The sequence below is a fragment of the Cnephaeus nilssonii genome, assembly GCF_951640355.1.
Source record: "Cnephaeus nilssonii genome assembly, chromosome: 15".
In the NCBI taxonomy this organism is placed as follows: domain Eukaryota; kingdom Metazoa; phylum Chordata; class Mammalia; order Chiroptera; family Vespertilionidae; genus Cnephaeus; species Cnephaeus nilssonii.
Genome location: NC_137086.1, coordinates 5,810,733 through 5,882,821, shown reverse-complemented (window position 1 = coordinate 5,882,821; position 72,089 = coordinate 5,810,733). Strand labels below are relative to the sequence as shown.

Genomic DNA, 72,089 nt, shown 5'->3' with positions numbered 1-72,089 from the left:
GGCATCGATCAGGCTGACAGGGGAGTGGTTAGGGGATGATCAGGCTGGCAGGCAGAAGCAGTTAGGGGCAATGAGGCAGGCAGGCAGGCGAGCAGTTGGGAGCCAGCAGTCCTGGATTGGAGAGGGTGCAGGCTGGGTGGAGGGACACATACACCCCCCCTCCCCCCCACCCCCGCCATGCACGAATTTCGTGCACAGGGCCTCTAGTATTTAAAGCAAAAACAGATCTGGGTGTCAGAAAAGGCCCATGTAGCCAGAATTCACAGGGCAGACCTCCAAAGAGTTCTTACAATGATGAAGTCAATGCCATTTTGGGCTGAAAGGACAGACAAATTGATCATTAGGACAGAACAGAGTCCAAAAATTAACCCACACATATATAGACAATTGATTTTGACAAAGTCAACTGTGTGCAAAAAGTGCAACTTTTATACAAATGATGCAGGAAACACTGGTTTTGCATATAAAGAGAAAGTTTCTTTGGATCTAGATCTCGTACCATATACAACAATTAATTCAAACATGAAATGTAGAACAAAATCAATAGTGCCATGCCGCTGAGATTTCTAGTTCATTCATTAAATAAATTTTTACTGAGTGTTTAAGATGCCTTTTATATGAGACAAAATATAAGAAGAAAGAGAAGAAGTAGGAGGAAATAAGGGAGAAGGATCAGGAAGAAGAAGAAGAGAAGTAAATTAGGCACCTGTTACCAGGCCCCATATTAGATTTGTGTCCATTTATAATCCCCACAACAACCGCCCATGGTAAATATTACTATCCCCATCTTACAGAAGAGGAACCTGCAGTTCAGAGAGCTTAGACAATTTGAGGCAGCACAAGTAGTAACATGGAGAGGTGGGATTCAAATCCAGGTCTAATTTGCCTCCTAAGTTCCTGCTTGCTCCACTACACTACACTGATTCCCAGGACAGTCTAGCAAGGGGTAACAAGAAAATGCCGTGCAATGTGACGAGTGCTATGACAGAGATCAATATTTGGAATTAAACTCTTCCTAGTGGAATTCTGAAAGTCTCTGGGAAGGGATGTCCTTTGAATTGGGTATTATTATTGATTACAGGCATGCTTGGAAGCCTGTGAAATGGACTTGAGGAGTGTATAGAGAATAACAAAGAGTTAGATTGTTTTGGAATGCAAATGTTTTTAGGATTTTTAAATTGCCAGAGAATAAGGGTAGATAGGTCATTTGGGGACTAAAATGAGAAATTCTGTGAATGTTAAACTAAGATGTTTATGGCTAATTTGGTAGGCTGTGGAGAGTCATTGAAATGCTTGAATGAAGACACTGTAAGATTATTTTGACAATGTATGGAGCCTAGAGCAAAGTAGTGGGGATGTAAGTGGGAAGACCTGTTAGAGATCTATTGCAATCACCCACTGGAGAGCTAGAGAGATCCAGAAATGGGACAGTATTAGCAGAAATAGAACAATACAATAGAGTGAATAAAATTTAGGACATGAACTTGACAAAACTTGATAAAAACTCAGATAAATATACTGCTCCCAGTATCAGGCTCAGGTGACTGCGCAATGAGAGAGAATAGAGGAAAAGGGAAAGGAAGGACATTAAGAAAGTTGGACTTCCACTTCTGTTTACTCACACGCTCGCCCCTTATCCAGTGTTCCAATTTCAGTCTGTGGCACCTAACATTTGTTTAAAAAACTTAAAAATCAATTCTGAGTTACAATAAGGTTTCCACCTCCCTGCAGCCCTCCAGGCATAAAATCTTACTTTCTGGTGACTCACCCGTGATATATACCAGCCAGCAGAGAATCACATTGGATTGTCTACCCACCTTTCACCTGTGTTTGTTTCCCCTGCTTGCAGGTAAATACAAGCATGGCAAAGTCAGGCAAGGTATTCATAAAATTCCTTCCTCCGTGCTCATAGCTAGACCACACTTTGTGACACCCACCTTTGATGTTAGGTGTGATCATATGACCAGGCCTGGCCAATGAAAAGTGAGAAGAGGTGAGGTTCCCATGGCCAGGCCTGAGCCAGAAAACTGCACAACAGCTCCTCTCATTTTCCTCATCTGACAAGTGCATGTCAGAGTCCAAGGTGACCTTGAAAGCCACATGTTGCAGATGCTAACACCTCCATAAATCTGCATGACCACTGCAGCGGATCCTTCTCTCCCCCGCCCCACCTCCCTGCTACTGTTAGACTTTACATCAGCTAGAAATAAACTTCTATTCCGTTGAACTATTGAGAGTTTACATCTTATCTATTTAGCCGCTGGCAGTTCAGGGTTTATCTGTTAACAAAAACACCAATGTTGCAACTCAGGGGATAATGGACTCAGTCTCACTTGTGATACAGTCCAGGTTTCTGGCCAACAACAGCTTTGAAAATTCCATTTACCTAGAAACTGGAAAGTTGATTCACAGACACAGACACAGAAAACACTCGTCAGTCTGTTGGATGGGAAACCTGGGTCTACAAGCTACTCAGGCAACAGAGCTTCTACCTGCAAACTCTTCTTGGGCTGAGATCTAGACTGAGGCCAGTGCCCTTGGGAATTGCTTTGCAGGATGAGAAGAAGCAACTGTGGAGGCCAGAATACCCGACAGAATGTTTAGAAACATCACTTCGATTAGACCTTGCACAGAATCTGCATCTTATTGTATGTCTTCTCATTCTATTTGGGTTGTTTCTTCTACTTGTGGCCAACAAGGAAAAAATAAGTCACAAAGTCCCAAAATATAGAAATGACATAAATCATACCTGAGGCCTGAACTGTCAGCTGAAAAGAGGCTCAGATCGGTGGCCCTTGTTCTTTTATTCTTCCATTTATTATAAATTTTATTGAAGTATAATATATATTGAAAAAGTGCACAAGAGGAACTGTTGGCTCTTAAGTGTACAGCTCAAGGAATTTTCACAAACTGGACCCCATGGAAATCAGAATCTAGATCAAGGAGAACATTCCCAAAGACCATGAAGCCCCTCATGCTCCCTTCCCATCTCATTCCCCAGGGATATTCACTCTCCTGACTTCTCACAGCATAAATTCATTTTGTCCGCTTCTGAGCTTTACATAAATGGAAGCATTCAGGGTGTATTCTTCTGTCTCTGGCTTCTTCTGTTCAACATTATGATGGTCTGATTCATCAGTAGCTTGTGCATTCCACAACCTGTTTGTTGTTCTTGCTGCATAGTATTTCATCACAAAAACAAGCCATATTTACACATCCATTCTACAACCATTGAGTCACCTAAGTAGTTTTTAGTTTGGGATATTGCAAATAGAGCCACTGTAAACATTCTTGTACATATCTTTTGGTGAGTATATGTAAGCATTTTTCTGTTAGCAGTCTACCTAGGGGTGAAATTTTGTGTCCACATGCTATGCATTTGTTCAGTTTTCGTGGATATGATTAAACAATTTTCCATAATGGTTATACCAATTCTGTGGTATTGTAATCAATGACCTGCAAATGGCTAGAGGACCAGGAAAATGATGAATTAATTGAGGGGCATATTGAATCTGAGACCCTGTGGAACAGCCAAGGAGGGTTAAGAGAACCTGTGGCTCCAGAGAAACATGTAGTCTGGATGCTGGTGAGAGAAGAAGTCACAGGGTCACATGGAATCCCCCAAGGAGAGTGTGAGTCATAGGAAACCCACCCAACAAGTCAGGAATGGGACCTGGTGCTAAAGAGAACGATACAGGAAGAGGGGCTGGAGCAGGGCCTCCCTCCCTCGCATCCAGCAGAGTCATGTGGGAGGACTAGGTTCACTCTGGGCACTTGGGAAACTGACAGGGTATTTTAGGGAGATGGATTATTCTACATTCCCTGAATTTTACTTTGAACAAAACTTTCTCCAGCCTGTGCACTTACTCTGGCTTCATTATTAATTCCCCTGCTTCTTTCCTGAGCATTCGGCATAGGAAAGGGTGATCCAGAGGGAAAAAAATAATCACTTCTGGCACTTTCCCTTTTAAACATAATTCAAGAACCTCATTTGATAGGAGTTGATTCCAGTGTTCCCCATGACAGCTTGACTTATTACAAAGGGTTTAACACCTTTATGATGCAGGTAGCTCTAAAGCCTGCAGGCCAACATTTTAGGCTTGTTGCCTTCTCACCTTGGTGAATTTCTCTGTAACATTGCCGATGAAATCCATTAGTTCAGACAACTTAAATGGTGCGAATCCATCAACCTCAGAAAGGGGGTGGCTGCCACCCGTGAGATTGCTGTCTCCCTGGGGGATTGATAGCAGGGAAAGGAGAAGAAGGGTGTGTCATTACTGGGATGCCTCCCAGGCACCACGATGATATTTAAGTCTTTTGAGAATTTAAATTTGAATGAAATATGGTCCCTCCCCTCAAGGGACTGACACTTGAATGAAAGAGAGGGCAAATACACAATTAGTTCTAGTTCAGTGTAGCATATAAAAAATACTAAAATGGAATACACGCAGCCTGTTGTAGGCATACACAGGAGAGACAAGCTTCCTTAGAAAGTAAAAATTAGCTTGAACACGAGTGAAACTCTACCAATAGCAGGAGCCTGATGAAAAAGCATGAGAAAATGCCAAGATGTAAAAGTACAAACCAGATATATCTCAAGAGAACCAGCACTTTGTGTGGTTAGAACAATGGCTCTTAATGTGTGGTCCCCAGCCAAGCCCGTATCAGCCTCGCCTGGGAACTTGTTAGAAATGCAGAATCTCAAAGAACCATCTCAGACTCACTGAATCAAAAACGCTGGGCTGGATCCTCAGAAACGTATTTTAACAAGTCTTCTGGGTGAGTCTGGGAACCCCGGGCATAGCGGGGAATATACATGGAGTTGACATGCTGTGAGATGAGGCTGGAAAGGTGTGCTGGGTCCAGGTCACGTTAAGCTCAGAATGCGAGCTCGGGGGGTTGGGCTGTTGTTTCTCTGTAAGCAATGGAGAGCCCTTGTCGAATTTTGAGCAGGGGAATGATATGATCAGAATTGTGCTGTAGAAAGAAAACCCTGACAGCAGCTGGATGCGGCGCTGACAAAAGCAGTGCTGGGTGTAGGGAGAAAACACTTACAGGCTATAATTGGAAATCCCGCTGAAAGAGAACACATACTTCAGTCCAAGAAGATGAGCATAAAAGTCAACGTTATCTCTGTGAGAGAAAACCGAAGGGAATATGTGTTCACAGTTTGGCCCTGCAATAGAAGGTCCCAGGTCACGGTGCTTTTCCACTAGCAAGGAAAGAAACTGACCTTCTAGAACAAACTCAGTATCAAGCTTTACTTCAAGTGTTTTGTATGTTTTATCTCACAAATCTATGCACCAACCTCTATCTGAAATTGTTAGAAATTGCCCAACACCACACAGATAGGAAATGACAGAGAGCTAAGAACTGAGTGAGACATAAAACAACAAGCAGAACTACCACAAGCTTTTCCTTTTCGGCAGCCAACATTGAGCCTGGCTTCAGTCTTTGATCATTTTGACTGCAGCCCATCCCAATGGTAGTGCAGAGACAGAGAGAAACAGACCCGGTCCTTACCTGTAATTTTCTTAGAGCCCCGTTTTCCACACCCCCTTTCAAGAGGAAGAATGATCACTCTCTATCCATTATTCTGGCCACGGAAGCAGTTTCCTCAGCCTATTGCCATATCGAACTCTAACAAATGGAAGTCCTCTCACGTTGAAATCACCTATGCAGACTTCCATTTTTCACTTGCCTGATGGTACCTTGATGACAGATGAATGGGACCCTGGAGATCGTGTGGTCCAGTCTCAACCCCCACATTTAATGCACATAGAAACTAGAGCCTAGAGAAGGCAAGAAATTCCCCGAGGCACTCACAGAACTAAACTAGATTGCCTTGTCCAAAGTTCTCTATTTTACCAGCATCTGTTTTGTGAAATCTTTTTTCATCATCATTCAGATTCTAAAACAGTGACTGGCACACAGTAGGTATTTAGTAAGTATTTTCTGATTGAATGAAGTGCTCATCAATTAAGTCTACTCAGAACTCTCCAGCCAACTACATCATAACCATCCTCAACCCTTCCTCTTTCCCTAGCCTTTAGAGCTTAACTGGTCCCTCCTCCCTGCAGCTCACAGAGCAACTCATATTACAGGGTTCCCCCACTATCTGAAAGTAGAACATTACTATGAAATCTTTCATAAGCCAAAATGGGGTAACATTTTTTCCATTAATTTCTATAGGAAAAAAATTTAGCTTTTCCGGACCCAAAAAATAGCCTACCAAATATTACCAAATACACTTAGTCATGTCCAGTTTTACACTAAGTGTAACAACCTATGAGCTTTCTTAGCTGTTTCTGGTACTTAAGGACACATATTGCTAACAGATGCACAAAATAAATGGCAATAAAGCACGGATGCTCACAGGCAGCTCCGAAGGTGTGGTGGCTTGCAGCTGAGATGCTGAGTGTGTTCCAGGAAGGAGCTCGGCGGGGCCCCATCACTTCTCGGGGTGAGCCCTGCCTCTGTAGGGGCTCCCTGCAAAACAAACACTGAACACTATTTTTGCTTTTTTGCCTTTTTTTGGTGTAAATTAAAATCCTGCTTGGATTTCTTTTAGTTAGCAAAAAACAGGTAGAGTGCATCCCCACTGAACTCCATCACTAGGTTCTGTGACTTTAGGTGTATGATAAAACCAATGTTACCATGGGATAATTGATATAAACAAGAGTTAAGTTCCTATAGCATCTCATCAGTATGATAAGGAAATGACATGCTTCAAGACCTTCCCATACTAATGTAGGTCTTTTTAAAGAGGTGGCCTAGCATTGACTTTCAAAAAGCAGGGATACCTGTACCTGCTCTTTAAATGATGCTACACTGAAGAATTTCATTCATCAAATTAAAAACAAAACAAAAACCTCATGAACTTATTTCTATATGGGAAAAAAAAAACTATCTCTTCTTTGAATAACCATGGGAAACATGCAAACATTTCTATAATTTTTTAAAGAAAAGCAATTTATTAATTACAAGTTCCTATAGCAAAATCAGACACCCTATGATAAATTCATGCCCTGAGGGTGGGATTGTACATTGAGAAATACGTGCTACATTTATAAACTTGATTACTTGTAAATGGATGTTTCTAAAGAACCTGAAATCTAAGCTCCCCTCAAGGAGACTGAGCATCTTTGTTGGCAGCTGTTTAAACACTTGTTTACACAACTACATTATTTGACCTACCAACACTCAACACATTAACCCGTTCACTGGAATGTTCAGAAAAATTATTCTCATTTCTCCTAAAATATTCTCATTTCTCCTAAAAATATTCTCATTTCTGGGGAAACTATAAAGTGAATCCTTCTCGAATTAGAAGTCTCTTCTACTTAAAAAGCCTGGATGTGGATTGGGAGGTTGCAGAGTGATTAGAATCTGATAAGCATTTAGTTAAGTGACACTTTCTTGGATTCATGACTTGTGGGGACTCTGCGTCCTCATTCTGAATACTCTTTGGCTTTTTCCCTCTTTGTTCCTTTATCTCAGTCACTCAAACACTATTTCTGAGCCGTGACTATTTGCCAGGCCCTGGCTAGACACTCATTTGCAGAAACAGCCTGGGCTTCCTTCACCCCCGCAACCCACACAGGCATTGCTTAGGTTCCCGATGGTGGGACTGTCAATAAAAAACGCACAGGAAGTCACTACCCTGACCTCAGTCGAAACCAAGCATGTCAAACTCGTGGCCCGCGACTTGCAGGTGGCCCAAAACGAATATTTTTGTGGCCCAGCCAATATAATGGTATATAAGAAACATTTTAATAAAAATGTCATAACTTAATTTTTCAATATCCTGTTATACATAATTATTAATAACGAACTACAATGTTCACTAATGACTCATTACTATAATCGTGTTGCATTCATTTCCCTTACGCACTTATGTGAGGAAGCACCATTTCTCTCCACTAATACTAGCAGTGAATACTTCAGCAGCCATTTGCCATGTCATTAGTCTTATACTGACTTGTTTGGTGTGTTCTCACTTTCGGAGAACAAGAAAAATAGGTTTATTTGAATTACACTTATTAATTTGTGCTGTTATTCAGTGTCTGGTAAGTTAATGTTCAAGAAAAAATATTAATTTTTATTAAAATGTTCTATTATTTTATGTTAATGATTACTCATTTATTTCAGCCCTTTGTATTCAGCATGTCTCTATCAAAATAAACCTACTATTTCTATGAAAATTGAAGCTTTTGTTTTTTTGCGGCCCACATGCACTTAAACCTTATTTATTTGGCCCGTGTCAGCCTTTGAGTTTGACATGCTTGGTCTAAACTGAAGCCAAAAGGAAATCAAAAGGGTGAGATGTCCACTATTTGAAGAGTGTTCAGTTTAGATCAGATCAGCACATATTTCCTGAGGGCCCAATATGGGCCAGACCCTGGGCTAAACCCCGAAGATAAAGAAGACTTAAACTTGTCCTCAAGGGGTTTACTGGGGAATGCAGATAAGTAAGTACTAGTAGATGATTAACCCCAAGATTAATATGGGGAGAGGCTATGTGGCCACTAAGGAGAGGTGCCTAATCTAGACTGGAGAAGTGTGAAGGCTGCTGGTGTAAGAGAAGTCTTCCCAGCTGAAGTGGCAGGGAGAAGTCAGCTAGGTGAGAGAGGGGAGGGAGGCACTTAGACAAAACAACCTGTAGGAACAAAGACCTGAACTCTATGCAGGTAATTCTGCGTGGCCTTGAAAAGTGATGTTAAAGACAGCAGCTGCAGTCAGGTAGCCTTCTCAGGTATTCCCAACAAGGACTACCTCCCTGCCATCCTGGGCTTGTTCTGAGAGAGCAGGTGGGTGGGAGAGCACCCTCTCCAACAGTGCCAACAGTACTCAGACTATTTTTTGCTTCTTGGAAAGCATACAGCTGCTACACAGCAGGGGTTCGTTTTTCATTTTACGGATGTTTTTTAATACAGATTTTCTCACAGTGTAGTCTGAAGGCCACATTCATCATCATCACATGGGCTACCTTTTTAAAAATTTGGTTTCTACTGACCATCGTGTATCCTTGCTGACTCAAAATCTCTAGGGGTGTGTGTAAGAATATGCACCTTCAAAAGCATCCAGATAGGCATTTGCACACAAGTTTAGGAATCATTTTCAATAAGGTAAGAGCAGAAATTTTCAATCTTGGGTGAACTCACCTTGGGAAGCTATGAAAACAAAGCAATGCCCAGGTCCTACTCCCATATTTTCTGACTCACGTGGCTTTGGGTGGGGTAAACATTGGCATTTTTCAAAACTCCGCAGGTGATTCTAATGTTTGCCTAGAGGCTCTCAGATGAATAGTTTGAGAGTAAAAATAGAGACACAACATAACATTGTGGGATGCACTAAAAGCAGTGCTTTGAGTGAAATTTATGGCAGAAAAGGGGTCTCAGATCAGTAATCTAAACTTTTACCTGAAGAAACTAGAAAAGAAAGCAAAACAAATACAAAACAAGCAGAAGAAAGGAAATAAAAGTAGAACTTAGTGCCATTAAGAACAGATAAGTAGACAAAAACAATGAAACCAATAGCTTGTGGTTTGACAAACCAGGAAAATTGATAACCTTTAGCCAGACTGACCAAGAAAAAAAGAGAGAAGACAAAAATTACAAATTCTAGCCTTAGCCAGTTTGGCTCAGTGGATAGAGCGTCAGCCTGTGGACTGAAGGGTCCCGGGTTCGATTCCGGTCAGGGGCACATGCCTGGGTTTTGGGCTCAATCCCCAGTAGGGAGCATGCAGGAGGCAGCTGGTCAATGATGGTCTCTCATCATTGATGTTTCTATCTCTCTCACCCTTTTCCTTCCTCTTTGAAATCAATAATTTTTTTCTTAATTTACAAATTCTAAGAATAAAAGAGGGAGCATTATTACAGACTGTACAAACATTAGCAATCCTATATAATAAAAGCCTAATATGCTAAGTGTCTAATGGTTCGACCATTGGACCAGTCGCTATGATGTGCACAGACTACCAGAGGATAGACGCTCTGACTGGTAGATTAGCTTGCTGCTGGAGTCAGGCAGATGGGGACTGGGCAAATTGGACCAGACATGCCCTGGATCCCTCCTGTGGTCCCTCCCCAGCCCCAATGGTGCACTGGTGGGGTCCCTTGGCCTGGCCTGTGCCCTCTCACAATCTGGGACCCCTCAGGGGATGTCGGAGAGCCAGTTTTGGCCTGATCCCCACAGGCCAGGTCAAGGGACCCCAGTGGTGCACGAATCCATAATATCAAAAATTTTGATGATGTAGACAAATTCCTTGAAAGATTTGCCAAAGCTCACTCAAAGAAAAAGAGAGAGAGCAGGAGAAGCTAATTAGTATTATACTTCTTTAAAAAATTAAATTTATTTTTTGAAGGAAAGAAAAACTATCTCCTGGCTCAGATGGCTTCATTGTGAATTATACTAAATATTTGAGGAAAAAATAATACCAATATCTTTATTAGCATCTTGCATTAGTAAATTTTTATAGTTAATGAATCAATACTGATATAGTATTATCAATTAAAGTCCATAATTTATTCAGATTTCTTCAATTTTCTCCTAATGTCTTTTTCATTCCAGATCCCACTAAGGACACTCATTACCTATGATCATCATACCTCCTAATGCTCCTCTTGAATATAACAGTTTCTCAGACTTGCCTTGTTTTTATGACCTTGACAGTTTTGAATGCAGGTCAAGTATTTTGTATGATGCCTCTCCATTGGAATTTGTCTGGTATTCTCATAGGATTATGTGTTTGGGGGAGGGAGGGACAATCATTGACATAAAGTGTCATTTTCTTCACATTACATTGAGAGTATATACAATCCGCATGATTTCTGACTACTGATGTTGACCTTGATTACCTGGTTGAGATAGTATTTGTCAGGTTTCTCAACATAGAAGTTGCTCTTTTTGCCATCCCTTCCCCTTCCAAACTGTACACATTGGAACACATCACGAAGTGCAGCCCAAACCTAAGGAGTGGGAGTTACCCTTCTCTTTCAGGGGGGAGTATCCACATAGTTTATTTGAAATCCTTCTGCATGGGAGAGTTGTCTCTTCTCCCCCAGGTATTCATGTGTGCAATCATTTGTTCATGTAAGAATGGATATTTCTTTTATGCTCTGGGTTATAATTCAATACTACTTCATTCACTTTCTTGCTCCAAATGTTCCAGCGTTAGCCACTGAGAGGTCTTCCATTGGTTCCTAATCACCTTGGAAACACTCCCACCAATGTGGCATTTGTTTTGTTTTTGTTTGTTCGGGGTACTACAAGGTGGTCCCAGCTCATGTATATTTCCTGTTTCCATCCTAGAATCAGCCATTTCTCCAAAGAGCCCTGCTTCCTTTTATTGGAGAATGGTATTAGAACTCAATATCTGGGTGGTGGGTGGGTAGGGTTTTTTATAGAGCTAAATATTCATTTCCCATAGAATACAGCAATCCAACCTGAGGTACTTACTCAAATGAGATGAAAACCTATGTTCATACAAAAACCTGCATGTGTATGCTTATAGTGGCTTTTTTTGTAATCACCAAAATCTGATTGGGTTTGTACAAAACCCAAATATACCTCAACTAGGGAAATGATCTATCCTACTACAAGATTCTCTTCATATAAAATTCTTGCAAAGCCAAAATTTTAGGAACAGACAACAGATCCGTGATTGCCAGGATCTGGGGGTTGGACTGATTGATGACAAAGGGACACAGGAAAAGTTGGGGGGATGATGGAACTGTTCTATACCTTACTGCGGTTACATGATTCCATACATTCATCAAACTCACAAGAGCAAGGAACTAAAAGAAGTGAATATTACTGTATGTAAATTATACTTTAATATTTTTAATTGTAATGAAAGTAAAGTGACTATTAATGTGGGGAAATGCTTGTGTTTCAAAGGAGATGACAGGACGATATATGAAATGTTCTCAAGTACTGAAAAGTATTCAGGCATAGATGAAGGGATGAAAATTTTAGTACACTCTTAACAATTACCTGTATGCAGAAATATTACAATATGTAAAATATTTTATTTTATTAGCATTTTATTCTGTGAACTTATAATGATAGAACCAAGTTAACATAAAGGAAAACTGTAAAGTCATACGTAAATGTGAGGGAGCTCTTTAAATGGTGTCCGTGTTCCCTTCTGTCTCATTCACTGGTGTGCCCCATGGTGTCTGTGTGGCATACAACATAAAGCAGGTGTGGATAAAAGCAGTAGGAGCCCTCTGAATGCAGCTAGTCTCGCTCACAAATCCCTGTCAATTGAAAATTTCTTTAATGGGCTGACAGCGATGCTGTTCCCTTTTATTTGTTCCTGACCTTCAGCCATCTTCCCTCTGCTGACTGGGCACAGGCTAGTCTTCATTTTAACTGCTGATGAAGTCCAGCTGTCTCCTGGTTGTGCCCATGAGCTCGGGGCAGCAGATGGAAGAGTGTGGTGTTCTCATTCACAGCTCATTAAATCATGGAAACCTGGCTCAAGCTTAATATTTCGCCGGCAGGCGTTAGTTGAGCCTGAATTTGCATTTCTTCCTCTGGGATCAGTATTTAATAGTAGATTTTAATATGTAACCTGAAAGTGACCCACATATATCTGTTAAGTGGAGCTGAAAGAATACTTAATCTTCTCACCCCCAGCCAGGGCCAGGCTGTAAGCTTTTGGATAGGAGGTCTGGGTCTTTCCCTGAAGCAACGCCCACCTGAAGCCTCCTCCACTCGGCTCTGCTTCTGCATTATTCACTGCCAGCAAATACTAATTGGGCATCTACTAAGGGAAGGAGTGGGGCTTGGTCCTAAAGAAGCTATAGAATGAAGAAAAGAGGTGCATGCCTTAGGGAGCTCACAGTCTAGTAAAGATATAGACAGAGTCAGACACATACACACACCCCACCAAAATAGGACATACAGATGAGAACCAATGGATAAGTACTAGAGAAGGCCTGCAGGATCAACTCCCGAGTTGGGCACTCAGCATAAGGAACCCAGTAAGTATAGCTCAGGACATGGGAAAGTGGATTTTGAAGTGTCCCGGTGCCAAGCTAAAAGTTCTGTCTTATCTTTTGGCTTTCGAAAGGCTTTTCAGCAGACTCATGAGCAAAGCTGTACTTCAGGAATGTTATTCCAGCAGCCCAGGCTGGACGGAGTGGGTGGGCAGTAGAAATAAAAATTTCAATAAAACAATTGGAAGATGAAGACAAGACCAGTTAGGATACTACTGAAACATTCTGGATGGGACACAGTGGAGCCTTAGCCGTAGGCACAGGCAATCAGATATTGAGTATAACACGGTGGCGAGATATTCAGAAGGCGTAATCATGATGATGTGATAACTGGTTAGATGTAGAGTTGAGATGTATTGGAGAGAAAGGGAATAATTTGCAGCTGGTCTTATTCCCTCTGTTTACTATCAAGTGTAACTCAAGGTCTATGACATTATTTAAAAGTGAAAAACAAAGCCCACTTACAACAGACAATCCTATACAAGAGCAGAAACTGGTAGAAAACATGAAGGCAGGTCATGATGCCCAACAAATCCCACCACAATGCCCAAATTATGTCCAACTGGTTCTTGTTTTTCCTGGGGACTATAAGAATCTTTGTATTCTCCCCCACCAAATGCCTAGCAGAGCACTTAACCATTGAAGACATAGAAAATGTGATTCTAGAATGGTGCTTTAGCCACAAAGAGTGGTTAACATGAAAGCACTCTTGTCCAATAAAAGGAGACATCACTATACCCCAATCCAAGCTTTCCATTTTTCCTTTCCTGGTAAAGCTGTGGGCCCCTTGCTGGTCTGCAAATGATTAATCTGCTTCAAATCCTGCCAAACTGTGGCCCAGCTCTATCCAGACATTAGACTATAAATGGCTGAAGAAATAACAAGAAAGGAGCAGAGTTGAAAGGCCACTGGGCGACTGTTTTTCTTTAGCTATGTCTGAACTGAATAATCAGCCAACTGGGTTCGGCCCAGCCACGTCCACCCCACCTTTTATTACTCAGTGAGACAGCTCATGTGACCTCATCTCAGAGCAGTCACCGGGTCTGGCAAAGTTCTCAAGAGTCTAAAGCACCTCCGTATATATTTCCTAGACGGATACTGCTGTTTATGTCTTGCTAAGCCACAAAGAAGAACATTCCACTCTGCAAAGTCAACTTATTATGTTTGGGCTTTTTTTGTGGGAAAGGGGGAAAAAAAAATATAAAAACCTCAGTGATGTCTCATTTACCTGATCCCATTGTGATGGAGATCTTTATTGCTTACCAAAAGCTATGCACTCTCCTAAATTTCCAATGCCTTTACAGATAGAGAAGGCCACATTACTGGTTCTGGCCAACAGACATTGAGCAGAAGCAAAGTGTGTCTTTTACAAGCTTTGCATTTAAGAGACAGTGCACAGCCCTCCAGCTCCGTCTTCCTCTGCCAGCTCACCTGGAAGCCACATTTTCCACATGGTGTAGCTACAAGATGCAAGAAACTGAGATCTTTAAGTCACTGCTTGAAAGGGAACTGTCCCAGAGAGCTACCAAACTCATGAGTGAGAAATGAACCTTTATGTGTTAAGCCACAGAGGTATGGGGGGTTGTTTGTTACTGCTCTAAAGCTGGACTGTCAGAAATAATAAGCAAAAAAACACAACAGGGACTTAGGCCTGGGGTTGTCACAAAATTGTTTCAATCGCTGATTCAAGGTAGAGAAAGAAACCAGCAAGAATCCAAGCCAGGTCAGAGCAGGACTCAATTACTCACGTGATTACAGAGCTCCTGGGCTCCCCACCTTACTGCCACTTTGGGGCTGGGCTACTCCCATATCCTCGGATAGCTGTGAGCCAGGGATGGGACTGAGCGGCCTAAAGGACAGGTAGCCTGGTGGAATTAGAACAGATGGGGTCACTGGCATCACACCAAATTTCATACTAAGCTTTTCCATGTTGCTAAGCTTCCTAAAACATAATAGCTTTATCTACAACTGATGTTGCACAGCCAACATGCTCTGCATGCCAGGCACTGCGCTGGGACCTAGGGGATTATAACTGTATCAGTGGCAAAGATAGAGCCCCATTTTCACTAAGCTTACATTCCAGACCCAGTTCACTGCAAACCTGAGCTATAGTCTAGCTTTACCTTAAATGTAACCTTGGCCAAGAACCCTCCTCTATCTGTATTTTATTTATTTGATTATAAGATGGAATATTTGGACTTAATAATATCTAAAACACTCCACAACTTAGGCTACCTCTGAAAGAATTATTTGGAGGTCAAAAAAAAAATTGCAAGACTACTAGACGAGGGTGTCTACTCCAGAAAAGTACATAGAAAAGTCTGAATACCTAGAGCGGAGAGCTTCTGAACACCTTGGCTGTACCTATTTACCAGGTTCTGCAAAGCCTAATAACACCATTGATTCTTTAAAGATGTTATATTTTTAAAATATTTTCTTCTTTTTTTCTCTGGGTAGATGTAGAACATTCCCCTGATAAACTGGCTAACTTTGAAAATAATCATTCCTAAAACATACTCAAAGGAAGACACCTTGAGAAAGCATGAGCCCTTATTAGAGGCCTGGTGCACAAAATTTGTGCATGGCGGGGGGAGGTGTCCTCAGCCCGGCCTGCACCTTCTCCAACCCGGGACCCCTCGGGGGATGTCCGACTGCCGGTTTAGGCCCAACCCCATATTGGGCCTAAACCGGCTGTCAGACATCCCTCTCGCAATCCAGGACCACTGGCTTCTAACCATTCGCTTACCTGCCTGCCTAATGCCCCCGACTGCCTTCCCCTGCCGGCCTGGTCATCCCCAATGGCCCTCCCCTGCAGGCCTGGTAACCCCCAACTGCCCTCCCCTGCAGGCCAGTTCTCCTCCAACTGCCCTCCCCTGCCAGCCTGATCTCACCCCTAACTGCTCTCCCCTACCAGCCTGATCACCCCTAACTGCTTCTGCCTCAGCCCCCACCACCATGGCTTTTTCCGGAAGGAAATCGGACATCCAGAAGATGGCCAGTTGGCCTGGTCTACTTAGCATATTACCCTTTTATTAGTATAGATAACTAGCTTCAGATAACTGCTTATCTGCACTGAAGGAGAATTATGTCCTCACGAGTCTCTATAACTCTCAACTACTAGGCTCGTCTTCAGAGTTTTTAACTAAAATATGCATTGTCTCTGTAAATTGTTATGCTAGTATAGATTTTTTTTCTGTCTATATAAAAGTTCCCAATTTCCATGGCACTTGCTGATCAGCCTGGTCTTCTTTATATACCTATTATCAGATTAATTCAAAGCTCATGTTGAATTTTGTTTATGTTCCTCAAAAGGAACATTCTGCCTTTTATTAAAGTAAATACCTGTGAAACATAACAAGGGTGGCTCTTATAGATGATCTACCATCCAAATTCAATTTACATTCTGCCTGGTGCCTGATCTCCCCTAAAATCATTTTATAGCACAGGATAGGGAAAAGGACATGGGTTTGTTGTCAGACAAATGGAGTTTTCAATTATCAGTCCAGAAAGTCATTGACTATATGACCCTCGGCATGACACTTATGCTCTCTCAGCCTCAAGAAAAGTGGCATGCCAATATATTGCACACATTTTACAAAAATTATGTGTCTACCACACATGTGTTCAAAATCATATCTATTATTATAGAAGGTTAGAGCCAAAAGCATCTTAAAAGTCATCTAGCCTGACATCCATCTTTCAGAGGTGGAAACAGGACCAGAGAGGAAAAGGGACTTGCCTGGATCTCTTGATGGTTTGAGAATCCCTTCAAAATCTGCTACAGGGTTGCATCTGCCCCACCACTTCCCTGCCCAAGACTCCACCAAAGACGTCCTGATTGACAGTTCCAGTGCAGACACTGTCATTGACATTTTACTGGCCCTCCCTGAAGCTTTTGTTGCCTCAGCACTTCTAAAACCTCTCTGCTCTCTCACTCCCCTGTAGCATCAGGTCCGTCTCATGAGATCTTCTTTGTCTCCCAGGGTTCATGCTGGGCCACTGTTTTTCTCATTCCGTAGAATTGCATTCCCATTTTCTATACCATCTATGATAATGACTCTCAAATTTGAACTTCCATCCCAGAGCTCTTCCCCCAAGATCTAGGCAATTAGCTTCCACTGGCTGCTCCTGCTTGGGTGTCTCGTGACCACTTCACATTCAACAGCACTGAAAGTTGATCCTTTAAACTCCCCCCTAAGTTCATGTACGGACTCTTCTTCAGTTGATGGCACCACCATCTACCCAGACACTTGATCTAGATGCTTAGGACTCTTCAAAAAAAAAATCTTTCTCTTTCTCACTGTCTACACCACACCCTGTTCCTATATACTGAATATTTCTGAAATCTATTCTGTCTTGTACATCAGTGCCACCACTGTTCTTGTTTAGGCCTTCATCATCTTCCTCTGGAATTATTTCCCCATTTCCCCACCCGGGTCTCCCTGTCCTGAATATACACCACTCAAACCCATGGTCCACAGCAAGCAGAATAATTTGTCTAAAGCAGAACCACTTAAAGTGTGGATTTCAGATGAGTGATCAGGTTTCTGGAGACATGATAAAATAAGAAACTCATGCCAGAATGTGAATCAACTACATCATTCGCTTGCTATTTAGTTCAGCTGACATTTTTTAATAGCAAGACATTCTCCATGAAAGAAGCAGTATGATTTATATTCTGTCACAAGCTTCTTACATCATCACAGAACTTTGAATAGTACTGCTCTCAATAAGTCCAGGTCCCCAGTGTGGCATGTAAGGCCATTCACCCAACCTGATTCACACACTAGAAAAACATCCACTGAGGACCACCCACATGACATCAGCAACAGCAGAGGGCTTTCAGTGGATACTCTTTCCTTAAAGGGAAGAGGACACCTGGCCAGGAAACTGGGCTTAGGCCATTTCTCCTCTGTGATTCTCTCAAGAATCCTTTTGTCCTCTGTCTCAATGGCACCGAGGACCTTTGCGAACATACTAGTAAGTTTTCCTAGCAAGAAAAGGAAGAGGAGACTTTGCAGCCCTGCTCAGTCTTTACAAGAGAGAATTCTCAGGAGAAACAGAAGAGTGAGCAATGCCCCTACTGGATACTCCTCAGGGGATTTACAGATAAATAACCCTAGTGGCTCCAATGGCCAGATGCAGCCCAGACCTACTACTGTGTCCTTTTACTCAACACTTAGAAGAGCTGGGGTCGTTTTAATAGGGAACAAACCATACTACATTCAAAAACTCACTTCGGGGCGTGTCAAATAGAGACCAAGCTGCTTTAAATATTTATTTTTAATAAATTTTTATTGATTTCAGAGAGGAAGGGCAAGGGAGATGGAGAGAGAAACATCAATGAAGAGAGAGAATCACTGATTGGCTGCCTCCTGCACCCACCCACCCCACCCCCCACTCCCCCCCCCACACACACACACACACACACACTGGGTATGGAGCTAGCAACCCAGGCATGTGCCCTGACTGGGAATTGAACCATAACCTCCTGTTCATAGGTCAACACTCAACCACTGAGCCACACCAGCCGGGCTGCTTTAAATATTTAGAGCTGAGCTGGGACCCAGTATTCATAAGACAGTTGTCAAATGCATCGTCATTCGCCTGTGATGAGCAGCAGCCAACTGAGAACAGGAAGTAATTTTCAATTAACTGATCACACAACATGCCTGCGCCTTTTTAGCAATAATCACTCAAACATAAATACTCTTTTCCTTAATGAGCCAGATGTCTTTGGAGCCTATTTGGAACTAAAGTTAGTGTATATTCATGCAATTACATCCCCATTGGGGAAAGTGTCCTTGCTGCCAACGGCCTTGGGCACCTGGACACTCAGCTGCTGATATCTGGGACCTATGACATCCTGGCTTGGAAGAGCAAGTTCTTGGGTAGCTCACTCGCAGAAAGAGATGCTGGGGTAGAGAAAAGACAACATAAGGGGAAGGGGAGTTGGGGAAAGAGGGTACATACTTTGATTTTTAGGAAGCCTCATTCCCCAAGCATCAGTCAGCAATGGATTAACAGAGGCTAAGGAGTGACAACAAGTTAGAAAGTCAGAGCCATACCTAGAGCACATACCTGGGTTGCAGGTCGATTCCCCAGAGGCAACAAATCAATTTTCTCTCTCACATTGATGTTTCTCTCTCTCTCTCTCTCTCTCTCTCTCTCTCTCTCTCTCTCTCTCTCTCTCTCTCTCTCTGTCTCTCTCTCTCTCTCTCTCTCAAAAATCAATTGTTAAAAAAAAGAAGAAAGTCAGCCACAAGTATAGCCAATTGTCAACACTGTGCTCCCTCTGAGCTCCTCCTCTGTCTCAATTCCACGAGCAAAATAAAATCTTCCAAACCATTGTCCACCGTTATCACTGTTTCATAAAGTATATCAAACCAGGATCATCTTTTAAAAGAAATATACATAGGTATACTAGAGGCCCAGTGCACATATTCATGCACAGGTGTGGTCCCTTGGCCTGGCCAGCAATCGGAGCCAATCAGGGCCCACTGGCTGGGGGCAGGGGCCGATCAGGGCTGGCCAGCCAGGGGGAGGGACAGCGGGAGGTTAGCCAGCCACGGGAAGTTGGCTGTGGGAGCGCACTGACCACCAGGGGGCAGCTCCTGCATTGAGCATCTTCCCCCTGGTGTTCAGTACGCATCATAGCTACCAGCCAGTCGTCCGGTCGTCTGGTCACAACAGTCACTTAGGCTTTTATATATATAGATGCAAACTCCTTGTAGGGTGGTCATGCCAAATAAACAACTCCACCATGGGTATAGCCCATCACACCACTGCCAGTTTCCCATGATGTGTCATGTTGAACCAAACATTGGTTTATGGACAGAACTAATCTGTGATTACTTTCATCTTCTTCGTTTCAAATCTCGTTTCTGATTTCTCCCTCCAGAATTAGGCCTGGCACTTGAAAATAACTGATACTATTGGAGCCTACCTACTAAGACTTTGTGAATTCAAATCCAGGCTCTGTCATTTACCAGCCACCATCTCTCTGATCCTCAATTTCCTCATCTATAAAATGGGATAATAATCTTGGCCATATCTATTCTTGAGGATTTTTTAGAGAATTATAGGAGCTGACAAATATATAAAATGCTTTGCAAGTTGTAAAGTGCTCCACACATTTGCATGTAGTTGTAACAAAAGGCAGAGGTAGGGATAGGGCAGGGCACTCAGTTCAGCCCCCCTTGACCCTGACATGCTCCATCCCACCCTCCCCAGTACCACTGGTGGTCGATCGGGGCGGGGCTGGTGTTGCCCACTCCAGGATCTAGCTCAGCTGCAGGTCTCAGTGGGCTGGGATAACTCTGGGAGCAGCTGAAGCATTTTCAAATGCACATCCAGCTCCAGATCCAATCTGAACTGGCCACCTAATTCTTGTTATCTTCCATTTGGAGCATGCTAGGAATGGCAATTACGAAATTTTAAAAGATTCACTGGCACCATTAGAATGAAATTCATCTTCAGAACAAAGAAGACTTGCTTGCTTTTGCATACAAATAAAACCCACACAAAAGCCTGGGATCCCTTCCATTTCCTCCTTGGCCCATTTTCTGTCCTCTAGAAATACAAGTAATTCTGAGAGGCAGCCTGCTTTGCAACTTCATTCTTCTTTGTTGATAATAGCCTGAGCACTGTGAAGGGAATTAATGAGGGAAATGCTATACTGAGAATTAGTAGGGCTTGTCAAAATAATAACATTTATTCAATGCCTGCTACGTACAAGCGCTTTTTCTGTTATGTCATTAAATGTGGACAATAATTCTGTAGAAAGTAATGGCATCCCCACTTCACAGAAAAGAAGACTGAGGTATGGAGAGGTGAGTTCATTTACGCAGGGAAACACAGTGCTGGGACAGAATTGACATGCTGTGTGACTGAGCCTGTGCTCTTTTCAAAACACAAATGGAACTTTCCCTCAGAAAAAAAAAGGGGGGGGGGGGAGGAAGTCCTCCACATTTCACACCAGGTGTGTCAGGGGCATGAGTCCTAAAGGTCAGAGGGGGTGAGGGCAGGCTTGTCCTGAGACCTCCTGCCTAGACCAATCGTGGCAGAACCAGGGCTCTTTCCACATGACCTCTGTGCACAGGAAAACATTATGGAGCTTGAGTGAGAACACCAGAGAGACACTGAATTTTAGAACAGAGATGAAGGGCCCACACTGACACAAAGGCACCCCATTATTTTTACGCATATGCTTGGACACAGCCAGGCCTCGGCTCGGTGGCAGAGTTGGCCAACTTTTTCCCCTCAGCTGGATAGTGCGTTGAGTGAAAAAAGCTCTAGACTTGGGGTCAGACAGACTGAAACCCCAGCTCCACTATTTACTAGTGTTGTGACCTTCAGGAAAGTACTTAACCTCTCTGAGCCTTGGCAGGGTTACTGGGGTGAGTAAATGACATTTTAGCTTCCACAGGGTATCAGGCACATACAGGTGCTCAAGGCAGGAAGCCCTGCGGAGGTGCACCCGGCACAGAAAGGAGGGACGCCCTGATGGGCTGGGCTGGGTCCTCCCTGCCTCTGGCAGCATCCTGAACACAAATTAGGCAACATTCCCCAGACACTCGTCAATTCACTCCATCTCCGCAGAAGAAAGACTTTAATATTTTGATGAGGTATCACTGAAGCCCTAAGCCAAGCTCTGGCAAAATAATTCAAAGCAGCAAATAAAAAGCAGCTAGTCTCTATTTCACTATAAAGCATAAATTAGAAACGATTAAAAGAAGATTAGGAGACAGACACCCAAGTCATCTTAGGGATGCTGATTCATTTGTCACCTTTCCAATCTTTTAAAAGTAAAAGCGCTGCGATTTTAAGTCCTTCAGGAGAGAGAACTGAGTGCCCATCTTAAGCATTTCATAGCTTTTTTATTTGTAGGGCTGAAAATGCCTCATAGGGAGAAGATTGCATCTGGTCTTAATAGTTCCAGGTATTTGAATATACAATACAAATAACCAGATCCTGGGAAAGGACCGTAAATCTCTCGCGCATATGAGAGGAGGCTTTGAAACAACGGAACTGTTTCCAAGAACATGCTCCACTCACTTAATTTGAATAGTAGACAGCAGCAGTCTGGGCAGGGGTGCTGTCCTCAGTTTTCCTTCCTCGGGACTGTAATTCTCCTCACAGTCAGCAAGGATGTGGCTGATGACAGTCTGCATCCCTCCACTCTCTTTTCTCATGCATGTGACCCCTGACCATCCACCTGTAAGGTCAGCTCCAGCCCCTTTTCCAGGACCTGCGCAGGGGGCACGTGGACAGCTCCAGCCCCTCACTGCTGGTCCAGCCCCAACCTCATGCCCCACAGAAGGTGCTGAGAAATCTGTTTCCTTGTTGTTGTTTTAACTTTTTATTTTGGTGCAATTTTAGACTTCACCCAGCTTGCCATGATGTTCACCTCTTATATAACTAGAGTAAAACTATAAAATGATCAACCCAGGAAATTAATATTGGTGCAATACTATTAACTAAACCACAGGCCTCTATTTTGCTATTGCAAACAATGCTGCTGTGCATGGAATGGTGCATGTGTGTTTGTGTTTTCATATGGCTGAGATATGCCTTCAGGGTAGATTTCTGGAAGAGATTGCTGGATCAAAACATACATGCACATATGGTTCCATCAAGTGTTACCAGATTCCTCTCCAGGTGGGTGGTACCTATTTACAGTCCCACCAGCAATGATAATAGTACCTCTTTCCCCACAGATTTGTCAACACGACGTGTTAAACTTTTTCATCTTTGCAAATCTGATGGAGAGATGGGGTACCTTGTGATGTTTTAATTTTGATCTCTCTCATTATGAGTAAGTTTGAGTGTCATGCATGTCTGAATCTGCTTTGCTTCCATTACTATACCCCCCCCCCAAAAAAAAAAAAAGCATGGAAGACACACATGGTCAAAATATCCACCCACCCCAGCCAGGTGAGGGCAGAGAGTAGAGGTCTCAGATTCTCTGGTCCAAAGACTGTGAACATTGGCAGTCACTGTCCCTCTGCTGGCTCTTTGTCTCAGTACCCTGGGAATGTCCTGCTCAGCTAACAGATACCAGGAGCTGTCCTCTCTCCAAGAAACTGAACCTATGGGAAGAGCCTGGCTTGGGGTCAGTTGAATCTGGTACTACTTCCAAGCTATATGTTTTGGGAAAATTATTTCATCTGTCTGAGTCTCAGTTTTCTCATTTTTAATATGGAAATAGATGAAATCTATCTATTTCACATGGATGTTGCAAATATTAAATGAGTCAAAGAATTCAAGGCTTGTCCCCAATGGTCAACAAGTGAGGAACCTTTGGTAAATGCTAGTTGTCCTAAGTTCCCTTCCCATCCCACACAGGCCATAGGATTGCCCTTTATCAGTGGTACTGCCCGCTTGCCTTCCAACACCTGAGAGAGATGAGTGCCCACTGAAGAGGTTTAAAGCCAGACATCGCTTCTTTGGCCGTGGAGAAGGAAAGCAAGATAGCTCTTAGATACTACAATCCAGGCATTGTATCATTAAATCTGAAAGATGATTGAGATGGGTAGGCAATAGGGTTGCCAGATTCAGCAAATAACAATACAGGATGCCCAGTTAAAGTTAAAGTTCACATCCTAGGTTTTTGGTATAAACTATGACCCACATATTGCATGGAACCTATTTATACTAAACATTACTTCATTTTGGTCTGAAATTCAAATATTGCATGGGGCATACATATACCTAAAATTTATTAGTTATCTAAAATTTAAGTATAACTGGGCATCCTGTGTTTTATCTGGCAACTCTAGCAGGAGATCTACTCACCACTCTGAAAATCACCTGCCTGCTATCCTACATAAAAGAAGGATGTCCCTCCATTGTCCACTCTGCCAGAGAAGTAAATGAAGTAGATGACGGAACCAAATAGAGAGAAGTTTCTCTGGATGAAATGCCTGGCAGTTGAAATGCCTTTCAGTTGCAAATGACAGAAACTCAACTCAAGCATGCGCAAAAGACAGACTGTTCTTTCCCGTGTAGCTGAAAATGTAAGGGACACAGCTCACTTAGGTGTGTCAAGAGGAATGGTACTGATGATGTTCAGAACATCTCTTTTTCTCCATCTCTCAGCTCTGCTTCTCTCTGTTTTGGCTTCATTCTCAGGCAAGTTGGCCCCTCGTGGTGGCAATGATGGCAACCAGCAGTTTCCACATCAAAGGAAATAGGGATTGTTATTCTCAATGCCTGGCACAATGTCTGGTACCAGTGGGTGATCAATAAATAGTGAATGACTGAGTGAATGAATGAATGAATGAATGGTGAACAAATTAAAAAAAAATGGACGGAGGTGGAAAAGCTGGCTTTGAGAAAACTGGGAAGAAGGTGAAACAGGTGCAGATATGAATAAATTGCTATGAATTATGACTAGTATTGCAGCAAAAGCTTTCATTTTGAATGAGCACTTACCTCAGTATCTATCTGGAGGTAGAGTGTTGAGAAGTTGAAGCATCTGCCACAGAGACCCCCAAAATGAGAGCACCCAATTTTTCCAAGCAGCTGTCCTTCGGCTGCCATGGAAGCTGCTGAGTGAACCAGAAGATACAATGGTGTGGGGTTGGGAAGACAGTTTTGAATACTGTTTAAAACTGAATACTTATTTGGAGAAAATTCCTCTAATCTCCCTGTACCTGAGTTTGTTCTCTCTAGAGATAAAAATTACCATTAACTAAAGGGATTCTGTGAGATTTCGTATAACATGTCTAGCACAATGCCTGGCACAGAAGTGTTCAAAAATTGAACATGATATTATTGTTATTGTTGCTTGTGCTATTGATGTCACTGTTGTTTTGCAGCCAAGAAGCACGGCCTCTTGTGTCTAAATATTTTATTTAGCAGAAATCTGAGAATGCTTTCCCTGGGTATGTTTGCACAGCATCCTATTAGCAAATTGACAAGTCAGCCAGTGACTTATGAAAACCACCAACTGTGCTTAAAGAAATCCAAGGCCTGAAACACAGTCAGGAGAAGCAGAAGGCCCCAAGGTCAGGCTCCACCCCGAAGGCAGCCAAGTGGGTAAAACAGACACTTAAGCAAATGAAACAACCAGACAAGGTAGTCAATCAATGTGGATGGGGGCCCCACAGCACCTGTTCGTATGGGGATTTGGATTCCCACAAACCCAAGATGGGGCAGCCAGGAACAAAGTACTCAAGGGGTCCTGAGCCAATGTCCTATGAGATGCTTTGCTAAGTTCAAGCTGGAAGGACAGGGTTTGGTGCGTATGCCTAGGGCAGCAGCAGAGCTGCAAAGAGAAATCACTGTGCAGAGTCGGGGCAGATGCAGAAGAGGAGTTGAGAAGAAGCAAAGCAGGGGAAGACAGAAGATTCCCGAAAGCCATGCTCAAGGTCTCAAGTTTGCTCTTGTTGGCATTCATGCATGTGAGATAGAGTCCTGACAAATTCCAGGGCTACTCACTGGGCACAGAACCACACACTTTGCATCTCAACTCTATTCAAATTCCCTTCTGCTAACTCATTTTTTGTTCTTTATTATTATTATTAACTTTATGGCATTTGTTTGTTTTAACTTTATCAGTTAAAGTCCTTTGGGGATGCAGTTAGAGCATGAATACATATATTGCCATTAATTTTTTCATGTTGGGTAGATTTATCTTTGTAAACTACTTTATAACACTGCTCCAAGCGATACTAAAAATACATATTTTTAAATGTATAGTTATGCATATTTTCCAATTTATTTTACATTTGCCACCATTTTCCTCATCTAATTATTCTTATCTTCCTGTTTCTCTTATCTCTCGTTCACAGAGTCCTGATCAAAGTTGTTAGCTTGGCTTGGAACATGTTGGTGAAATAATCCCTTTGAACTCTCTGTAAGCTACCCCAATTTTGGGGTGTGGATGAGGTGGCATGTTAGTAAGTAAATAAACAATTAAATAAATGCTGCCTATTTCTATAGTAACAATAGTGTATCATTTACTGAGTACCTGCTATTTGCTAAGTTCTGTGTCAAATGGTCTTCATATTTGTTTAATGTAACCCTCATGATAACTAAAATGGGTGGATTTTGTCATCCCCACTTTATTGATGGGGAAACTGAAGATGGAAATAGTTGTACAGGTCACTCAACTAGTATAATATCTGAATCCAAAGATAACCAAACCCCCCAATTCTGGTCTTTTCTGTAACATAAGCACACATACACACAAATGTGCACATGGGCACACACAGACACCTCCCCAAGAACAGAAATCGTGCAAAGGGCTGGAATATGCAACAAGTTATCCTGACTTCTTCAGGGAAGTCCCCAAGGTCAGAGTCTCTCTCCTAGAATGCAGGCATGGGGAAATGGCTTTCTGCTCCTCTGTCTCTATCTCAAGGTCATTCCCAACTCAGACCCACCAATTCACTGAATTGCATGTCTCTTAAGAATTCACAGACACAAGTGAGAAATGCCCATAGGGCCTTCATGTGCACTGCACACCTGAGAAAGGGGTGGTGGTCACACCTCACATTCTCCCTGTCTTCAGATTTGTCAAAACTGGGCCCCAGAGTGCAACTAAGAAGCCATGGAAAAATGAACTTGTCAATAGCCTTCCCTGATGAGACTGGTTTTCTTAAAATTGGTGCTAGGCTTACATGTATGGATTCTTTTCCTTCATTGGGGCCCTAAAAAGCTGCCGGGGGTAGGAGAGGCCAAGGGAAGGTCAATTGGGGGGGGGGAAATGTACCACTATTTATAATACTTTAAACAATAAAAAAAGAAAAAAGAAAGACAGCAGAGTGCCACTTTCATTCCTGTGACCAGACCAGAAGGCAGGTGGAGCTACATTGTGAAGACACTGTGTTTTTCCCTGGCCCACTGCCTGGAATTCAGCCTTCAGGATTCTTTCAGGGGAGGAAGTCTAAAGGCTCTTGGTTCTTTATGAGGCCTCTCTTGGGGCGGCGGCACGGGAAGGGGGGCGCGGGGGGGGGGAGAGTGGAGAATTGCCCTTGGATAAAGGGAAGGTTAGACTCAATGAAAATTAGTTCCCCCAAACTCCTTCTAATCCTGGTTTTTAGCTTTGACTAAGCCCCTATGAGAAAGAGATAAATGATCAGGATGGGAGGAGTAAGGGATGAGAAGATAAGGAAGAACTGGAGAAGATAGGTTGTGCCTGAAACCCACCCTGCCTTTCACCTTCCTATTCAAGCTCACTTACTATAAAAGCTATAAGGTCATGATTAACTGCACTCACCATGAAGGTGTGGACTTAGAGGTATGTTTGTTGGTTTCAAAGCATTTATTCACAAAATCATTCAACTGTTTTCATTTACTTGTTGAAAAAATATCCATTGAGGACCTATTAGTCACTCTTTAAAATCCCATAGTCTAATAGCGAAAGAGACACGTATACACACTTTTACAGTGGGAGTAAAGACAGCAAAATATAGAAAAGTAACAGATTATACATGGATGGATGATGGATGGATGGATGGATGGATGGATGGATGGATGGATGGATAGGATGGATGGATAGGATGGATAGGAAGGAGAGAAATAAAAAGAGAGGGAGGGAGGGAAAGAAATTAATATAGGATAATTACGTTTAGTTTTTTATTTTTAAGGGAGGAGGAGATAATTCCTGAGCTGATTCATAAATATTGAATAGGAATGAACTAATGAGAAGTAGGTAAGATAGCTTTCCAGAGAGAGGGAGCAGTCTGAGCAAAGGCATGAAAAATCGGGGGGTAAGAGGGAAGAGAGGGAGCGGTGTGCAAACAATAGCACTTTTGGTATGGCTGGTTAGTAGGGTTTAAGGGCAGATCTTGGCCAGGTCGGAAAGGCCATGTGAACAGTGTTATAGAGTCAGAACTGCACCGTTGGACAATGGGTACCATTGATGGATTGAGAGCAATGGTGATATGATCAGAGAGAGAAAAGTCAGTGTAGGCTAAGGTAAGCAAAGAAAACTTCCTGAAGAAGGGATATTTTGCACCTGTGTTTGATGGTAAAGATAGAAGGAATGAAAAATTATTCAGAGAATCTGGGTAACTTGTGACCATATCACCAACATTTCTCAGTACAAAGAAAATCCAACTCATTTTTTCAACTCTCCGTCAATGATGTAGACAAGAAAAGGTGTTACCATTCTTCACTATGATATTGACCAAAATTCTGATCTCTGCTAGTAAGTGTACAGCTAATTAGTATTCATACCCTGTAGAAAAAGGAAATAAACCATTTAATAAACAACCAGAAGTTTCAAAGAGGTTGCCTAAGGCATATAAGTAATAAACAACTGAACCACAACTGAAATCCAGGTCTGACCCCAAGTCCAATGTTCTGTATGATTAAGTACCCAGCCACAGCTGTGACACAACATAAAATGTTCTCTTTTTATTCACTCTCCAATTTCTTCTGACTTAGTAAATTCTCTCTTCATTCAAGAAAATGTCTATACCCATCCTACCTCGCAATGATGCATCCCTCAAGAGGTCTTTTATATTTCCATCGAAATTATGCAATCCTGATAAATTAGTATGATATTGTCTCATATCTGTTCTTCCTATCCACACACTCAATCTCTACATTCTTGGGAATACAGGGACCTCATGGGAGACAATTCATGCTCTCAAGATGAGAAGAAATATAAGAGGCCCTTAAATTGTCTTCCTTCTGATCTACTTTTTCAAGGATGTTTATTGAATAAACAGCTTTAGAAGATCGAGTGTCTCCATATAGTGTCTTCCAGAACAAAGAGCAGCTTTGCTTACAGTCCAGTATAGTAATGTCCTCCTCTAAGGCAAAGGACAGACTATCTCCCATTATGAAAGACCTGGGTTCCCTCAGCTCAGATGTGCTCTTCAAGTGCACTTTGCACCACCCTCTGGAAATGAGCTCATGAAACAAGTGTAAATGCTGATATTCTAGTTACTGCCATTGCTATGATTAATGAAATTTCCTTTGCCTCTGACCCAGGAATCGTGTGTCCTCTGCCAGCATCCATAAATCTATGGCAAACTAACTTGTTACCATGCAAGTAGAGTAAAATTTCAGACGCTTCTCAGTTCTCAATGGGATCATATCTATCAATCCTCCAGTCTTCTCTACCCAAGAAATCCCTGTCTCAACAATAAAAGCAGTGTCAAGAAATAAAGAGCAACCAATTCTCAGTGTTCAAATTTGGAAGCCCTGCTATTGGTAAATGCTAAAAACTCAGGCTCTTAAAACAGTCAAAATGTTTTCAATTAAATTTCTAAATAACCACTAGTCATATGACTTAAAGTAGTATTAAAGCAGTATATTTATAATAGGCAAGAGCATGAATTCTGAAGTCAAACCAGGTACCTGAGTTCAAATCTTAGCTTGCTAATTTCTGCTGTGTGACTTTGGGGAAGTTTTGCAACCCCTTTTCTTTAGTTTTATCAATGATAACATGAGAATGATAGCAGTACTCCACTTCACTGGGCTGTTATAAGGATTGAGTGGATTTATATAAAGCACTAAAACTAATGCCAAGCACTCATGTAATATTATTATTGTATAGCTGCCACTCCAAATACAGCAGCACATTTCAAAGGCATCAAAACTACTTTTAAAAATCCACGTTCACTAGAAGTGCTCATTGTAGACAATTTCCTGAGATGGACTGAAATATTTAACCATCAGGAATGAAGGATTCTTGTCCCAGGGGAACCCACACAGCCCCATTGTAGATGTCTGGTGCTCAGGGAGGGATAGAAACCCTTGCCAACATTTTTATGCACCCTGGTGATGATTGTCAGCACCCATGTACCATGCTTGTGAGGCAGTTATTTTGGGCCCATGTTGTTTGGAGAATTCCTCATTGTTTGATGAGGCAATATTGGATTCACAAATATCAGCAAGTCTGTAGCTCCTCAAGAAAGCTCCTGAGGTACAGACAGGGGTCTCCTGCCTCAGGATGCATATGATCATCAGGGGAAGAGGCGAGGTCTGTGTCGCAATCAGTCAAGGGTAGAGGAGGCTGCTCTTGACCTCAGAGCAACACTGGCGTTTAATATCATGCAGATGAACCAACATGAGTTTATCAGGCAAAGGATGACGTGGACGGCAAGAAGATTTTAAGTTTGAATCATCTTGTTTACTGTCTACACTATACAGATTCACTAAATAGATGTGAGAAATACACACGAGAAGGTGGTCATCTAAAATCCGACTGTGAATCATGCCATATGTTAAGTTTGACTCCAGGCTCCCAGTGTTACTTGATAACTCTTGCTATGAAATCTGGAGGAGTGATGTCTGATCAGGCCTACCTCAGCCAGCTGAGGCCATGGACTCCAACAGCCTGACATGTCCAGGTCCTCCCTGCAGGGCTGACAGCAGGTGGGGCTGAACCCCAGCTGGTTAGTGCTTTCCTAAGAGGCTGGTTGGGATGGCTCACGTTGAAAATGTCCTGAAATGAGAAGACACACTGACTAAAGATATGAGGGCACACTGTAGTAAGGAACAGAGAAATCATTTGCCAAGACCCCAGGGCAGATGGTGAACAAAAGTCAAAGCTGAGGGTCAGGAACCAGATCACATCCAGATCTATCAGAAGCTGGAAGGGATGAATGAGGAGGTCTATTGCTGCAGGCTTCCAGCTCACTTCCATGGGCTGGATGGACAGTCAGGCTGGATGGGCAGTCAGACTCGGCCAGAGGCAAAGGTCATAGAAAACATGACCCACCCCCACCTCCATGCCCAACAAAGCCAATCAACTCCCCTGAGAGCCAGGAAAGGTCTATGCAGAACCCTCTGCAGGTGGGGTGAGATGTCTCTCAGTGGCTCTCAAGGTTTTCTCTTGCTAGGCAGTGGGAGAGATGAAGATGAGAACTGGGAGTGTGTGACCTTCCATGAGTCATCTTCCCTAGGACACCATGCACTGTACACCAGGACTCTTCCCTTGCTTCTGGAATCCGTTGGAGTTGGCCCAGGGAAGGAAGGGCCCAGTGTCTGACCCCAGGCCTTACAGTCCTCTATTCAGTCCATGATTAGAACTGCTCGCACTAGAGTCATCATCATCCAGGGAGAGAATCCCTTGCAGCCACAGATTTGCTGACAGAATTTATGGATCCATCATTAGCTCTGCAGAAACAATGAGGCTATTCTTGCTGGCACGCGGGGATGGATGCATGTGCTGTGCATGCTGACAAACATCCTTTACAGTTTATAAATACCACAGCACGTGCTCCCTCCTCCAGTGGAATAAATCCGGTTCGCCTGCTGCAGACACGGCGCAATTTCATCAGATAATTGCTACTGGAAAAAGAGCTCTGTATGTGCTCATACATCTGGCCTTCACCACCGTGGAACTTTTCCATAAAATGTATACTCACGCCGGAGGCTGGCAGGATTCACTTGGCTAGAAAGCTGAGTTCAAATAAAGCTACACAATGCTGCAGGGACCAAATGTTCTGTTCATTGATTTTTTTTTTAATGCAATAAAGTCCATCTGTACACACACACATGCAGTTACTTCTTCTCTTTGTCTTCCTTATCAAGAAAGGAAGTGAAGTGTTTGTAGAATATACTTGAAGCATTTTTACATCCTCACAACCATGATCTTATTGTTTCCTTCTTTTTCAGCCTCAAGACACTGAGGCTGAGAGAGGTGAAGTGGCTTCCCCAAGTGCATTCAGAGAGAAACAACAGGTCTGGAATGCGAACAAAAGGTATTCTGGCCCTAGGTCCACTACTTGTTCCCATCTTCAAATCCATTGCATCTCAGTGATGTTTTCTGTTTTCGCAAAACATTTATAATACACTTAAAAGTTGTTCCAACATTAAATGTAATTCTTCTATTCTAGATTTGTATATCTTATCACATGATGATATTTCATCAATTACCTTTCTGCTGACACCTGTAAATGTCTTGACAGTCAATTGTGTTTGATTTTATGCATATAGGACAATCAGACAGAAAAATACCTGGTCCTGCATGGTTACCACTGAGATAAGCCAAAAGGAAATCTTGCATTATAACACATGGAAGACCATCCGTGGAGTGCACACTATAGTCCAGGCTCTGCACCAGATATGTAATATAGATTTGCCAATGTAATCATTACACTATCCCTATATGAAGGTCAATATCAACCCATATACAGATAAGAAGACTGAGGCTTAGAGAGTTTAAATGCAGACTTTATCCCAACCAATAAGATGCATTTATATTAACACACTGTTAAAATGAAGATTTCGATCTCACTCATTTGTGGAATATAATGAACAACATAAACTGATGAACAGGGACAGATCCAAAGGCAGAGAAGCATCGATCAGACTGCCAGACCTCAGAGGGAAGATAGGGGAGGGTGGGGGAAAGGAGGAGAGATCAACCAAAGGACTTGTATGCATGAATATAAGCCTAACCAATGGACATGAACACCAGGGGCGTGAGGACATGAGTGTGTGTGTGGGGGGGGGGGGGGGAATTAATGGAGGGATGAGGACAGATATGTAATACCTTAATCAATAAAGAAATTTAAAAAAATAAAATAAAATGAAGATTTCTTAGTAGCTGTGTAACTTTGGTGTAGTAGGCTGAATATCAACTTTGGTGTAGTAAGCCCCAATTTCTAGAACCTGTGAGTGTTACCTTCTATGACAAAAGGGACTTTGCAGATGTGATTAAATTGGGGGTCTTGATATGGGGAGATCACCCTGGGTTATCCAAGTGGCTCCTAAATGTAACCACAAGTGTCCTTATAAGAGTGAGGAAGAGAGAAGTGTGACACAGAAGAGGAGAAGGCACATTGGAATGATGCATCCACAAGCTAAGGAATGCAGACAGTCATCAGAGCTGGAAGAGGCACCCAATGGGTTTTCCCCTCTCCCACCCCACTAGCCTCTTAAAGGATCTAGCCCTGCAACATCTTATTTTTAGCCCCTGAGACTTCGTTCAAACTTCTGTCCTCCTGAACTTTGAGGGGATAAATTTCTGTTATTTTAAGCCATCATGTTTCAGATAACTTGTCACAGCAGCCCTAGGAAACTAACACTTATAGGAAGGAACCCACCATCTCATCTAGGGAGAATGAAAATTGACCAGAGGATCCTGAGATGGCGGTGTAGGTAAATGCCTATACTCACCACCTCCCACAACCACATCAAAATTACAACTAAAATACAGAATAACCATCATCCAGAACTGCTGGAAAGCTGGCTGAATGGAAGTCCTACCACTAGAGAAGTAAAGAAGAAAGCACACAGAGACTGGTAGAAGGTGCAGAGGCGCAGCAGAGTGGGCTGGGCTGGCACCCACGTGTGCCATTTTTTTAAACAAGAAGATCATCTCTGCAAAGACCGCTGGAGGAGCAAGTGGTCCCAGCCTCACACCAGACCCCCCAGCCCAGGGTCCCAGAGCTGGGAAAAGTAAGAACTACAGGCTGTAAAAACCAGTGTGAATTGGGACTTAGGGACATGGAGGCTACTGGAGACCCAGCTGTTCCTCTTAAAAGGCTGGCACCATGAACTGAACTTACAAGGTCCCGCTTCCTCTGAGCACCAGCACCAGAGTGAGGCTCTGGGAAACAGAGACACATACAAGGAGGAACTGGATTATCTGGCAGCAGGGCATGAACTCGGGGGTGGCGTTCTCCCAGATGGAAATGCTTACAGGAATCATTGTTCCTATGCTGGGATCTCCCCAGTCGGTCAGTCACAGGGCTGACTGGCAATCATTTCTGTTTGCTCTGTCCCATTGATTCCCTAAGACCCCCACCTCATCCAACTTACAACCCCACTCAAGCTGTGTGCAGCAACTTTTGTATTTGAATGTCCTATCCTTGTTCAGGCTGTAGCTGGGTCAGGGAGCCCCAAACCTATCCATAAAAGGCTCAAGACCTGGCATAAGCACCAGCCTGCCTTGCTTCATAGCTGGGCCTCATTTGGGCACTTCCAAACCTGATACAAAGAGGAGGAATTTGCAGGTCTCTCTGTAGTTCCTGCTGGGTAGTCCCAGGCAGTGGCTGACTTTGCACCTCCCTGGAGACCCAAGAGCCAGTGTACCCAGTGATCAATGTCACACCATACCAGATTACAACTCTACACATCCATAAGTGACACACTCAAGGGACAGACTCAGTGAGCACCAAAGCCCCACTGAAACAAGTCCTGCTCCATAGAGGTGTCTCCTGCACAGCAGTTCTCCCACTGTAGTCACAGCTCATCCTCACAGCCAATTGGCCTGGAGGTCAATTCCTCCCAGTGATGTGAACAGCAATCAAGTCTCAATTACAATAGGACTGTGCTCACAGCCCACAAAGGGGTGCACCTAGAGTGCCCAGCTCAGGTGACTGGGGAGGCTGAGGCACTGGGCCATATAGAACACCAACTACACAAGGCCACTCTACCAACTCAAGGAGACATAGCAGCTCTACCCAATACATAGAAACAAACTCAGCCAAAATGCAGAGACAAAGAAACATGTCACAAATGAAAGAAATAGAAGAAAACAAACTACTGGATATAGAGTTCAAAACCATGGTTATAAGGTTACTCAAGAATCTTCTTAGAAACTTCCAAAAAAAAAAATGGAAAAGGACTAGTCAGAAATTAAGCATACACTGACTGAAATAAAGAATAATATACGGGGATTCAACAGTAGAGTAGAGAATTCTGAGAATCAAATCAATGATTTGAAATATGAGGAAGCAAAAGAAAAGAGAATCCAAAAATATGAAGATAGTGTAAGGAGCCTCTGGGATAACTTCGAGCATACCAACATTTGCATTATGGGAGTGCCAGAATAAGAGAGAGAGCAAGATATTGAAAACCTATTTGAAGAAATAATGACAGAAAACTTCCCCTACCTGTTGAAAGAAATAGACTTACAAGTCCAGGAAGCACAGAGAGTCCCAAACAAAAGGAACCCAAAGAGGACCACACCAAGACACATCATCATTAAAATGCCACAGCACGTGCTCCCTCCTCCAGTGGAATAAATCCAGTTCGCCTGCTGCAGACATGGGCTAAAGATAAAGAGAGAATCTTAAAAGCAGTAAGAGAAAAGCAGTTAGTTATCTACAAGGGAATGCCCATACAACTGTCAGCTGATTTCTCAACAGAAACTATGCAGGCCAGAAGGAAGTGGCAAGAAATATTCAAAGTGATGAATGGCAAGGACCTACACCAAGATTATTCCTCCCAGCAAAGCTATCATTTAGAATTGAAGGTCAGATAAAGAGTTTCACAGACAAGAAAAAGCTAAAGGAGTTCATCACAACCAAACCAGTATTATATGAAATGTTGAAGGGTATTCTTTAAGAAGAGGGAGAAAAAGAAAAAGAAAAAGATAAAAAATATGAACAACAAAATGGCAACAAATACATACCTATCAACAATTGAATATAAAAATAAACAAATAAGAAATATAATGAACAGAATAAACTGGTGAATAAAATAGAATCAGAGGCATAGAAATGGAACAGACTGAGAATTCTCAGAGGGAGGAAGGTGGGGGGGGGGGTGCAGGAAGAGATTAACCAAAGATCTTATATGCATATATGCATTACCTATGGACACAGACAATAGGGTGGCAAAGGCCTGGGGCAGGGCAGGAACTGGGTAGAGAGGGGCAATGGGGAGGGGGAAAGAGAGACATCTGTAATAATCTTAACAATAAATATTTTTTATAAAGAAAGAAAATAGGTGAGCTGCATGGATTGCAGGAAAGTAAGAGAGGCATAACACAAGAAGACACTGCAGCTTTTTGTCCCTAGAGCCCTGATGACACTGCTGAGACTCTGACAGGAGATCGCGGTGGGGACTGAGGTGAGAAAGTTCTAGGGAGGGATTTCCAGGTGGCCAAACCCAGAGGGAAGGCACTACTCCACACACTGCTGAGTGCTCTGGCAAGCCACCTCCACGAATCAATACTTGATACCACAACTATAGGCTCCAACCACAACCGCCCACAGTAGAAGGGTCTAGGCTTGGAAGCTCACCTTCAGAACCCACCAGATTCCTAGATTCTTATAGAACTACAGCTCTAGCTCTCCCACTGTCTGCTGCTGGGCCAAGGAAGGGCCAGAGCCAGCTCCGGTTGTCAAGAACATCCTAGAAAACCCTGCTTAAACAAACCAGTCTGTGTTGTGGGTCAGGAGAGCAAAGGTACCTAAGCCAGCATTTTCCCCTTTGACTTGCATACTGGAAAAGACAAAGTCTGACAGTTTGTTGCACTCTGTCTTCAGATGATCTCTGTCCTGAAATGCCCGTAAACCCACCCCGAGCACAGCAGAGCCCGAGGCAGCGCCATGCTGTGGTCAAGGCCTGGGCTCTGGAATCGCTCCAGTCTCAGCCCAATTCCATCCGTCACTGTGTGACCATAAGCAAGCCCCTCTTCCTGTGAACCTTGGTTTCCTGATCTTAAAATGGAGACAGTAATAACCCCTTGGTCCTGGAAACAGTGTAAGGAATAAATGAGATTATATAGGTAAAGCGCTTACATAGTATCTCACAGATCCAGAGGCAGATACTATTATTGCTGTTGCTGTTATTATTACTTTATTATTTTTTATATTTTTTATTGATTTCAGAGAAGATGGGAGAGGCAGAGAGAGATAGAAATATCAATGATGAGCCGAAACCGGTTTGGCTCAGTGGATAGAGCGTCGGCCTGCAGACTGAAGGGTCCCAGGTTCGATTCTGGTCAGGGGCATGTACCTTGGTTGCGGGCACATCCCCAGTGGGGGTTGTGCAGGAGGCAGCTGATCGATGTCTCTCTATCATCGATGTTTCTAACTTTCTATCCCTCTCTCTTCCTCTCTGTAAAAAATCAATAAAATATATTTTAAAATATATATATCAATGATGAGAAACAATCATTGATTGGCTGCCTCCTGCACATCCCCTACTGGGGATCAAGCCCACATCCTGGGCATGTGCCCTTGACCAGAATCAAACTGGGGACCCTTCAGTCGCAGGCCATTGTTCTATCCACTGAGCCAAACCAGCTAGGGCACTACTTTATTATTTATTATTCCCATTACTGTTATTATTACTACATAAGCAGTCTTAGTTACTTCACTACTAACTGGAGTCTTTAATAAAAACAGATCCCAATTCCATTGCTATGCTTCAAAACTATATTTCTGCCAACATCGAAGGCATTCGTGGGGAAAGAAATGTTTCTTTTAATGGGCAAAAGGATGACACTCATGCACTAAGCCTCCAGATTCAAAAGTGACAATAAACCCTGTTCAGTTATATCCACCTCAGAAGTCGCAGAAACATTAAGAGGAGTGATGAGTCAGATACCTTCATCAGATAACCTACAGACTATGTCCTTTCAATGAAACGCATCTGCAAACATAAAAAGGTGGATAAGAAATCCACGTGGCTCTTCCGTTCCAAAGATCTCGGGCAAAGAACCCAGCCTGACAGCATGAGTTAGGGTCACCGTCCAGCTCCGAAATCGAGGCTTCGGCTGCATTCTCTCCGCACGGATGGAATTGCTGTCACTGCCCTGGAAATGAGTCTGTATGTCTTCTTTTGTTATGAGGAGTTTTACATAAGATGCAGACATTACTGGCTCTAAAGCTATTTTTAAACGTTGGCTCATTCTGCAGATCCTGGCATAGCTTTTTCCAGTGATTTAAGTTTCACTCCTCTGGGCGTAGTGAATCACATGTGTGTGTTTGTACATTTCTTCCTTCCAGTAACTGAATGCATCTCTGCCTGTGAGTGTGGAGGTTTACTCTGCTCTGCATAATGTTCAGGTGACAAGATTTTATCTTAGCAGTAGAATATATTGGAAACAAATCTGTAGGGGCCCATGTTTCATTCATAGATGCTAATTTGACTATGTCTTAAACATGGTCATGTTTAGTCAGTTTACACTGGACAGTGTGTTTTATCACAGACACTGTCTTCTACCTGCCGACCACCACCAAGCAGAGCCTATTGAACCAAAAAATAACTAGCCCACCTAACCGGCGTGACTCAGTGGTGGAGGGTCGACCTATGAACCAGGAGGTCAAAGTTTGATTCCCAATCAGGGCACAGGCCCGGGTTGTGGGATCCATCCCCGGTGTGGGGTATACAGGAGGCAGCCGATCAATGATTCTCTCTCATCATTGATGTTTCTATCTCTCTCTCTCTCCCTCTCCTTCTCTCTCTGAAATCAATAAAAATATATTTTTTAAAAAACTAGCCCATTGTTGATGTATATCCAAAACTCAAAACAAACAGAAAGGACTCTCGGGGCTCCAAAGAGAGCATTTCCTCCCTAGCCACTTTTGAGCATATTGAAATGTACTCATTTGACATATAAACATACAACCGAGACATTCTCCGTACTGAATTAGGCAGTTTATTAGGCTCCTAATTTCCATGTCTAGAATGTGAACATGGATTTACATGCATTGTCTCATGTTGTGGATCTTACATGCATGTTGCCTTCAGTCAGCTGGGCCTTTGATTCTACTTGTCAGTAATTGATAGCTCAATGTGAGTAAATGACAAACACAGCATGATACATAAGCCGTAGCAACAAATCCCACCCAATCCCACTTATCTTTCTTTTTTTTTTTCCAAAAGCATATCACAACTCCCTCTTGTAAAAATAAATTTCAGAACAAGGCATTTAATTCACTTCACTGAGAAAAATAAAGACGATTCTATCATTTCGGAGCAATGAATGTCCAACTATGGCTGAAAGGTACGCCCTGAGAAGTAAATGATTTTAACGAACCCATTGAGGTTGATAAAGCTGTTAACCTATCGTCGCGAAGGGACACAAGAGACAGGCACAAAGGCCCCGGCTCATTTGGCTGTGCAATTCTCCAAGGGTGCCATGTTATAAACATCCTCCTCATCTTCAATGCTTGAGGCGTCTGTGGAGTCAAGATCGCCCACCACAATTCCCACAGGAGAGAGACTGCTGATGAAGGCGTGCATCCGCTGCGCATAAATGTCCCTAATGTTAAAGTGAGGGAGCTCATGACCCTTCTCCTGCGGGTCCTCACTGCACGGGTCCACGTCAATGTCCTTTTGCTTCTGGTAGTACTTGGAGAATTTGTTGAAGATGATGGTGATGGGCAGGGCCACCACCAAGATGCCACAGATGATGCACGTGCTGGCGATAAGCTTCCCGGGCACGGTGACTGGGTGGGTGTCTCCATAGCCCACAGTCGTCATGCTGATGGTGGCCCACCACCAGCAGATGGGGATGCTGGTGAGGCTGGACGTGTCGTCGTCTTTCTCCACAGAGTAGATGAGCACAGAAAAGATGGAAATGCCCACTGAGAGGAAGAGTAGCAGCAGTCCGACTTCATGGTAGCTGTGCCTCAGCGTGGCACCTAGAGACCGAAGTCCTACTGAGTGCCGGGCAAGCTTGAGAATTCGGAAAATCCTCATCAGCCTGAGGATCTGGACCACCTTGCCCATGTTCTCGATGTCCTCGCTCTCTTCCTCCTTGGTGTCTACAGCCAACGTGGCATAGAAGGGAATAATGGACACAAAGTCGATGATGTTCAGAGGGTGTTTCCAGAATTTCTTCTGACAGGGAGCAGCCATCAGCCGGATGGCAAGCTCGCTGGTGAACCAAGCGATGCACGCGATCTCCACCCCTTCCAGCACGGGGTCATCCACCTCCCCGTCCTCGTTCTGGAACTCGGACATGCTGTGGATACACATGGCCACGATGGAGGCCAGCACCACGCTCAGGGAAGAGATGGCGATGAGCTTGGCAGACAGGCAGGAGGCTGGGTTTTCCATGCGAATCCAGATCTTCTTCCGGAGCTGGCCAAATCGCAGCTTGTCAAACTTCTCCAGCTCCTTCTCGAACAGAGACGACTCTTCAAAGGAGGAGTCGGTACTCACATCGTTGCTTTTCTGGTCCCAGTCCTTCTCGTGGGTCTCCTCCTTGCGCTCCTGGTAGCGATTGCTGCAGCAGGAGTCGATGAAGAGCTCATTGATGCCCCAGTACTCGATCTCCTGGCAGAAGGAGAACACGCACAGCTCCTCCATGACGTGCAGCTTCCCCGTGTAGTAAAAATTCAACACATATTGGAACAAGGAGGGGTTCCGATCGAAATAGTACTCTTTGTCGGCCACGCTGTAGTCATCACACAGCTCCAGAATGGCCTCTTCCGAGTGGCAGGTGAGCAGCTTTCCAAGTCTGGTGTGGGGAAAGCGCAGGAGGGTGCTCTGGTCCACGGACTGCTTAAAGCCCCCCACGTTCAAGTTGACAAGTTCCTCGTCTGGTCCAGGGCGATGGAAGAACTCACCAAAAACCATGGTGGATGCAGGAGGCAGAGAGCTGGCTGGGCAGGGAGACGAGGCAGGTCACGCTGCACCTGGAAGGAGCACGAGAAGGCATTAGCGCTGCCCCTCAAGCCTGGCCAAGCTTGTCTATAACCTGCCCTTTCCAGGACGGGCCACATTAAAGGCCCAAAGCCTGAGGTTCATAAAGCCATATTCTAGGAAAAAGAAAAGACGGCCATATCATTTTTTATTTCTTATTTCTCTATTTAAAAAATGTACCTTCCACCCTCCCCCAAAAAAAGCAATGCATTTTGGATCACTTACACGATACAAGCATCTTCAGTCCCAACCAGGAGGCGCCGCGTTTGGGAATGCTCAGTGCCGATGGGATAGGCTAGTGCCATCCAGCTTGTAGCTCATCGCTCCTGGTCCCCGGGGCTCGGTCATGCACCCTCAGAAACAGCTCCCCCTCCTCTGCTCTGCACCTTGCCCCCAACCCACACATCACTAGGGGCTCAGCTCAGCTCTCACCAAAGAGGTAGGTTTCCCCTTCTGTTCCAATGACTCACTCCTTTAAGAGAAAGCCCTGTTCCCTATGCTTGGAGTGGACAGTCAAGAGGATATAATTATCTCCCTGTCCTTAAGTACCCTATATCTTAAGGTATCGTTACACTTCATGGGATGGTGTTTCAGGTGTACCCACCAGGGAAGAAACCTTTTTAAGTTAATTGCACTATCAGTTGCCTGACACAAACACTCTCCTACCTCCTCCGGCCGCTCACAGACCGTCTCCCACACACTCCCAGTCTATGGCACCCAAGTCTATGGCCCAGTACATACAGCCTGTGTTTAGTCCTGACACTAACCAGAATGGACCAGACCCATTCCTCAGAGAGAAAATAATAGATTTTGAGCATCATCCAATATAATGATGTTTCCTCAGAACAGATGATGCAGATAAAACAGAGATTTGAGATTGTCATATGAGCTGAGCAATAGGGGAAAAGGGAATTCTGGACACCAGGCACCAAAGTGTATGCAAAAGCCACTTTGTGCATAGGTAAGTCCTCACTTAATGTTGTTGATAGGTTCTGTAACATTAAGTGAAACAACATATAACAAAACCAATTTTACCACAGGCTAAATTGATAGAAGCAAGAGTTAAGTTCCCATGGCATCTGATCAAAGCAGTAACAAAATGACATTGAACGAAATGATGCTGTACAACCATCTAAAGATCAGATCTGTAAGCAAGACCACCAAACAATCTTAATCAGTGAGTGGACATGGTTGTATTCGTGACTGTGACTTAGGAAGACCCCACTGTCTCAGGGTGGAAGATTGCGGGAGACAGGCTGGGGCCAAGGAGACAGGACTGCAAGAGAACAGGAAGGAGGTGAGAGGACCCAAACTCAGACAGCAGTGGTGTGTAAAAAAGGAAGTGACAAATTAAAGCGAAGTTTATAACGTTTATAGGACTGACAGTTCTTCGTGATTGACTGGAAAGAAGGGACAAGGAAGCTGAAAGGCTAAAGGAGGGTGTGCTTTCTACTCTGCATAAGTGAGTGGATGGTGACATCATCAGAGGAGGAAACTGTTAGAAAGGAATTTCTTTTTTTTTAATAATTATTTTTATTGATTTCAGCGAGGAAGGGTGAGGGAGATAGAGAAACATCAAAGATGAGAGAGAATCATTGATTGGCTGCCTCCTGTATGCCCCACACTGGGGATTGAGCCCACAACCTGGGCATATGGCTTGACTGGGAATCAAATCGTGACCTCCTGGTCCATAGGTCGATGCTCAACCACTGAGCAATGATAGCCAGCCCAGAAAAGAGTTTTTTTACCCCCTATGTTTACAGAAAGCCAAGGCTGTTGGGAAGACAAATGCTTTCCCCTCGGAAAAGTACACACCAGAGGACACAGCCTTCTGTCATCCACGCCCGCAGGAAGCCTACGGTCATCAGGAAGACACGGGCATTTTCTCCCGGGACACCATCTACGTGCTCCCATGAAACCAGAGACCACAGCATGGCCTGACACACCACTGAATAGATTTGCTGACCTCTTCAAAAGACATGATATTTTCCCCACCTCTGCTTTCTATTTTTAGTTAGATATCTTCTTTGAAGAACCTAAATCAGAGCTAATGGCTTGGTCCAAATATTTGTGGAACTTCATCTCTCTGAAAGCAGGCTTAAGCTCATGGCAAGTATAGGAGTGACACGCTCCAAGGAGCTAGCGTAGGCTAAGCCGGCACTAAGACTTTAATGGATGTTATCTTCTGGCGGATTGCTTTTCATCTCCTTGGCTCTCCTGAAAAGCCCCAGCGCTAGAAAGCCAGAGTCTGCCTTCATGATACCATCTGCATAAGTCGGTCTCATAATCCTTGAGAATGCAATCCATTTCCCAATCGTCCTGCAGTCACTTCTCTAAAGAACACTGTTATCACCCATAAAATCTCTTCTTGCCTGTCCTCCTTGCTTTTTATTCACTCCAGGCCAGTGTAAAAGCTCATTACGAGGTCCCTTCATTCCACAAACTCTAATCATAAGAGCCACACACACCCTAAAAGCAAAGGTTTCTTTCTGTGGGGCTTTCCAAAGACAGAAAAAGGAACACCTCTCTGGATCAGATCAAACGCTTCAGCTCAGAGGGCAAGCTGAGCCTCTCCAAGTCACAGTGGCCGGAGTGCAGTGTCGGTTTCCTTGGCCGTGTGTCCCACAGCACCCACAGCACCCGCAGCAGGTGACGGGGCGGGGAAGAAGGAGTTCCCACCTTTCCACACTGTAGGAAGGTTCCCTTACATGCCCACAGTCCCTCGCAAAGGCAAACATTCCTGTCATCATTTGCTCCTCACAACTACCGTGGAATTTTGTAGAATTTTAAAGAGTTGAACAGGCATCATGCAGCTACTAAGGGTTAGAGCAGAAGCTTCGAGCCAGAGGTGCTTATGCCCACCCTCATGCTCTGGACAGCATGCTGGCTCACATGTTCAAAGTGTCATCAAGAATAGCAGATTCTGAACATCATTACTTCCAAGATTCCTATATTCCGGCCAGCATTTACTTAACAGCCAATCATTTATTTCCATTCAGAAAACATTTTCTAGCTCAAAGGTCATCTATAGCTGTTTATGTATTATTTATGTATTATTATTTGTATACATATTACTTATATATTGTTATTTATATGTGTATAAATAGTAAATATAGATTTATATAGGAAGGTATATACATAAAGATATATACACATGTGTGTATACAGTAAACTATACATAGACTAAATAAAAATAAGTCAATTCTCTGTAGGTATGTAAAACTGTTCTAATTCTGACTCAAAATATAGAAAAAATAACAAAATAAATAAAATTTATTACATAATAGTAAAAAATTGTATGGAAAAAACATACAAATGTTGCCATAAGCAACATTAAAAAGGCCGATGCTCTATCCACTGAGCCAAACCGGTTAGGGCAGGAATAATTTTTTTTAAGTGATGCAAATTTTTACAAATTAAAACTACAAAATATTATTGAAATAAATTAAAGAAGACATAAATAAATGGAAAGACATTCCATTTTCATAGATTGGAAGATTTACTATTGTTATAATGGTTAAGATTCTCCCAAATTAATCTATAGATTCAACACAATCCCTTTTTTAAAAAAATTTACAAGCTATTTCTAAAATTCAGATGGAAATGCAAAGGACCCAGAATAGCCAAATGATCTTGAAAAAGAAGAACAAATTTAGAAGGTACAAAACTATAGTGTCAAGAAGGGTTGTACTGGCATAGGACAGTCAGGTAGATCAAGGCAACAGAATTAGAATCCAGAAATGAGTCCATATCTATGGTCAACTGATTTTATACACAGATGTCAAGACATCCAATCTTTTCAATAAATGATATTGAGACAATTGGATAGCCACGTGCACAAGAATGGATGTCTACCTCACACCGTATACAAAAAAATTAACTTAAAATGGATCAAAGACCTAAATGCAGGTGTCAAAACCAAAAACTTTCATAAGAAAACTTTTAAATTTTCCTGAACTTGGATTAGGTAATACCTTTTTAGATATGATACCAAAATCACAATGAATATAAGAAAAATAGATAACTGACTTCATCAAAATTAAAAATACTATGCTTCAAAGGATACTATCAAGGCCAAGGCCAAGTACCGAGGGGCTTATACACTACTTTTCACCCTTCAATTCCCAGCAATTTGTGCAGTGCCTGGACACTAGCAGGTATCACTGAATGAATGAATCGTTCCTTGTAATTCTCCAACAATCCTAAGATCTTACACCCCCATGTTGCAAATAGGGAATCCTGAGGCTCAGAGTTTAGGCAACATTATCCAGCTTTTATGGGGCAGACTCTCCACTTTGCCTCAAAAATGAGTATTTAATTTCTTTTTCATAAAGTGGGAGGAAGGAGGGACTGGGTGATCTTTGAATTTACATATTTTATTGGTCACCCTTATTAAAGAACGCCATACTCTTCGGTACGGGATTTTTGTCACTAGCATGCCAAGGGCACACAGGGTCTCAATCGGCGACATCTGTGGATGCGGAAGGCATTTGGACACAAGGTCGAAGAAGCAATTACTTTGATTCTCTTCCTCAAGAAGAGGTTAGGCCCCTGCTACTGCCAACCCAAATCACCTGTGCCGAGGACACTATAGACTGTATTTGGTCACCTTGTGCCTCTTGGTGTTGGTACAATGAGAAAGAAAGACAAAGATGTCAAAGGTCCAAGATATTTACTGGGAACTTAAAAGAAAAACTGCATCGGTCCACTTCTCTCCAAGTGATACCTGCATAGCCATTTCAAAGCCATTAACCTCTTACCTCTTTCTCCGCTTCTTGCTCTCAAACTCACTTGAAGAGTACTCTCAAAACTGGGTATATTCCAGGCTGACACATCTGTATGCACACGTGCATCAGTGGCTTTGACATGCACTTGCTTTGCTCAGAAAAGTAACACAAGTATAACAAATCCAAGCCAGTTTTTAACTGGGTAAAACCACTTTATAAAGTCAATTTCATAGAAGGAAATGGAAACCTAGATTCCTTTTTCTTCCCACTCTTCCAAAATCTACATTATTCCTTTCATCAAAGAAAAAAAGGGGGGCATTTTTCTGCATTGATACTGCCATCTTTTTTTGGCACATCCTTCTAAACAAGCTGCATTTTATTCTATTAATTTTTAAAATTATTTATGTCTTTTAAAAGGGTAGGTCATATTAACTTCTATTTCTGTCCACTCTTCCAAAATCTACATTATTCCTTTCATCTACACCCATGGATTGAGTACCCCCATCACACCAGGCACCCTCCCCAGCAATGACCTTCTCTTATAATGAGACCACGGTGTACTGGCATGGGTTACATGTAAATGGAAGAGAACTTCAGGAGTCAATGTTTGGGCCAAAGAAGAACACAAAATGTCAATGGGGTTACATAGTCCACCCTGTCTGTGAACTTGGAATGAAGATGCTAGTGGTCCTTGGTTCAGGCCTTCATCAAGCAGTGTTTTTACCACAGCTAACATAGTGCAATTCTGAAAAAGAAATAGCTGTTTATGAGACACCTAGAAACACATGCCCAGAGCCAGAGCACAGACACACGAAATTTCAAAGAGCCTTCTGGATTTGAGTCTTTGTTTCCAGGGACCAGAGTTCTCGGGACACCCTGAAGCTTTGACATGGAGCCATCCCTCCAGTAACCTTCCAAGTAGCTCAGCCCAGCCCAGTGAGGAAGCCTGGAGAGAACGTGGGTCCCACTGGCCAAGTAGACAGCAAGGAAAGGGACCTCGTAGGTCTGTTCCACCTCTGACATGTTTTGACAGCATGCACACAGCTGGCAAGACACCACTGGCACAGGTCCAAGTACTCACCGGAGCCCCAGGTCATCCTATTCCAGAATATTCATAACCGAAACCCAACTTTCATATGTTGAACTGAACGAAATGAATGCACTGGGTCCCCTAATCCATGCTGAACTAAAGAAAAGAGTAAAAGGCTAGGACTCGGAAAACTTGAATTTGAGTTGCTATTTGCCAGCTACATGACTTTGGGAGGGTAGATTCTTGATCTATAAAAGGTGACAGACACACTTTGATGGTATAATGATAAATGCAAGTCTTCTGAAAACAAAACACAAGATACATATGAAATCTTACTCCAAAAATAAGAGATGGAGGTAAGAGTACCTCTACCGTCCCCTTCCTGTCCCTACTCCTCCCCTCTCTTGCTCCTTCTGCCTGGCCCAGAGGGAATGAGTGAGTTGCATTTATTCCCTAGTGAATGAGCTCTCTTTAATGAGGCCGCTCCCCTCTGGGAACTTCAGGGGTCCCTGTAATGCACACAGCTCATCTCCAAGCAGAGGATTGCTCAGACAGCTGATTTCACGAGCCAAGTAGCCAGAAATCGGTCCTATTTGTAAATAGCAAAGAATCACAGACAAAATATTTTTAACCAGAAACAGGAAAACTTGAGACTTTTCCACAAGAGGGGAGCCTTACCTCTGCAGTAGGTACCCCATCAAGTTTCCAAATAAGTCACATCACGTGGAGGAACCCACATACAAATGGCCCTAGTGGTGGGTGACACTGGTGTCCAGGTGAGGGAGTTCTGGAGAACCTGAATACACTTAGGCCAAAGTAATAGTTACCCCCCAACTTCCCAACTCTACTCACCTTCCCCCACAGTCACTCAAGTGCACTTTTATTTTAGTACCCCCTCCCCCCCGCGCCCCCCCGCCCCCCCCCCCCCCCCCCCCCCGCTGCAAGATACTATAATGTGTTTTACAATTCTCCTTACACACATCCCAAGTCTGCTCACTGTGGTCATTAGATTCTAAGCCAGTGATGGCAAACCTATGACACGTGTGTCAGCACTGACACGCGTAGTCATTTCTGATGACACGTGGCCGCTGAGGCGGCCGCATGCCGAGGATGAAACATTTGCTGCTCCTGAGGATGAAACATTTGCGAAATAATGTTTTTTCCTCAAAGTGACACACTACCCGAGTTATGCTCAGTTTTTTGGCGAAGTTTGACACACCAAGCTCAAAAGGTTGCCCATCACTGCTCTAAGCTCTTCCATGGAAGGGATTATGTATTGTCATCTCCACAGCCCCAGCCCCTGGTGCTAATTGCTGCCCGTTGTCTAGTGAAAGATATTCCCTTTTATCTGGAATAATTGACAAAGGCTATAATGCTTTTGTCAACAAATTAACAGAATGATCAAACCAGGCATGGTGAAATGAAAAGCCTCCAGTGGCCAAACAAGTCAGTTAACCAAATGAAGTGGGTTGGCTGGGGACTGTGGTGAGCTGTCCACACTCTGAAGAGGCAGAGGCTACCCACCGCCTGAGTTCTCTGTGGGAAGAGAGGGCCAGTGCAGGTGTGCCTCTGGTGTTCCGGGAGAAGCTGGAAATCCTGCTTTCCGTGTGGGATAGCTCAAGTTTCATTAGAACTGATCCACCATGTTTGCAACATTACATGGCTCAAATGAAAATGTGTCCCTGGGCCACATACTTCCTATAGGTCCCCAACCTGTGACCTGAGCCAGACTCTTACCCACCCCAGCTCCCCGGCACCCATTTTAAGCTAGACCGACTCAAATGGACACAAACGGAATCTTGTCACAAAAACAGTCGTGTCACTCCCTTAACCCTTTGCACTCGCTTGCTTTTTTCTCGATTCCTTTATTCTACTCGGGATTTAATTTTTTAAATACCCCAGATTTTACAAAGCGCGGCAGTAGAATAAAAAACTGGAGTTTCTTTTCATACAAACTTATTTATTTGTTTTTTTTATATTTCAAATTATTGATACATTCAATACAATTCGACATACGAGCTGCTACCAATGCTAACCGTGTCGAGTCATACTCAACATCCAAGTGCAAAAGGTTAAGTCTGAACTACAAATGTCAAAAGTGGGGGGAGAGGGGCAATGTGAACACGGAATCTTCCCGGGTTGGCCTATGCATCCCCCGATACAACTTCAACCTAATCCTTCCTGGCGGATGCTCTCCCTTCCTCCTTCGTCACCTGCCCCACTGCCCAGTGATTGCACAATCTACATGGTCTGCCTGGTGTGCGACCTGCATTTGTGTCATGTACTGGAAGGTTCGTTCTCCCCTCCCTTTGACAAATAATGGTGCCAGAGAAAATACCATGCGAGAGAGGAACTCTTACCCTTGTGGTGTTGATGTCACACACTCTGCCCTCATCCTGGCCAGTGGGATGTCCATCGTCATCCAAGAAGCTCCTCCCTTCTTCCCCCACTGGAATGTGTGGTGCGCAGAGGCATTTAGTGGCCACAAAGAAGAGAAGAATCCTGCTCTCCGGTTGTGCAAAGCAGCCGCCAGGAAATCGCTCTCACCTGCAGAAGAAACCAGCAATCAAGCTGTAAGTCCAGGGAGGAAACACACCCAAGACAAGACATTCTATCTCACACTCGGCACAAGGGTGGTTAGCCCCTATCTCAGACCCCACTTATCTCTCAGGGAAGAGGCAGTCTTTTCCCGCCATGGAACCATCACTCCCACTGGACTCATGGACCAAGAGGCATCAGCTCAAGCCTCAGGATTTGCAACCACTCTCAGGCTTAAGGACTCTCAGATCCTGACGACAGTGGACACTTGGGACATCTCCAGGGACCCCAAAGCCAACAAAACAAGGCACTAGAATTAGGACCGCGGTCACTCAGCTCCCACACAGTTTCTTCGAGGAGTGTTGTTTTCCTAGCTGATTCATCAAGGATATCCTTGCAAATCTCTAATGAATACATTTTAATTCATTTCCAAGACCGAGTTCTGAGTGTGACTGCCCTAATAGAATTAACACTCCTGCTCTAATTTAAAATCAATAGGTTTCAGAGGCTGGCCGAATTCGATTTTGCTTTATTTTTTCACTGTTATATTTCACAGATTAGAAATGACTGTACGTGCTGGGTCAGAGTCCTCTGGTTAATGCATGGGTGTATGCATGCGTGTCTGCATGCTTGTGTGCGTGTCTGTGCATGTGGGGGATGTATATGGAGGGAGAATTAAGTTTGTATCAAAACAAATAAAAGCACAAATTTCCATTCTCTCTCTGAAAAATAAATAAGCAAGCCGAAAAACTGCAGTTCCCAAAAAGGTAAGCCTTGCCTCATGTGGACACATTCCCACAGCTTTATATTAGTATCTAAGCATCCATCCATTGATTTTCATGTTTTCCCATCAATGCCAGGTCCAAAGGTGTGGGTTTGGGGAGGAAGAAGGAAAGATTGATTCTGAGCTTCAGAAAGAGACTGAAAAAGTGCCTCTGGCAATGTCCGTCATTGAGCAAGCAGTCCTTATCATTTAAGATCTGCAGGGCATCAGCCAGGCACTGGGATTACAAACAAGATTCACAGCCCGCCCTCCCCACCCCAGGAGCCCACAGGCCCAAAACCGCACATTAAACAATGAAGGTGTCCTGACCACATCACGGAGCAATGGAGAGGAAGTAAAGCAGAACAGTTTCCAGGTTGGTCCCAACAAACAATGGGCAGGCAATCCTTCCATGATTCCCACCTCTAAGGGAGTTGCTAAGGGAGAGGATCCCAGAAAAAATGCAGCTCCCCCCAAACTGAACTTCTGAGATAGGGTTCTTGACAGACGAGGTAGAGAAATCTCAGCGGGGATAAATAAAATCGACTCGGGAGCTAAAATAATCCTCCTCCTCTTTTTGCTTCCTCCTCCTCCTCCCCCTCCTCCTCCCCCTCCTCCTCCCCCTCCCCCTTCCCCTCCTCCTCCTCCTCCTCCTTCTCCTCCTCCTCTCTTCCTCCAGGGCCCCCCAGCAGCTTGTCATTGAGTCAGCCTCAGATACTTGCATTCACATAAAATGAAGAAATGCCGCTGTGCCTTCTAAGACAGACAGTCCTCCTGTCCCTATCAGACTTCTTTCCAAATGTAGCCCATGTTAAGGGAAAGTAAAATTAACCGAAATAAAGAATTAACAAAGTACTTAGGCTGTTGAGCACTTCTAAGAAACCCCAAGCACTGCTGGGCACCAGCTCCTCACAGAGGGACAGGGCTGGGCCAGGGACAGACAGACTGTGAGGTTGGCCAAGTTTATCTTTTTTACAGAAATGGGTACCTGGTGGGCCCTCTGTCAATGCCTGGTGAATACATGGCATCCCGGACTGTCCCTTTCTCTCCCCCTCCCCCCAAAACTCAGAATGGTTTCTTGTAGTTAATCCTCACCTGAGGATATTTTTCCCATTGCTTTTCAGAGAGATAGTGGAAGGGAGGGAAGGAGGAAGAGAGCGAGAGGGAGAGAAACATCAATGTGAGAGAGACAGATCGACTGGTTGCCTCCTACACGCGCCCAACATGGTGGGGGAGTGAACCCACAACTGAGGTAACTACCCTCGACCAGGAATTGAACCCACAACCCTTCGGTGCATGGGCCAATGCTCCAACCAGTGAACCAGGGCAAAACTCAGAATTCTTATCTCTTGCCCCATTTTCAAACACTATGATTCCTGTAAAAAAAACAACTGGATTTTGTGAGGAAGTGTATACCTTTAGGTCAATACCTTTAGGTGTGAATGTATGTCACTCACACCCCTCTGAGGGCATTCACATTCTAAGTGCAACCTCTTCACAGAAAATGATACCCAGCATTTTCTGAGTCCCCACAGCATGCCAGGAACCTCCCAGGGGTTTCACGCAGGTCACCTCTGAACTTAACCACTGTAAGTGGTAAACGCTGTTCTTCCCAATGTCATAGGTGGGACATGAAGGTTCAGAGAAGCCGTCTGCCCAGAGCCCACACCTAATGCGGGCCAGAGCCAGGATGCAGGCAGGCAGGTCTGCCTGATTGCAATTAGTGCAGAAAAGCAAGGCCCACGTGTAGCTGCTGGGGCGGGTTCGGGGAGGATGGAGAGGAGTGGGCAGAACAGGCCCCCACACAGCCAGCTCTGGAGCAGGAAAATGTGCACATCCCATCCATTCTCCCCTTCCTGCTTCACAGCCGCCACGGGCTCCTGTCTCTCTGTGTCCCGCCCATGCCTCTCCGTGTGCAGCTGATCAAAAGAAGCGAGTATCGCTTGTGACCCAGCACATAAGCAGGTGTTGACTTTGCTGAGCGATTCATCAGGATCCTGGCAAAACCCATCAGCTTCACGCAGTGTTGCTAGTCTCCCCAGAACCCCCCTCTGCACACTGAAGGGGAAACTCTCCGCCTCAGCTGCGCACCTCCCTCCAGCGCGGCTCTCTTTCCTGGCGGGCTGATTAACGTTCAGAATGGACCAGACGACCGCCTCCGTGATTGAGAGGGGAAAGGTGGAGAGCCGGCGGCATGCTGGACTCTTCCATCACCCAGAGACCTGCCATCCGATCTTGCAACAGAACGAGGAATAGCAAGCGAAGCAGACAGGACACAGGAGGGTAATGACCCCCTAGAGGTCTCAGAATCACAGCAATAAGGTTGCCCGTCAAAGCTTCAACTAACATCAGTGCCTGAGAGATGAAAGCAGACACTGCAAGTGACGTTACATGTGGCCTCTGTGCCTGCACAGAATCCTGAGTGGCCCTGTCACTGCCCCGCTCACATCCTTCTAGAATGTTGTCACCTCGGTGCCACCCACTAGGCTGAGAAAGCCTCCAGTTAGGGACCGTGTCCTAATATTGATCTTCATATGAATGATCCCTCGTACACCATGGTGCCTGACACGTTTTTATTGAACCGATTCCTCTCCGCCAAGCTGGCCAGACTAGAGTAGATTAATTAAAAGAATCAATATGGACCCTGGCCGGTTTGGCTCAGTGGATAGAGTGTCGGCCTGCAGACTGAGGGTCCCGGGTTCGATTCCGGTCAAGGGCCTATGCCCCGGTTGTGGGCTCGTTCCCCAGAAGGCAGCATGCAGGAGGCAGTTGATCAATGATTCTCTCTCGTCATAGCTGTTTCTATCACTCTCTCTCCCTTCCTCTCTGAAATCAACATTTTTTTTTTTTTAAAGAATCAATATGGGTCATGAAAGGCAGCTGGTCAGAATGGAAGAAAAGGAGGAAAATACCAAAGATCAAAGTTGATTGCCAAGACCCATCCGGGCACTTTCTAAAGAAGAGTGTTATCGCGATGAGTTCATCTTGAGTTGAGTTTTAAGTTGCCAGACCTCAAGGTTTCGGGTATGATTCTACCCCCAAATCTCCCTCGTCTGATTCCAGGGTCCCGGAGACTCCTCCTGGCAATTTCAGTTTCCTGGCACTTGCCACCGGGGGGTATATGAGCTTGCAGCCAACCCAAGTGCTCTAGTTCTGTTGACTAGTGGGACCTCATAAGGTGGGAAAGTTCTCGTGCTCAGTTTCCTGTGGGTTTCTATGCAAGTCCATTTCTGAGAGTCTGATGGGCTCTGGGACCCTGGTAAGTGAGTTTCCAGAGTTGCAAGGCTGAGAGAGCGCCCAACCCTGACCTGTGCCAAGTTTCCAAGTAAATGGCACCTGGGAGCCCCCTCCTGGTAGCCAGCCGGCGTCCCTGGAGACACCCTGGTCTGGCATGCATCCACAGTACGGTTTCTCCACCTCGGCACCGTGGGCATGTTGAAGCCAGGTGGTTCTCTCTTGCAGGGGCTGCCCTATGCCCTATAGGATGGTTAGCAGCATCCCTCGCCTCTACACAGGGCACCACATCTCCTCCCCGTCCCCAAGGGTTGTGACATTGTCCAAGGTCCCCTGAAGGGCAAAATCACCCCCCATTTCAAACCACTGCTCTTGAGTAAGAAGACCGCAGACACGTGTTTGGAAGCCGTAAGTTCAGAAAGCTCTGAACCACAGATTGTCCTAATACTTTGGCTGCTGACAGGGGCTGGGGATACCGCGCCCACCCCCCTCCCCCAATATGCTTGTCCTTTCACAGTTCAGTTGTGGCATGTCTGGTGTCAGACAAGCAAAAGTTGGCAAACGAAGAAAGATAAAAGCAAGGTTAACCTTTTGTTGAAACTCAAAGCATGCTCCATGCGATCTGAGTCTAGAGTAAAGGTTGGTGGTTTTCTCTGAGAGTCTGTCCTGTATTTGCTAACAGTGTCTTTGCCAGGAAGACACACTCACACTAAGACAGTTTCAAAGGCGTGGCCTGCCCCGGCTGCCTGCAGAGGGTCGGCTCTGGCTGAGCCCACTGCTCCCCAAAGCTCTGAGCTTGGGGACACTCACTGAGGTCCCAGGAAAAATGCAAGCACATGTCTGTTTTGTAGTCTTGCCACTATTCGTCCATCACAGACCAATTCCCAATAAATCGGAAATGAAGGAATAGCCATCAGAATGAAAGGGGAAATTCAACCCTACCTGTATCTTGCTTAACTAATGAGAATTGTGGAAATTATGGTCCAGGGTTTTGCTTAAATAAAAGGAAAGTATCACGTGAGACCACCATAATTGGAGTTAGTGTGCCAGAAAAAGTGTACTTATATTTATTTGTTTATTTTGTTAATCCTACCTGAGGATATTTTTCCCATTGCTTTCAGAGAGTGTGGAAGGGATTGAGGGGAAGAGAGAGAGAGAGAGAGAGAGAGAGAGAGAGAGAGAGAGAGAGAGAAACATCGGCTGGTTGCCTCCCACACATGCTCCAACTGGGGTCAGGGAGTGAACCCGCAACTGAGGTACATGCCCTTGATCGGGAATTGAACTCGAGACCCTTCAGTCCAAGGGCTGACACTCTAACCACTGAGCCACTGGCCAGGGCAAATTGTACTTATATTTAAATCCTATAATGCAAGGCACTCAGAATAATACGACACCTTCAGGGTGATTCAGACAGATTACTAAGAATATCCCCGCACTGCTTACTATTTCCAAGTTATCAAATTTTAAGGAGTACATTAAAACATGAGAAATCCTTGAATTTATAATAATTTTTTTAACTTTTGATCTGTCATAAGAAGAAAATAAAGACTTCTCAGGTCTAATACAATCAAGGATCAAAAATGAGTTTCTACAAGTTCCGGTCTTCAGAGAGAAAACGCAGAGAATGCTTTCCAAAGGAAAGCCTCTAAGTCACATGTAAAAGGTTAATAGACGTTCTATTGCTCTCGGCCATCCAGAACCAGTGAATTCCAGAACTCCCTCAGGCTGGAGCCTGGGCATCAATTGCCACAGCCCTTTCCTCTCCTCCGGGCTGTGTTCCTAGACAACCTCCCCCGGGAGGGGGGCGGGGGGGGGGGGGGGGAACAGAGGGAGCCAGCCAGCAGGCTGCTGCTGAGTCACCGATCAGCTCCAAAGACAAGCTCCAGAGAAAGTCCTGTGGAAGGACGTGCACCTCCCAGGAGGAAGCAAGCCACAGCGCCGCTGCCCCGCATGGGCATCCCCACGGGTCCACAGGGCTCCGGCCACTCTTAGTGGCCCCGGTGACCACCGCCGTTCCACTGGCCCAGGAAGGAATGCCCAGCCCTGGCTCCCTCCACTTCGGGGGAGTCCCCAGGAGCAGGGCTGGCCCGAGGCAGGGGCTCTGGCCTCAGCCAGGAAACGGTCAGCACATCAGCCCCCCGAGGGCTTCGGACCCTGCGCTCAGTCTCATCTGTTTTCAATGGCTGATGCATCGAACGTCTGCATGGCCGTGATAAAGAGGAGCTTGCCAGGGTGCAGGGGAAAACATATCATGCCAGGATAACGGGGGTGGGGACCGGCTAAGGAAAACCTTCCAGAGAACCCTGTGGTGCAGTGTGTGTCACAGAGTCCCACGGTTCACACTGGGACTGTATCCTGAGGAAATAAATCAGGCCGTGTGCAAGGATGTGTGACAAGGATGTTTACTGCATCATTAATTATTCATAAGAGCAAAAAGCCAAAGGCTGCCGAAGTGTCCGTCGGTACGGGAATGATTACACGGACGAGGAGGTGGCCACGCAATGAAGACTGTGGCCCTGAAAACGCTGAAATAATAATACAGGAGCTCCTGTCTATGGAGCCAGCCCTGCCCGGTGTCTGCATGTCTTACTCCTCACGATCCTCATACAAGTAGCGTTTTATTGCACTCCTTTTACAGACGGGGAGACTGGTAAATAGAGATGTTAACGATCTCTCCAGGGTCAACAGCTAGGCAGTGACAGCTTCCTGGTTTGAATTCAAAGAACAGTGCTCTAACGCCATTCTCTCAACCACTGTGCTCCCTGCCTGCATGCGCACGAAAAGATAGTCACGACATGCTAACAGAGAGGAATTAATACAATGGATGGCAGGATGCGATCCTTATAAAATATGACTGATCTTTATACAATGAAAAAAAAAAATCTGTGAGAATATACACCAAAATGGTAAATGCATTCTGTCTGGTGATGGGATTGGGGGTGACTGTGGCTTTCTCTGTACCTCCCAGCATTATGTGAACATTTTTACAGGTATTGCAAAACACTTAAGAAAACAGTTATTGTCCGGCCATCGTGGCTCAGTGGTTGAGCATCAACCAATGAACCAGGAGGTCACTGTTAGATTCCCGGCCAGGGCACATGCCCGGGTTGTGGGCTTAATCCCCAGTAGGGGGCATGCAGGAGGCAGCCGATCAATGATTCTCTCTCATCATTGATGTTTCTGTCTCTCTTTCCCTCTCCCTTCCTCTCTGAAATCAATAAAAATATATTCTTTTAAAAAGAGAGAAAAGTTGTTTCTACTTGGGAAAAGAAAAGGTGCTAAGCAGCCTTGGTCAGGATTTGGGGAGGGGGCGTGGGCTAGACATTGAGGGAAGTTACAACTGCGGGTGACTTTTCGGCCCCTGTGCTCCTGTGTCGTTTGTAGGGATCACAGGCGTTGCTGTTCACTCACACCTGCTTTATGGCAGGCACTGATCTGAGACTACGGAGAACAAGAGACAACGTGGGCAAGAGTCTGCAGGAACTTAGAAGAGCTCACAGGAAGAAGGTAAGCAGGTAAATAAATGACAGCACTCACTACAAGGCTGAACACTCGGTACCATGAAGAAAGGTACCCAGAGGTGCTGCAGAAGTCCAGAGCAGGCAAAGGGTCCCTCCAGGACAGGGACGTAGAGACAACCACATGAACAGGTGACATTTGAGCTGAGCCCTGCGGGTCCGGTCAGATATGAACAAGTAAAGGAGACAGGTAAGAGTCAGAGGCCCTGCTCCAAGGAGTGGAAGGATCATGTGCAGATGGAGGGTGGGAGGGTCAATGGGGAGAAGTAAAGCGGGGCATCTGTAATACTTTCAACAATAAAGACTTCTTTAAATGATCATGTGCAGAGACACAGGGACTAGAAAGCTTGGGGGGTGGCCAGGGTGGAGCCCTATGATCTGGAGATATTTATACAGATCATTTCTTAGAATGTCAAGAACTCTGTCCGTCCCATCCACACCTTGTCAACCAGCAATAACCGAGATGATAGAGGTTCCAAGGACAGAAGAGAGTACTTGTGAATCTGCTGAAACTCCTATCCCCCTTCCTCACTTTATTTTCTCCCCTTCACGTTTATTAATTCCTAAAATACACTTACAGACATATACTTAATTTATTTCTCTTAGGTACAGGGTGTTTCCCCACTCAGCTATGAGCTCCACGTAGGCAGGGATGTTTGTCCATCAGATGCAATACCGTATCCTCGGTGCCTGGCACCTTATCTAACACATAGTATGTTCTGAAAATTATTTGGTGACTTCATTAATGAATTGATTAGTTGGTTGATAATAGTTAGGATTGGGGTTAGGGACAGCTATTGGCTGCTTCCAGTTCATGTTGAATTTTAATCTCTCTCTTGTCCACTGTTTTACTGGGAGAAAAAAAAATCATAGCAAATGTGCTTATGAAATTGCAGTCACCACAGAAGAACAGTAGCTTCTTTATCAGCCACTGCAGAGGGAGATACAGATTTCCCTTCCTAAAAACAGTCTGCACCAAAGACAAGACAGATAGGTTCTAACACACACACGCACATGCACATTCACACATAATAAGTTATTGGATCAAGCTATATCATAAAACAAATACAAAAAACTAAATGGAAATGTTGGCATGTGGCATAAAACTAATAAAAGCACTAACCCAGACTGCAATAGAGCCGATGCTGGTTGATAAGCTCACCCCACAGATCCCACCTGGCCAGTGATAAAAGGCGATGAACAGTGTCCAAACGCATGAGGAGATGCAGATAACAAATCCCCACATGGGCTCTGCTCAACTTACCCTGCTTCAGCAAAAAAGGTAGAATTATCCACTCGAAGGCACTGCTGCTTAGATATTAAAATAGCAAACATGCACTGAACACAGGTAAGATCTGCAGTTGGCAGGCTGTCTTCCCAGACGCAGAAGGCCCCTCACTCTGTTCTATACCCTGGGAGTGCTCTGTTTTAATAAGAACGACCAAGGCTAAGACTGGACTCCTTGTAGTTATAAACTGTCAGTCAAGGACAACAAAAAGGAAGTACTATTTTCTATCACATGCATCCTTATATAGATATGCTCAAGTCAATCACAGATTAAAAATTAGCAAAATCAGCCCTGGCCAGGTTGCTCAGTGGTTAGAGGGCCGCCCACGGACCAAAGGGTCACAGGTTTGGTTCCAGGACAAGGGCATGTACCTAGGTTGCAGCTTCCCTAACCCCAGTAGGGGAGCATGCAAGAGGCAACCAATCAATGTGTCTCTCTCACATCGATGTTTCAATGATTTCCCCTATCTCTCTCCTCCCCTCCCCTCCCCTCCCCTCCCCTCCCCTCCCCTCCCCTCCCCTCCCCTCCCCTCCCCTCCCCTCCCCTCCCCTCCTCTCCCCTCCCCTCTCTCTCTCTCTCTCTCTCTCTCTCTCTCTCTCTCTCTCTCTCTCCCCTTTCGCCCTCCCTTCCACTCTCTCTAGAAATCCATGGGGAAAATATCAAGTGAAAATATTTTTAAAAAAATCAAAGATCCCCCAATTCCTCTTTGCAACACAGCTTCTTGAAATCATTTTTTACACTCATTCTTCCTTCTTCTCCTACAATTCTTGCCCTAATACTCCACTAAGTGTTTTAGCTAAGGGCACCTCCAGGTGGCCCAACCTGAAGGACACTCCTCATGTGCATGGGACTCCCCTGTCCCCTGCACTTTACTGAGGTCTCTTGTCTCATGACCCATTCTTTGGTTTCCTGTGAAAGTCGGCTTCCTCTTCCCAAACCTCAAATCTGGCCATAAAATGAAATACCTGCAGGGGCCAGGCAGGGGCCCACAATGAAAAAGGAGGACACCTGGCCACGGTGACAAGTGGAGCGACCAGCCGGCTAAAGGGGCCTGCTGGCCCTTACCTGTGGGCTTCGGTGGTCGGATCTCCCAATTTGTAAAAATGTTCACACTTCTTAGCTTTATGGGAACTCCCCCTATTTTTTTACATGTTGTCAACCATTGCTTTTAATGTTTTCATACTGTAAGCCGAATCAAACCCATCTGCAGCCTGAATACAATCTGCTGGCTGCAAATGTGTGTGTTCTCCCCAGCCAGATGCGTGGCCAACAAGTCCATGCAACTTTCTCAGAGCGTTCTCCATTATTGACCGTAAAATATAATATAGAGAAGGTGGAAGATTAAGGAATTTCAGGAATCAAGGAACAGACCAAAATAACTACCTGAGTAATTGTTTACCTCTCCAGGACCTCCAAGCCACAGTCATGGACAAGCCAGTGATATCACTTTGCCCCACTTTCTCACTAACACCTCTCCCTCTCCTCCCCGGGTGGCCAGAGGTATTGACACAAGTCAGAATGTGTCAACACTCTGCATAGCCCTTCAGTGGCTCCCTAGTGTCTGAACTCCTCAGATTTCAAGCGAGAACTTCCCTGCCTGCCTCTCGGGCCTCAGTGTCCACCAGCCAACTTCAGACCCCTCTGCCTCAGCCGCATCCAATGGTTTCTCACCCCCAACCCTATGGTGGCCTCTCATTCCCATCCTCACTGGAGCTGTTCCCTCTGTTCCCTTTTTTTCTATTTAATTCCAGTTTGTTTGTTTGTTTTTTACAGAGAGGAAGGGAGAGGGATAGTCAGAAACATCGATGAGAGAGAAACATTGATCAGCTGCCTCCTGCACACCTCCTGCTGGGGATGTTCCCGCAACCAAGATACATGCCCTTGGCCAGAATCGAACCTGGGACCCTTCAGTCCACAGGCCAATGCTCTATCCACTGAGCCAAACCAGCCAGGGCTAATTCCAGTTTTGTCCTCCAACAAATCAGCTCCAATTCAGCTCGTCCTTTGATGTACCACATGCTCGTGCACACACATCTAATGCTAACCGGCACCTCTGCTTTGTGAAGAACCCGGATTCTCAGCCATATCACGGATCCACAGTGATCTCAGTGTCTGGTCCACAGCAGACAGGAGGGAGATGTGTGGTGGAAATAGAACTAAACGGACGTTCTGCTTAAGTGTGAAAGACTAGGGTTTTCCTGCTCAAAATAGCGTGGCGAAGGCTGCTTGGGGGTGTCTTCTCGTCATCCAGCCTTTCCCGGGGGCTCCAGGACACTGGGGTGCAATTGCTGGACCACACTGTTGGTCTCTGCACCCCGGCCGAGCACCTGACATGTCATGCACCTCCAAAGGATTGGAGAAAAGTGTTTCTTGTTGGCAAATCATAAATCCTCAGCATATTTTCAACAAAACTCCCAGAGAGCCAAGTTCCGTTGCTCTAGTAAGTTGCCACAGTGACTATTTCTTGGGGTGAAAAGGGGGTTCTACTAAACTTTTAAAAAGCTATAATAAAACAAATATGATGGTTTATATGGCATCTGATCCATTATTTGGAAAGTAGAAAATAATGTTTTTATGCTTCACAAGCATGCCATCCTGCTCGGGGAAGTCACGCTAGAAGGATTTTTTTTTAATGCTCTACCCAAAACTACCCACTATGATTAATTCCACACTTCATCAACATGAAAAATTATAAAATAATGAGGTCCCCAGGCAATGCAAGTGAAAACGATTTCATCTTGACTTATGAGAATTAATTCTCTCACCTCTCCTTTCTCCAGTCCATTTTCTAAGTGCACTCACCTTTCCCTAACTCTCCAAGTTCTCCATAGGAGGGAAGATGGAGGTGGGCAGAGCTGGAAGGAAGCGAGGAGACCTTCCTTCGGAAGAGCAGTCACGTCCCCCAGTGAGCACAGCAGTGACAGCTGACAGCTCAGGACCCAGCCCAGGAGACAGTTTTAGGCACCATCCCTGGACAGGCCAGCCTTCTCCCTCCCCGCCCCCCCCCCCCCCCCCCCCCCCGCACTAGACACTGGAAGTCCTCACTCCACAGGAAATAGGAGTGCATGCTGCAGGGAGGGGGGGTGAACTTTGCATAGCCTGGAGGGAAACATGGTTTTCTTTCCCTGATTTTCACAAAGTTTCCATGTCTGTGAGTGTCCCACTCAAGTGAGTTGAGCAGGAAAATTCAAAATAGTTCCACACCCAACTATTTGGGTAGCTTCTGAAGATGTTCCCAATAGAATGGTACAGAGTTTGGGGGAGATGGCTGCTGTTTGTCTGTTATATAAACTTAGGAAAAAATATGGTACTTTTTTCTGAAGGGGTCATCTAGTTCTTTTATGTGAAATCATAGAAGTAATACATTGAATTGCTAAAGGTCAAACTCAGATTATATTAGATGAACAGAGGCTAAAACATACAACATAACCAAAATTTAACTTGCCTGTGGATTTATTCTAGACCAGTGGTTCTCAAATGTGGTCCAGGGGACCCCTGGGGTTCCCAAGGCTCTTTAAATGGCCCATGACTATTTTGATCAAAATTTTTATAGCAAACTAAGATTTTATTTTCTTGTTTCATTCTCACTCTCTCACCAGTACGCAAAGGAGTTTTCCAGAAGGTATATGATGTGTGAGAATGTAGACTATAAATGGAGCAGCAAATTTAAGAATCCCACTGTCTTATATTAAAACAGACAATTAATACTTTTATAAAAATATAAAACAATGCCACTCTTACATTACTTTTGCTTTGAAAAAATATAATATTTTTATAAAAATGTGCTAGTTATATTAACATTTAATGAGATTACTTACTAAATGAATTAATAATTATTTTAAAATGTATCTGTTTTCTTTTTTTAATCTTTATTGTTGAAAGTATTACATATGTCCCCCTTTTTTTCCCCATTGACCTCTTCTTAAAATGTATTTATTTTAATTTCTACTATAAATATTGACAGATAGAAACCACATTAACAAAAGCTTTTAGGACATTCTCAATAATTTTTAAGCATATAAAGGTCCTGAGACCAAAACATTTGAGAATGTTACTTCATAGCATTGGAATATAATTTTTTTTCAATTTTTTAAATTGTGGTGAAATACACATGACATAAAATTGACCATATTAACCATTTTTAAATATTTTTATTGATTTCTGAGAGGAAGGTAGAGGAAGAGAGAGAGAGAAACAGAGAGAGAGAAACATCAATGATGAGAGAGGATCATTGATCGGCTGCCTCCTACATGCCCCCGCTGGGGATCGAGCTAGCAACCCAGGCATGTGCTCTGACCGGGAATCGAACTGGGACCTCCTAATTCATATATCAATGCTCAACCACTGAGCCACATCGGCGGGGCCATCTTAACAATTTTTTAGAGTACAGTCAGTGGTATGAAATGCACTTATAATGCGGTGCAACCATCACTGCCATCCATCTCCAGAACGCTTTTCATTTCGTAAAACTGAAACTCAACACTCAGTATGGTACTTCTGTGTGGTTTGTCTACTTCTGTCCGATCAGCTAAGCAGCCCACACTAATAAGCACTCTGCCTGCTCCAGAGTGTGCATCTGTGCAGATGGGCGTGTGGAATGGGATCCTGGTCCTGGGAGAGAGAACTCCATGTCCTGCACAATCCTGGAGCTCCACTTATTCCCAAACATCTCACCTCCCACTCCTCAGGACTTAACTGCATTTGTGGGGTAGTCAGAACCTGAACCCCCATACCTAACCATGCTTAAATGGGATTATTTCCAAGTTGCTGAGACTCAGAAACAAAGGGTTGTAAAACAGGGCTTGTGCCGAAACCGGTTTGGCTCAGTGGATAGAGCGTCGGCCTGCGGACTGAAAGGTCCCAGGTTCGATTCCGGTCAAGGGCATGTACCTTGGTTGCGGGCACATCCCCAGTAGGGGGTGTGCAAGAGGCAGCTGATCGATGTTTCTCTATCATCGATGTTTCTAACTCTCTATCCCTCTCTCTTTCTCTCTGTAAAAAATCAATAAAATATATATTTAAAAAAACAACAACAACAACAACAACAAAAAAAACCAGGGCTTGCTAGTGTGCTCCTAACTGTTGGTGTGGGTGATGGAAGTGACTGGTAAAAAGAAACTTAAAGCAAACCCATTAGCATTTAGGGCCACATTACGTAGCTGTGGCCCCTGTACTCCACTTCAAAGCCCCTTATAGAAGAGAGTAGATGTGCAGCTTCCACGTGTTAAGTCTGGAGCAGCTGAGAGACAAAAGCTCAGTCCTTATCACCAGAGAGGTGCACCATGCTGACATTCGATTTCTAATTAGAACAAGAAGTTTGGAGAAACTGCTTAAAAGGTAAAGTTTTCAAGGCATCTTATAAAGAGATGAGATCTTTTTTTTGCATATTCAGAGAGCCTACATTATAGGATTTGTGATTTAAGGAAATGATGAGAAAGTATGGGGATAGTGATACCATTTTTCACTTTGGCTAAGATAGATAGATGATAGTTGATAGATAGATAGATAGATAGATAGATAGATAGATAGATAGATAGATAGATGCAGCTAGGACACTGCCACATAATGGCATTTTAATTTATACTTTTAGCCGAGAGGAGGCAACCTTCCCCAAGAAGGCTCAACTGTGAAACACCTTGTGGCTAAATCTTGGCCAGGCAATGCCTTATCACCAAGGGGAGGAAGGCAGGTGGCAGTCTTATGACAGTGGCTTCATGAGGGTACAACAGTTAGAAAGCTGGGATCTTAAAAAAAAAAAAAAAAATTTAACCTAAAACACACACACACACACACACACTCACACACACACACATATACACACACACACACACAAGACAAACACTACCCAGAAGGTATGATTTATTGAGCTCAAAGACAAAAATCCTGAAATAACTCTGCCAGAACCCAAGTGTTTCCTCTCAATCCATACCTATAAACCACAGTCTTTAACCACGGACTTCTCCCATCTCTTTGATCAATTAAATTCTTTACCTTAAGTAAATCATAGGAAAAGCTTTCAGGTTCACCTATGCATGCCAATCAGGGCGTAAGAAAGCCAACCCAGTCTGTGGAAGAATGAGAGTAAAAAATGTAAGCATGTTCAAGGCCAAAGTTTCAGTCTTCTGGCATTCCTTTACCGCAACACACAAATTATTTGCCAGGATACAAGTCAGCATTCCTGGAAGAAGTCTTCAGGAGGCAGCAAATGTCTTAGCTGATCTTTGGAGTAACTTTCCATTCTGTGGTCCTGTGTAAACTCTGGTTCCCTACAAGCATAAATTGATCATTGGGTACCCTATCGCTTCTTCAAAGCCCCATCAGACTATCTGTTATGTTCACTATTGATCTTTAGGCCAGCAAATTCTTCTAAACATGAGTTCCCAGAGGACATAACAAATGTACTTCTTTGGCATCTTTTTATAAGATGTCCATGGGCACAATGAAAGTGTCTCATGTAATGAGGAAGACCAGGTAAGGAAGTGTTCCCCTGAGACACGGAAGTTGGCCTCTAGTCGAGCCCAAGGCTCTCCACCGGGCCTCACCCCATATATCTTGGAAAGGCTTAGCATCTCTTCACCACCAGCCTTTTCACTGGCATCTCTCTATTTAAGTCAGTTTGAAAGCAGCTTATTGGTGATCATCAAAGAGCAAATGATTAGAATCTCACCACAAATGTTCCCACACACCCATTCAAAGTTCTCCTAATTCAATTTATGAAAAGGATCCAAATTACCACAAATAAATGACTCTATTGAAGAAGAATATTTGTAGAAAGGTAACTATTTTTTTTTATCATAAAATCACCAGGCTGAATGGTTGGGGGTGGGGGGTGGGGGAGGGGAAGAGGAACAGGGAAAGACAAATGATAAGCTCAAATTTACCCAGCAACTGGAGACAAAGCCAGAGCTAGGATTCAAATTTCTAATCTTCTAGTAGTGCTAGCACCATTTAACTCACACACAGAGATGTGTATCTGTTGATTTATTAAGGAGCTGGACTCAACTCCCTAACCTCAGCCAAGGTCGCCTTCCACACAGACGCAGGCATATACACAAACTCTGTCTCTCTGTTCCCTTTCTTAACCAACCTCCCATTCTTTTTCACTCAGTCCCACCTGGCTTTAGGTCCCATTTCTCCATCACACCTCTTAATAAGAGACCCAATTGCCATTCTTGAATCTCTCTAATCTATTCCTCACAGCTTTCACTGATGATCTAAAAATACAAATTGGCTCCTGAACCTCCATTAATTCCCTCCCAGAGCCCTTTGAATAAACTCTTAAGATCCTGAACTTGGCCTAAAGAGCCCAGGAGGATCTGGCCCATCCTCCTCTCTGACCTCCTCCCAGCCACCCTGCCGCCTGGTTCTCTTGGAGTTCCCCCAACAATGCTTAGTGCTCATCCTTGAATCCTCATACTCTTGCTCAGCCTGGAATTCTCTTTCTCAGAGAGGTCGTCCCAGCTTCCCATCTAAACTAGCCCTCCCTATCCTTGTTATCCTCCCCCAGGAAGTTCTTTAGAAAGCTTACCACTACTAAAATGTTTGCACTGATTTGTTTACTGTCTCACTCCTTACCCATCTCGCAACCACCCCCCATGTCTGTTTCCTTTAACACTGCATACCCAGCCCCTAGCATAATACATAACACTGGATAAGTACTCAAATACGTGTTGAATGAATGAGTGTACATATTTGCATATGTGTATATACACTGAGTGACCAGATTATTATGATCTCTGAACGCATAATAATCTGGCCACTCAGTGTATATCCTATATAATAAAAGGATAATATGCAAATTGTCCCCTCTACCAGGAGTTCGACCAGCAAGCAGGCCGGCCAACCGCCCATGTCCCCTCCCCCTGGCCAGGCTGGCCGGACCCCACCCATGCACAAATTCATGCACCGGGCCTCTAATACACACACACACACACACACACACACACACACACACACACTGAGTGGCCAGATTATTATGCGTTCAGAGATCATAATAATCTGGCCACTCAGTGTATATGGCTACACAAGTCAATCATGAAGTCAAAGTTGGTATTTGCTGGGTGCTCAGTTGAGGATGAGCTGCAGGAGGAGGCTTCATTCATTGGGGATTTCAGCTAGCACACTAAAGCCACTGCTGTCAACATTAACTGCTTCTCTGTAACATGATTGGCTAAAAGCAGATCTTGGGCTTTTATCACTCAACATGTGTGCAATTAAAGACAGTTTTATATAGTATCTACTCCAAGCAAACCATGGTGCAAGGCTCTGCAGGACTCCAAAGAGAGTGAGAGATCCCTTGCCCACAAAGAAAAATGCTACAACCTCGTCTAGTAACTATAGCTCAACAAGAAGAGTTACTTTTTATAAGGAAGGGGTAGGTGTGGGTGTGTTGCAAAGTTGCAAAAGGTGACCTAGAGAAAGGATAAAGGATGAAAATTCTTCTAGATCAGCTCTAGTGCTCGCTTCGGCAGCACATATACTAACATTGGAACGATACAGAGATTAGCATGGCCCCTGCACAAGGATGACACACAAATCCGTGAAGCATTCCATATTAAAAAAAAAAATCAGCTTCTATATTGTATTGCACATTCAGAGGCCAAAACAGGTCAATTGGTAACCATACGCCACCTCTACCTATCCCCATCCTATTAAGCACAGGGCACAGTGTTAAGGCTGTAGGGATTATGCAAGGAAGAAGGAATCTCACATTGGTTCTGCAGCCAGGTGGCCAGGGATTAGAATCCTGGCTTCACATTGTCCTAGGTGTGTGGCTTTGCACAAGCTACTCAGTGTGTCTCCTTTTGCTCGTCTAAAACGGGGTCACAATAGAGCCCACCTCCTAGGTTATCATCCAGATGAAATGAGTTAATACACGGAGAGCTTTTAGTATAGTGCCTACAGCAGGGCAACAATAAATAGGAGACACTTCCTCATGGGGTTGTTCTGAGGATTAAATGAGATAATGCCTGGGGAAGGGCTGAGCAGAGGAGCTGCCAGATATTATGCAGTCAGTCAATGTTACCCACTGAAAAAAGGAGGAGGAAGACCCTGTGGTTCCTGCTCTCTCAGAGCCCACACACATTCCAACCCTAAATGCCAGCCCCAGGGCACACTGAGGGCTCGGGTAGAACAGCGGGAAGGAGAGTCTGAGGAGGATGACAGAGAGGGAGAAAATCGCTGGAGACAGGGAGGTGTCTGGAGGCCCCCTCCTCCCCTCCTTCCTTAAAATAGTAATATTAATAATGATGATGATGGAGGAGGAGGGGGGAGGGGGAGGAGGAGATGGGGAGGAGAAGGGGAAGAGAAGGAGAAGAAATACTGAGCTGGTGCTTTGCTGGCCACCCAAGCTTCAGAGCACTGGGTTTTTAATATTTTAGTATTTCTGAACAGAACCAAGATTGCTTCCAACTTCCCAGTTTGCTCTCATACACTTGACTAGCAAAAGTTTAGCTTTGCTGCACTCAGGAATGGGTTTATTCAGGCCGATTTTCCAGGAAATCATGGCTCAGACACAGGCCTGGATTAAAACAGATCCTACCACAGTCTCCTTCATATTCGAGGCATGCTTTGGATTCGGAGTTCCTAAGCACTTTGCTATTACTCTCTACCCCCTACCCCAATATTGATCATTTCTAGTTCTAAAAAGACAAATTTAATATTAGAACAGGAGAAGGAAGAAGTCTGGTGAGAATTAAAATTAAGCAAACAAACAAACAAACAGGACTAGACTGAGAGCAGAAACTTCCTCTTACAAGGGCGCATCCCCAGAGCAGAGCCCAGAGCCTGGCCCAGGGTGTGCCTGCTGAATGGCTGAAGGAATCCACGTCCTCAAGAAGTTTACAACCCAGGCACGGAATGAGACCCACACAATACTCCAAGTTCAACCACCGAATCAATGCCACCCTCTCAGCCTGAACTAATAAATGGGGGAGGAGACGCACCAGGGCATCTGCCTTTCTCCAGGGGGCAGATGCTTAGGAACATGCTTGCTTCCTGTTTCCCTGGGCAGGTATTTGCAAGTCGTATGGAAAGGGGGCGGCTAGGGGTAGCTTATGCAGGTCTGAGCCCGTGGTTATGCAAACCACTTAAGCAAATGTGTGGACGGGGCTGAGAAGGTGGTTCCTCGTGTGCCCCGCACTTGGAAGGTAGGATGAAATGCAAAAACCGAGAGTCAGGGAGCCCCCAGTCTCTGTGAGAACAAGCTCTCCACACCCCCTACCGCCCACCCCCTGCGTCCACTCCTCAGCAGCGACAAACCAGACCCCCTCCACCCACCCCAGTCATCCTGGCGGGGGGCGGGGGGGTGTCCTTGAGGTCCTCCACCCCTGCCCCTCTACGGACTGCCTGAGTTAGAATACCGGCCCCATCTCCCCAGCCAAGGTGAGGGAGAAACCAGGGGTGCAAAAGGTGCTCCTTTCCCAACAGAGACCAGAAAAGACAATGTGGGGGTGCGGGGGGGAGAGGGGGGAGTGTACACTGAAGAGCCCTGCAATGCGAAAGGCGCCAGCCCGGCTCCCCAGAAGGTCTGGCTCACTCGCCGGCCCATTCACCTCAAGAGGCCGGGCAGCCCCCCAGAGGGGCATGGGAAAAAGGGGTGCCCGCCCCACCCCGAGCACCCACTCCCGTCACCGCCACTCATCCAAACGCCAAGTCTGCGGGCGACTCTACGCGGGTCCTGCGAGCCCCAAGCCGCTCCCACCCCGAGCGCGCCGGCAGCCCCAGGGCGCGCAGCGCTGCACCAAGACACGGTGCCCCCCCCCCCCCCCCCGCCACTGTGGCCTGTGGCGGGGCGCCCTGCACCTCTGCGGGGCAAAGAGGAGGGGAGGAAAGACGGGGAGAAGGCGGAGCGGCGGCCCGAGAAGCACTTTCGGGCGCCAGGAGAGCCCCTCCTCTCGGGGCAGAGGCTCCAGAAGCGCCTCGGGGCTGCCTCTCGGCCGGTGCCGCCTCCCCGGCTCAGCGATCTCCGCCTCCAGCCCATCCTCCTCCGCCCCCGCCACCCCACCCCGCGCCCCGGCGCCGAGCCGAGAGACCCTCCCCGCGGCTCTGGGAGGGACCCCGGCACCGCCTCGGCTGCCCGCAGCCCGCGCAACAGGCGGATCCTGGGGCGCCAGCCCGGCGGGCTCTGGGGACCGATGGGGAGCGCCCAGCAGCAGGCAGAGTCCCCGGAGGACGCAGCCCTCCCGGGTCCTGCACGGGCGACCCGGGCCACCTGGCGGGGGTGCAGGGGCGGCCAGAGGTGGGAAAGTTGCGGGGTCGCAGACAAGTCTCCGGAGCGCACGGGGAGGGGGGCCCACGTCGGTACCTCCAGGAGCCGGTGCCTCGGACTGCAGTGCCGCCCTCCGCGCTGCAGGGATCAGGCCTCGCCGCCGGCCCCACGGCCGCTGCGGCAGCGGCGAGGAGAGCCGGGGGCCCGCCACTGTCCGTCTGTCCTTCCCGCCCCGCAGGACCCGGCGCCGGAGCCGCGGGCGGGGCGGGGCGGGGCGGGGCCGGCCGGGCCCCGTGGGTCCCAGCCCCGCCCACCCCAGCCGGGGCCCGCGGCGGGATCGCGGCCGCCGGCGGCGGGGTCTGGCGGTGCCCCGGGGTGGCTGCACCGAGCGAGGCGGCCCTGCGGGCGCAGCGCGTCCCCGCCTGGACCCAGATGCACAGTCACCCCCGGGGCGACGCGCCCGTCCTGGGAGGCGCCGGAGCGCGCGCACCCCCACCTGCGCGCCCTCCAGGTCGGGGAGCATCGCGACCCCGCGGGGGACGGACCGGCCGCCCCCTCCGTGGCCCGGCGGCTCCGGCAGCCGCGTCCCCCGAGCCCCGGCCCGGGCGGCGCTGCAGGTTTGCCGGGGTTCCCCGTGGGAAGTCACGAGGCCCCAACTTGTTTCCAAACAAAGTGCGAGGGAGGCTCCGGCCCCGCGTCCTGCCCGCCTCCCACCGGCCCGCCGCCTGCAGCCTGGAGCACAGCGCCGGTCAAGGCTGTTCTCCACGCCCCGTGCCTCGACTTACCGGGCCGGCAGAGGTGCTGGACCTCCGCCCCGAGTGGAAGGCGATCGCGCTGGGTCCGCTTCCCGCAGACGGGAGAGGGGGGCCGTCAGAGGGCCATGGATGCCCGAGGCCGAGGTGGAGGCTCTGACCCGGCCCGCAGCCCGGGCGGCGTGCGGCCCAGAGGCAGGGCTGGCCCCGCTGCAGTGAGCAGCCAGGCTCCGCCAGCCGCCCGCCCGCCCGCCCGCCGAGGAGAAATGGGACGCTCGGGACCCACCCCCGCGCTCCCCCGCCCGCCCCCAAACTGCCAAACTGCGGGTGTTTGAGTTGTGCAGACTTGCAAGAACTCCTCGGAGCCAGCGGCGCCGAGCTGGAGGCGCCCGGCGTCCCCTGGGTGCCCGCCCCGCATCCCGAAATGGACCAGCTGCCCCCAGCCCAGCCCCCGAGACCGCTAGCCCCGGGCCGGCACCTGGCCGGGCCACAGGCGGTTCCTTCCGCTCAGGCCCGAGCCGGGCTCGCGGGAGGGGGTGGGGCAAAAGGATGGATGAAGACGGTGCAAGTCACTTTCTCTGACCTCCTGGAAGTAGCCGGTGTTTCCTCGTTGTTGTTGTTGTTTGTTCAAAAGTGAGAGTCGGAGAACAGAGTGGTGTGTACAGAATCTGGGCGGTTTCTAAAAGGAGGCGAAGGCGGGTAGCCAGCAGGGATGGGCCAGGGGAAGCCAAAGCACCAGATGTGGCCCTTGGACCCCAGCCTTGTCATTTGCCTCATGGACGGCAAGGCCCTCATGCAGGGGGCTGAGGAGCAGGTGCTCGGGGGCCCTCTGTCCCTACTCCCAGGGTTCTGGGGCTCCCCCGAGCCGGACCCTCTCTCTTGTGGAAGAGGATCCAAAGCCCTTGTCTACCCTGCTGTTTGCAAGCAGCTGAAGAAGGTAATGCTCGTACCCCATTCATCATTTTTAGCACAAGCTTATTCTAAAAATATGTTTATGTTTTATCAGCACCTGAGACGAATGCTCTCCCACCTCTCCCAGAAGTCGGCTATTTAATCATTTGCAATCGCTGAGGTCCAGCGTGGTTTGCGTGGGAATGAAATATGTTCGGAGTCGCTGAGCTCTGCAGAGAGGCATCTGCAGTGCAGAGCCGCCCCGGGCTGTCCTGCTTCCGGGGTCTGGGGGGGCACACGGGACCTGGAGGGCAAGCACCCACACTGGGGGCCACGAAGGGCCCTCACGTGGCACCCGTGAAAGCTGGGGACAGAAAGGACATGGCTCCACTGCGGGGGTATGGGGGGGGGGGGCGGGGGGGCGTGTAGAAAGGGCACAGATGTGAGAGGCAGGCTGGGATTCTCATCCTGCTGGACCCTGCAGGGCGCCCTGTGAAGCCCCTTAGCCTTTCCGTCCTGGTTTCTTCATCTATAAGGAAAGTCCCTCTCTCACAGGATGAGCATGCAAAGCAAACGCAGTGACAAACAGGAAAGCGCTGTATGGACCCTAAAAAGCATGTCTGTTCCCCAAAAGTTCACCCCTAAAAACTTACCGAAGTTGAATGCGAGCAGAGTGGTGAATGCATTCATACACACACACACACACACACACACACACACACACACACCACGCTCTCACCCTCTGTGTCTCCAGTCTTTTCCTCCGACTTCAGTCTCCATCGCCACAGGGCCTGCTCCGATCTGTCTCCCTCATTCCTCCCGCATGCCCAGCAGGTCACAGTTCGATTCCCTGGTCAGGGCACATGCCCAGGTTTCGGGCTTGATCCCAGTGTGGGGGGGTGCAGAAGGCAGCCGATCAATGATTCTCTCTCATCATTGATGTTTCTCTCCCTTCCTCTCTGAAATCAAAATATTTTTTTTTGAAAGAGGAAGAGTGGGGTGCACTCGAGGGAGGGACCTGCCATTGCTGCCAGGGAAGAGCAGGACACTTTCCACCTTGCTCTCTGGAAGTCTCTTCTGGCTGCTTCTCGCCACCGTATCTTTGCACGATGGAATTTCCTCCTTGTCGTTACAGAAAGAAGTTGTGATTTGTTTTTTTCAAAATAAATTTTAATAGAAAATTTCTTCTGTTCCAGAGATTGAACAGGCCACTTCCACCGACAACCCACTGGAAATCACTCAGTCATATGCTCTCCCCCAGCAGCACGGGGGCTTGGACGTGTAGACTCTCTCCTGGGCAGCAATGCCCCTAAGGGGTGACCAACTGTCCTGGTTTTCTCTGGACTGAGGAGGTTCCTGGGACACTGGACTTCCAGTTTTGAAACTGAGACAATACCAGGAAAACCAGAAAGAGTTGGTTATCCTATAACAATACTGAGGAAGCAGAAAAAAAGATCATGGGATTGTGCCTAGGGGTCTCTGCCAGGGGGATACCTTTAATTCTTCTAGATGGAAATAAAGGCTAGACCCCAAGTTTCATCACACAGTGAGGGATTATTAAAATAGATACAGAACGCCCAGACCAGACACATCTGGTCTTTGGTGCCTCTGAGTTTGCCTTTCTGCACCTTCCCTGCAGTCTGAAGGCCTTAGTTTATCCACCTATTACCCACTTGTCCATCCATCCATCCATCCACCCATCCATCCATCGTTTGTCCATTCATCCCCCTTTTTATTATTAAATCAGTCACTGAGCATCTGTCAGGGGCCAGTCCCTGAAGATATTGAGATGAATAACACCACATACTGCCTGCCCTCAAGGAGCT

The 72,089-nt window shown here is 45.5% G+C and overlaps 1 protein-coding gene across 2 annotated transcripts; it reads right to left on the bottom strand.

Moving 5' to 3' along the window:
* Positions 1-38,331: 38,331 nt before the first annotated feature.
* On the bottom strand, positions 38,332-69,499 carry KCNS3 (potassium voltage-gated channel modifier subfamily S member 3). Of its 2 annotated transcripts, none has more exons than XM_079791581.1 (3): positions 69,406-69,499; positions 48,431-48,617; positions 38,332-40,306 (listed from the first exon to the last, which is right to left on the bottom strand). In XM_079791581.1, exon 3 carries the CDS (start codon positions 40,245-40,247, stop codon positions 38,772-38,774), a length of 1,476 nt encoding a protein of 491 aa, XP_079647707.1. In that variant the 5' UTR covers positions 40,248-40,306; positions 48,431-48,617; positions 69,406-69,499; the 3' UTR covers positions 38,332-38,771. The 2 variants fall into 2 exon arrangements, with proteins under 2 accessions (XP_079647707.1, XP_079647706.1); XM_079791580.1 differs by lacking the exon at positions 69,406-69,499 and adding an exon at positions 68,717-68,853.
* Between the last annotated feature and the right edge of the window lie 2,590 nt (positions 69,500-72,089).

What these genes read in the sequence shown, in the direction of transcription:
- KCNS3 (XM_079791581.1), bottom strand. Translation starts at nt 40,247, where the DNA reads ATGGTTTTTGGTGAGTTCTTCCATCGCCCTGGACCAGACGAGGAACTT.